The sequence below is a fragment of the Lactuca serriola genome, chromosome 7, assembly GCF_051521515.1.
Source record: "Lactuca serriola cultivar US96UC23 chromosome 7, Lser_US96UC23_V15, whole genome shotgun sequence".
Taxonomy (NCBI): domain Eukaryota; kingdom Viridiplantae; phylum Streptophyta; class Magnoliopsida; order Asterales; family Asteraceae; genus Lactuca; species Lactuca serriola.
In genome coordinates, this window is record NC_136414.1 from 65518902 (window position 1) to 65590990 (window position 72089).

Consider the following 72089-nt stretch of genomic DNA (forward strand, 5'->3'; position numbering starts at 1 on the left):
TTTTGGTTTTGATATAGTTTTTTAGTATAATGAGTTAAAAGGGTAATATACTTTTTTATTTGTATATATTTGATCATTGAGTTTTTTTTTGTCTACATTTACACCTTCAACTTGTTTAAATTGTATACATTCAGTCCTTATGACCAACTATTTCAGGTAAGTCGAGAAAAATGACTTAATAGAATAATATATTTCTCACTTTATACCAAGGTTGTAGAACTCGCTATTCAGTACTCATTCTCAATTGTCGAGTACCGAGTACCCGAGAGTACTCGATGAGTACTTGGATTAGGTAATTCATGTAGAAATATTTTTAGGGAAATTATATATATCTTGATTTTGAAATTCATAAGCTGGTTGAAATATATAACAAATCATTAAGTGTATATACATATTAATCTTGTAATTCTTGATTTCTTTCTCTTTTTAAGACAAATTTGACCCTTTGATAGAGTTTGACCGACTTAGGGCCCGTATGTTTATGTCTGACTGGGACCGAGTCAACAATTTGGGCTGACTCGGTCAGACAATATGCGTTTGATAAGGTAGCTTTCTCAATCAGAAACAACTGGCTCAAATGATTATCGGTCAGACCTTGAGGCCTTGCTGACTCAAAAAATTACCTTCATGCCCTCTTGTTTCTTTATTCCCATCGTGACCTAATAGAGAGACAACAAAGAAATTGGACGCCATCGCACAAATCATTCAATCTTCGTCGTCCCCCTAGTCCGACTACCGGACAGAGACTTCCCTCAGTTCCAACTCCGACGAGAAACGCAGCAAAACAGGTTCGATTCTCGATTTTTTCCTGTGAAAACAGAAAATTGTTTTTGGTTCGATCCTTGGGATTTGTTGCGATATAGTTTATACCAATGCTATACCTTTATTGTTTTTATGTATTCCATCTTCATAATGTTTTAGGTTTTGAGTTTATGAATATCTGGAGAAGTTTTTTTGGATCATGAAACAATGTAAACTTTAGATCATATTATTTGAGTTGTTGCCCTTTTTGTGAAATCAGAAATCAAAAATTGGTTTTGAAATCAAAAATTGTTCTTGGTCAAATGTTATGAAATTTTAAATTGGTTATGAAATCAGAAATTCATGTTGTTTTAATGTTATGAAATCTGAAACTATTTGTTTAAATGCTATGAAATTAGAATCATTCTTTGCTCACATTTATGAATCTGAAACTTGGTTGTGTATAAGCTATGAAATCAAAAATCATATTTCTTTTTGTTTATAAGCTATGAAATATGAAAGTTATGATGGCAATGTTGGTTTGGAACAAAATTTGAAATCTTTTTTTGTGTACAAGCTATGTTGGCAATGCTGTGAATCTTTTTTTGTTTATAAGCTATGAAATCTGGAATATATTTTTGTTTATAAGCTATGTTGGCAATGCTGTGATTTTTTTTTGTTTATAAGCTATGAAAGTTGGATTTTTTTTTGTGTATAAGTTATGTTGACCTTTATTGTTCTATTATTATTTAAGATGATGTTGATTCATTGCTAGAAAATTATTTTAATGTTAAAATTGTTCTTGATCTTAATAAAACTTATGATAAATTACTTTAAATATTAATGTTTTAGGATGTTGGTTTGGAACGAAAGAGAGGACAAAACTTTTCTTGATGCATGTATCCATGAACTAACCACTAATGGTCGTGAGGGTTCTGGGCTTAAGGCTAGTTCATGGAAGATAGTATGCGAAAAATTGATAAACGAACACAGTAAAGAGGTTGATCAGAAGCAAATGAGAAACCACTTTGACTACTACCAATCAAAGTATGTTGCTTGGGTGAAATTGAAAAAGAAAACCGACAATATATATGACCCTATAAAAAATAATTTAACATGACTGATGAACAATGGAAGTAAGAAGGGAAGGTAATATTTTTATAACAAATACTATTATGATTATTTTTTATAAAAATACTAATATTTATAAAAATTGTAAACAGTTAAACAAGTTCGTGTTGTCATTGAAAACTAAACCCCTGCTGTTTCCTAATCTTTGCACCCAACTATTTGAAGGGTTGACCTCAACCGACTTTCAAAGTTGGGGGCATTCTACACTCCCTCGTCCTGTAGAAGAGTTTAGTGCCCATGATTTTGATTTTGATGTTCCAATGGAAACCTCAACACAACACGTAGGTGCAAGTGAAGAATCTTCGGGGCGTTCAAAAAATACATAAGTTGGTGGAAACAAAAGAGTTGGTGGAAAAAAGAGAGATGCAAGGGAATTAGAAGTTGAAGAGGAGATTGTCAAGCTTGCAAGGTCGTTAGTGGAAAAAAATGAAAGAATTGAAAAAAGTGAAATGGATAAGGATGTTGATGCGTGTATGGAGAAATTAAACAAAATGGAATGGGGAGAAGAAGATGAAAGACACAAGACCGATTTTTTGCTATTTGATGAAAGTGTCGATGTTAGAAAAGTTTGGTTACGACTTTCTCATACTAGTTGTGAGTCGTAGGTGATGGGTGCGGGTAGGAAGTATGGTTACCTTTGATTATGTTTACTAGTTTTTTGTTGCATGACTTTTTGTTATTTGCATGACTTTTGGATCCTATGTTTGATGACTTTTTTGGATGTTACTTTGGATGATGTGTACTAGTTTTTTTGTTATGTGACTTTTGTTACTTTGGATGATATTTGGATATTGAATATGAATTTTGTTATTTACTAGTTTTTTGTTATATGACGTTTGTTATATGACTTTTGTTACTTTAACATGTTGCCTAATTGTTTGTAACAGGTCAATTATAGTTTCTGATGGTGAAGTTGTAGCTTTTCTTTTACTTGTGTTTTATTGGTTGAGGTCAAACCGGCGCAAACTAATCAAAATTCATAGAATTAGAGATAACGATTCAAGAGGGTATGCGTATACGCAAGATTTAATGTACGAAGACCCTTCACAATGTTTTGATATGATGCGTCTTACACAAGAGACATTTGCTTTATTGTGCAACCATTTTACCCAAAAAAATTAATTGCAAGCTAGTCGGACAATAAGCATTGAAGAGAAGATGGCTACATTCTTACATGTTATAGGACATAATGAATGTCTTCGTGTGGTTAAGGGGATTCATCAATGTTTTCACGAGGTCCTAACGGAAATGATGTGTTTTGAAAAAGAAATTATAGTGCCAACAACTCCTAATCCAACAAGACATAACTCGGAACGACATAGACGGTTAATAAATATTTTTTCCGAAGCAATAGGTGCATTAGATGGAACTCTTGTACATGCGGTTGTACCCGTTGATCAACAAACTCATTATAGAGGAAGAGGAAAAGGAGAATGTTTTCAAAATGTAATAGGAATTTGCGATTTTGATATGATATTCACCTTTGTTTAGGCTAGACGGGAGGGTATAGCACATGATTCAAGAGTTTTGAAAGAAGTTTCATTCAATTCGACTTCTGTATTTCCATTTCCCCCACCACGTTTGTAATCTTTATATAATGTAACGACCGTAAAATTCGAGCCAAATTAAAACATTTTAATTCATTCAAAAACCATTAAGTTCATACATTTGTTTTCAAAATAGTTAAACATCAGAGTATTTCCCAGAACCATATCACATAAATCATAAAACATGAGGAGCGGTACGATCACGCCTTCACCTTGCTACGATCTCCTGAAGTACCTGAAACATAACACTGAACTATAAGCCCGAAAGCTTAGTGAGTTATCCTAAAAAACCAACCACACATAAACATACTCATAACATATCACAAATAGAACAACCATGCACATCGGGTCTACTGTGTGACTAGTCCGCCCGCACCGGTCCTTCAGTCCACCTAGTTCACCCTCCGAGTCTAGTCATGTATATCGAGTCTACAGTGTGATTGGTCCGCCCGTACTGGGCCTTCAATCCACCTGGTCCACTCTCTGAGTCTACAGTATGACTGGTCCGCCCGCACCAGGCCTTCAGTCGGCCTGGTCCACTCTCCGAGCCTCGGCACGTTTGGTCCGCCCTCCTAGGGCCTCCAACCTATCCAGACTGCTCGCTGGGCCTTCGGAATATCTGGTCCGCCTTGGGTATGTTTGCCTACAGCACAAAGCAGGACACGCCTCAACCCAACCCCCGTCAAACAACCATGTACACATAAAACAATTAATCACATAACAAATCCTTAACCAGACAAACAGTCTAATAGATCACATAGCATATCAACATCCTAATCAGGATTCCGACCTAACCGGTCACTAGCATAACATTACCCTATATACCGGGTACCGACCTTAACCATGTCACTAACATAACATCATCCTAAATACCAGGATGCAGATCTAGTAAAGCGATAACATAACAAACAATACCCGAATTTCCATCCGATAAAGGGCCGACCTTGGTGCCGTAGACCCTGTCGATATAGTGAGGATAACTAACCTGCAATTGCCGACTGGAGAGATGAGATCACGCTGCTCCGACCACCGAAACGAACTTCACCACAAAACACTACCAAAGAACCAATTCCATAAATACCAAAATACCCTTGGAAGTCAAACCAGTCAACTCTTGGTCAAAGTCAAAGTCCTCAGTCAAAGTCAACCTTCCTGGTTGACTCTACTCGCCGAGTCACCCCGTCGACTCGCCGAGTTCCCATACCCAGAAAACTCTCATAGCACAACTTAACTCGCCGAGTCGCCCCAAGACTCGCTGAGTCCATCGATCTCTGAGTTCCATCCTGCCTAACTCACTGAGTCGACAACCGACTCACTTAATCCAAGGCTTAACCAAAAGAGGTTGGGGTTCTGCGGCCTGACTCACCGAGTCCAAGGCAATCTTCATTAGACTCGCTGAGTTGTTCTTCCAGCTCGCCGAGTCCATGCACATGTTCATACAACTCGTCGAGTACACCCATGTGACCCACCGAGTCTCTCCAGTTCTCAATCCATTCAGAGGCTTTTCGAGCCATGTAGAGGCTCCAAACCATAGATTCACTCTTCTACAGTCTAACCCTCACATAAAGTTGCAAACTTTACGTGAAACCAAAGAGATATAGGCCCAAAACACACTATGGCTAGGTTTAAGGACTAAGGGGCTTCACCAACAACTCTTAAACATAAACTTTATGACATTATGTACCATCACAAGCCTAAATCTGGAGTAGCAACCTCAGATCTAAACTCCAAACCCGAAATAGATCTTAAACAAGCTAAGGAACTCCCAAAACAACCACCAAGGATGAACCAAAAAGGAAATAACTTAAGATAATGGCTCCTTACCTCTGAGATGTGCCCAAACGGATGTAGATCCCAGATCTATACAAGCCCCTTGACGCTAGATTCTAATTTCTCAAGCTCCTTCAACCAAATTCCTCTTCTAAACTCCAATCTCCTCAACAATGAAGTCTCACACGAAGTTAGGGTTTTTCTGGAACTCTCTGGGGGATTAGGAGGCTGGGAGAAGGACATAAAGTCCTTTAAATAGGGTGCAAACCCTAAGATTAGGGTTTTCTCATTCCAGCACCAACTCGTCGAGTCCAGCTTCCGAATCGGTGAGCTAGTCACTTAATTCGCGACCCAAACCCGCTCCGACTCGACAAGTAAGCGTACCTACTCGTCGAGTCCCTTCTTCGAAATTACACTTTAAACCCCTAAAATCATACCTCTGAAATTCGGGATGTTACATATAACTTTTATTATCTATCTTCTTTATATGCTATGCATCACACTCATTTGCAAATAAATATTACCTTTGTGATGCCGCATATACAAACACTCGTGGGTTTATGGCTCCATACCACAATACTAGGTATTGGTTAGCCGATTTTCGAAGAGGTCGACCTTTAACTAGAGAAGAAAGGTTCAATTATGCTCATGCACAACTTATAAATGTTTTTGAGCGTGCTTATGGTGTATTGAAGGCGAGATTCCCAATCTTAAAACAAATGACTCCTTATCCTTTTACAGTGAAAAGAGACATAGTCATTGCTTGTGTCGCAGTCCATAATTTTATAAGGAAATACAATATAGAAGACGACTTGTTTACAAATTTTGAGGAGGACACTATTGTTACTCCTGACATCCAAGGTGGGGGAATTGATAGAGAAAACATACAAGGCATAAAATGGGTCCAGAAGCCATTCAATATATGTGTGTTTTGCGGGATCAGATTGCAAATCAACTACTTTCACCTACTTTACATTAAATTATTATGTTATTTAGATTTCATTATGTTTTAATTTGGATATTAAATGATTTATGTTTAATTTACATTTTGTATGACAATTTTTATTTGGATTTTTAAATGACTTGTGTGTAATTTACATTTTGTATGACAATCTGTATGTTTTTATAATTCTTCAGCAACTTCATCCATCGCTATATATAACAGAAGGGTAAAATGGTCATTTTCATCATTCAACACATTCAGTCAGATGTACAATCAAACAACAATATTTCTTACTCAGACAACATTTCTTATCCAGACAGACCTTTCCCAGTCAGCACTTTCTCAATCAGCAACTGTCAAATGGGGCCTTAGTCGAGTTTGACCGATTTGGTCTGAGTACTCGGTCAAGTTTGACCAATTTGGTCCGAATTTGACCAATTTAGTCTGAGTTTTACCGATTTTGACCAATTTCCAAGTTGGCTTAACTCGCCTCATTAAGAGGCCGAGTCCGAGTACCCGGTCAAGTACTTCCTCGATTTGGCCGAGTTTTACAGCACTGCTTTGTACACATTTAGTCATTATATTTTGTTGTTGCGAAATAAGTCCTTATTGTTTTTGTACACATTTAGTATTTATGACTGTTTTTTCAGGATTTGCTCACGGCATCCTACATGGGACAATCATTAATGAGGTGTTCGAGGCTATTGAATGCTTATAGTCACCGCGACCTCGACTGCTTGGGTGTTTATGTCTTGTTGTATGGCTTAGGTATTGTATTTTGAATATTGTAACTTTTTCATATGATCTCCGATTTTAACAATCTTTATATCCACCCATTCGTATTTGAGTCTACTACAACTTTCATTTACATTACTCCTTTTAAAAGGTAATATATTTTTATTTACGATTTTTATATCCACACGTTCTTTATGAATGTATGTATGAATGTTTTTTTTTATTTTATAAAAAATAAAGTAAAAATATATTACTTTTTAACGCTAATAAGTAGAGTAATCTAATGTAATATATTTTTACTTACGATATTATATCCACAGGTTATTCATTATTCATTAGATTGCAAATAAAAAAACGTTCATACATATATTCATAAAGAACATGTGGATATAAAGATTGTATATATATATATATATATATATATATATATATATATATATATATATATATATATATATATATATATATATATATATATATTACTCTTTAATGAGAGTAATCTAAACGAAAGTTGTAGTAGATTCAAATACGATCAACTGGATATAAAAATCGTTAAAATCTGAGATCATATGAAAAAGTTACGACATTCAGAACATAAGATCTACGTCTAACGTCAAGATATAAGCAACCAAGCAGCCGAAGTCATGGTGGTCATAAACATCTACAATCTCAAATGCCTCATTAATGATTGTCCTACATTGAATATTGTGAGCAAAACCTGAAAAACTGGTTATAAATACCAAATGTGTAGAAAAACCACAATGACTTATTTTGCAACAAAAAATATCAGAACTAAATGTGTATAATGTGATAATCATATTACTTATTAAGTCATTTTTTCCGGCTTACTTGGAGTAGCTGGTCGTATTATAAGGATTGAATGTATACGGTTTAAACAAGTTGAAAAAATAAATATTAACGAAAAAACTCAGTGGCCAAATATATATAAATAGAAAAATATATTACCCCTTTTAATCATCATCCCTAGTTTTTATGTCAATATTAAACCCGTCACATCCAACTTTCTTTTTTATTTTGGCCCAACTATATATATTTTTTTTCAAATTTGGTCTGATCTATTTTAATACATCTTCCTCACTTTTTTCAGTTTTAGAAAAATATGTTTTTATTTTGATTAAATTACACCAATGGTCCCTATGGTTTAGGATAATTTACGTATTTGGTCCCTAACTTATTTTTTTTAACTCGGAAGGTCCCTACTGTTTGTTTTTGTTACACGTTTGGTCCCTATCATACCTAAAAAAATTATTTTGCCCTTGATTTTTAAAATATTTAAATAAACAAACCCCAACTCCAACCCCCCTCACCTTACCTTACCCATCCCACAATTTTTTCCTATTTAAATAATAGTCTTTTTATGTACGACAGGGGTCAATCGCGTAACAAAAACAAACAGTAGGAACTAAGCGCGTAACAAAAACAAATAGTAGGGACTTTCCGAGTTAAAAAATAAGTTAGTGACCAAATGCACAAATTACCCCAAACCATAGGGACCATTCGTGTAATTTACTCTTTTATTTTAGAAAAATATTTTTTATAACTTTTTTAAAAACCGGCTTTTCTTTTAAAAGTACTTTACTACGAACCCACTTTTCTTTTTCAATTTCGCTATGTATGACTCTTAGAAATTAATATTTTTAGAAAAAATAGTTTTTACAACTTTGAAACTTACTTTTTATAAACAAAAATTTATAAATTACTTTATACAACTTTGTTTTTTTACAAAATCATTTTTATAAAATTAGTTTATTACAACTTCTTTTAGATCTTCACCTTTATGCATGTTTTTTTAGAATTACGTGAATAGTATATTTAATATATTTAACAATATTTTTTTTCATAATTTCAAGCTATTTAGTTTTAATTTTGATCATAACATACATATTGACAACATATTGATCATTTTGATATGATATGATAATATATTTGACATTTTGATAATATTTTGATATTAATTGCAAATTATAATTAATTATTTGATGATAAATTTGAGTTTCCATCTTAGACATATGTTTATATGTTTAGGAATTACATGTCAAAAATGTTATATTTGATATATAACTTGGATTATTTGATTAAATCATCGTGTAGATTGATTGTTTGCCAAACAAAATATTTGATGCATGGAATTTTGACTTTCATATATGTTGTTTACATATATGATTACGAAAATTCATTTATGTTGTTTAAAATCCATAACTTGTTGAACACATGTGTTAAAGTAAGTTATAAAAATCATAAAAATATATAATTGAAAAACATAATTGATTTCACTCATTATATGTTAAAATGAATAAGAGAAAACGTAAAATCTCCCAAAAAAAAATCTTAATTCAGGGCGGATAAATCATAACATCTTTCTAAAATTATATGAACTTTTTTACTAGTTGTTCGATCTCCTTCGTGCCACTAATAATTATATATTTGTTAGAATTTTTAAGGACATTAAGGGGGTGTTTGGCTTAGCTTTTCAAACCCCAAAAGTCCTTTTTGGAAAAGTTACAAAAAGTCAGGATTTCCTGACTTTTCCAAAAAGTTCATTATCCTTATATAAAAACTTCAAAAATGGCTTTTAAAACTAGTTTGCCAAACATCTTTTGCTTCCTTTTCTTTTCCAAAAAGGACTTTTGACTGTGAAAATCTAAGCCAAACACCCCTTAATGCATCATACAATGAAAGTAAGTGTTTTCTTGTTAAAATGTTTTAGTAAAAGTTGTTATAATGTATAATATTTGGAATATTTCTATGTCTCACTCATATTAATCTAAAAGGTACTATTTATAGATTTCAACAATACTAATACTATAATATGGAAAATATATCTATACAAATACGAAAACTAAATCAAATATAAATAGGGAATATAATAATATCAAATACTAGTATAACACCCTCTAATATACCCGTCAGTCTGAGCTCTAATACACCCCTTAGGTCATCTCCAATGCAATGAACTCTTAAAAGTTCAATGGATTGTCACATTGGCATTCCACTAACTATACAATTTTAATTAAAAAACAAGTTTTAAGTTTTTGAATCTACGTCGAATAAACTTATAATAATGCTTCTTGATCCTTCTAGAAACGATGTGGATGTTAGTTTGATCTTGAATTGTAGACATTTGTTGAATCTTTCGGTTTTTAGAAAGGTAAGATAAGGGTGAGCAAAAACCGAACCGACAAAATAAAAACCAACAAAACCGCAACCGAAAAACCGAAACCGATGCAAAAACCGAGAATGCGGATTTTATTTTCATAAAAACCGAAGTTATTGGTGTGGTGCAGTTTTTATCTAGAAACTGGTCCACCAAAACCGAACCACACCGAAGACGTATAAACAATAAATCACTAATTTATATTATATACGTATTATTTAAAAGACTAATATCTATTATATGTTGAATTTGACAATACTTAGGTTTAGCGATTAAACTTTAATAGATATACATGTGAGTATGTATAATGTATGTGAGAACCTATCTTTAATTCTCATATGTCATAACATTATTTAATTTTGTGGCTTTGTGTTTCTATAACCATATGTGGGTGTAGGTACAAATGGAATAGAAAAAATGAGTTTGGTGTGAAAATTAATCAACTTATAAAAATCAAAATCAAACAAGTGTCTGAAATATTCAACAAGAACAACACAAAATTAAATGAATGTCACAACTTTTCACGGTTCAAAATAAAACCATATAAATGAATATAAAAATCACACCAAATGCTTTACTCGGATACAAACTATCACCAAACCGATATAAACCGAAACTACATTTAAAAACCGTAAAACCGAGCCATTAAAAAACCGCACCCAACGGTTTTTATAATGCAAAAACCGCATCATGCAGTTTTCGGTTCGGTTTGACCCTAAAACCGCACAAAATGAGGAGAGGTTGGAGAGAATATAAAAAAACACATCAATAAAAGGAATGATTAACTGATAAAAAAAGAGGGATAGAGGGATCGACGAGACAAGACAAAGAAGGGAGCACACCCAATTTAAAGAGAACTGGAAAAGAGATCGATGATAACACTCACACATACAATACATCACCATTCTTGACTTCTTTCATTGTCAGAACAAAAAAAGAGCTGCCGAAAGAAAAAAGAAATAGAAAAAGAAATATATCTTTAGAAACAAAACATGAGATGGTGACGACCATTATCACAAAGTTATCAAGGATGTTGGAATAATGATATTTAGAAACATAAACAAAACTATACTGGAGAAGAAATCGAGGGGTTGCAATTAAGTGACGATGACAATTTCTTGATTACGAATTTCTCTCTTTTGACCAGGAAGTGAGAGAAAGTAAGAATGAAAGAGAAAGCAAGGATGATTAATACGTTTACACAATAATCAATATGAGAAATAACTACGTGAATTTGTTTGTATGGCTAGGTTATGACTTTAGAATGAAGATTCAAGAGTTTCTTATGAGTGGGATCGGTTAAAATTTTTGAGAGGGTTATGGGGATAGTACTGGACGATGGTTACGGTATTGGAAGAAGTGATTTTCATTGGGTTTGTGGGTAGAAAAAAAAAATGAGAATGGGCAGGTAGAAAAAAGAAGAAGAAAGAAAGAAAGAACGAGAAGTGAGGTCGGCTAAAGAAACAACAATGCACCTTCGACAACGGCAACAAAATGTCGTCATCGAAGGTGGTGGTTCGGCATTGTCGTGGTTCACCTGCTTGATACCATATGCATAATATTTTGAATAGTTATATGTCACATTCTTATTAATCTAAAAGGTATTTATAGATTACAATGAAGACTTTTGTGCTAATAATAATAACTAGGGGTGTTCAAAACCGGATATCCGAAATTTCAGATAGTACTTATTGACATCCGAAATTTCGGATATCCGAAATCCGGATATCCGAAATTTCGGATACAGATTCGGATATTAAACCGAATATCCGAAAATATTGTCCCTTCAAAAATATGTTGGATTACAAAATGAAGCATGTTTCAGTTACTTTGTAGCTATAAATCAAATATTTTTCACTTCATTTAGTTTTTTTAAGGGTCGTAAAAAAAAAAAGAATGTCTTTTCATAATACTAATCAACACATGAAGTGAAATATTAATTTATTGCTTATGATATGTATTTACGTTAGCAAAACGGTTAAACAAATCAAACAAAAAATATATAATCAATGTGTTTCACATATTAAAAAGTAGACTGAGTAACATTACTTGATTGCGTTAGATACTTTTAAAGGTTAAAAGGTCGGCACTATTTAATTTCATTTTTGAATATTCATATTTGTTTATTGTTAAAATCTAATGTATTCAACTTGGCAGAAACATGACATGGAATTATACATACATTTCACTCGAAAAAACATAAAATAAACTTAATACCCAAAAATTCCAAAAAAAAACGTAATTAGCAGTGAAACATGCTCGATTAAAGTTAATAAACAAAAACACAAATGCCCAACTCTTCCCAAATATTCCTCTTTGAGATAAAAAAAAAATTGTAAAATTAAATATTTCGGATATCGGATATCCAAAATATCCGAAAATTCAAAATATAACTATCCGTATCCGAATCCGAAATACCGGATATCCGAATTTTCGGATAATTTCGGATCGGATTTTCGGATTTTTGGATCGGATTTTTCGGATGCGGATATTTTTGAACACCCCTAATAATAACTATAATATGGAAACCATATCAACACACATACGGAAATTGTAATTATATGTGGAGCCTAACATTATCTCTCCAAAAAAGCTCTCGTGGAGAGAAAGAGAACTTTAATATACATAGCTACTTATAAGACTGTATCATACCGATGTGAGATATATTAACAAAAACTATCATTATCATTATATACTTATAAATGAAACATTTTTTCTTTCACCACATTCATTTGAAACTTCCATGCATTTTTCCTTTCACCACATTCATTTGAAACTTCCATGCATTTTTCCTTTCACCACATTCATTTGAAACTCCAATGACCTTTCAATTTCATTCTAATAATAATTAAAATTTGGTTAACTAGGTTAAATAAATAGTAAACCTAAAGTTTAATCATATATAAACTAAATTTCAATATTAAAATAATATTTTTACTTCTACTTATAAAGTTATGTTTTTTAACTTTTAACATATAATACTTAATGTATTAGTTTTAATATAGTGTTGGATGTAAACCATTATCATTTTAAAGATACTATTTGGAATAATTTGTATAAAATACTTTAATTATTAATTTAAATATAACATTACCGGATCAACTGAAATATAAATTTTAGTTTAACTTAAACAGCCCAAAGAATATTTTGTAAATAGTTAAAAGTGATAAATTGTAATGTCTTCCTAATAATGATTATAACTTGGTTAATAAGGTTAAATAAATATCCAACCTAAAATGTAATTATAAATAAACTAAATTTCAATTTTAAATTAACATCTTTACTTCCACATCTTTAACTTTTAACATATCATACTTAATTTATTAGATTTAGTATGTTGTTATATGTAAACCGTTATCAATTTAAAGCTACAACTTTTGAACAGTTTAGACAAAGTACTTAAATTGTTAACTTTAATACAACAATACAATGTCATCTTAAATATAAATTTCAGTTCCATTTAAAAAACCAAAGAATATTTTTTAAATAGTTAAAAGTGATAAATTGTAGTGATAAGTGCAAAAACTAAATTGTAATCCCAATTTAACTAAAATTTTTCTTAAAGATATTTTGATAATCGTTAAAAGTTTTCAAATAAGTATCTTAAAATAACTTACAATAACAATATTTAAAAATAACTCTATATAAATGATTATATTGTTACCTTTAAAATCAAAAGGTAATGTTTGATTTTTCTAAATAATTATAATGATAGAAATTAAAACATTAATCAAATAAATTTTAAAAAATTAATTAATAATAACAACTATAAATAACATTAAACCATATATTATATTTAATTTTAATCATGTGTAACTCGCGGGTAGAAATCATTCAAACGATTGAGATTACAAATTTATAATAGATGTATATATTATCATATAATTAAAAATAATCATATATTATATCAATTTAGTATAAGAATCATTATATCAAATTTAATAACAAAGTTATTGTTATATTTAAAAGAAAACATATATTTATAAAGACTTCAACTGTATAGGTGTTTCTGTGCATTACAATGTCAACTTAAATATAAATTTTAATTCCACTTAAAAACCAAAGAATATTTAATAAATAGTTAAAACTGATAAATTGTAGTGATAAATGCAAAAACTAAATTGTAATATCAATTTTAACTAAAATATTTTCTAAATATATTTTTATAATCGTTAAAAGTTTCAAATAAGTATCTTAAAATAACTTACAATAACGATAGTTAAAAATAACTCTATATAAATGATTTTATTGTTACCTTTAAAATCAAAAATCAAGTTTTGATGTTTTAAATAATTACAATGATAGAAATTAAAACGTTTAGCAAATAAATTTTAAAAAATTAATTAACAATAACAACAACTATAAATAACATTAAACCACATATTATATTTAATTTTAATCAGATGTAACTCGCGGATAGAAATCATTCAAACGATTGAGATTATGAAGTTATAGTAGATGTATATATTATCATATAATTCAAAATAATTAATATATTATATGAATTTAGTATACTAATTATTATATCAAATTTAACAACAACATTATTGTTGTATTTAAAAAAAAACATATAATTGTAAAGAAATCAACTATATAAATGTTTCTGCACAACATGCGGACATTCGAGCTCTAATACACCCATCAATTCGAGCTCTAATAAAAGTTACAATGTTCTTTGAAAGTTGTATGTTAATACTAAAATTAACAAAAAAAAAAAGTCTAAAACCTAGCGATTTGACAAACATTTGACTTCAATTCAGATAATGGTAAAACAACCGATATTACGGGTCAAATTTAACTTTTTAATTAACATAGATTGATATAAGTTATGTTTTTTTTTTTTTAATCTTTGATATGTCAAATAGATGAAATTCTAACTTAGCAAAAAATGAAAATTTTCAAATGGAGCACATGGCAAATAAGATTCACTAGTGTAAGATGTTTATCAAATACTAAGCACCAATTTAAAAACTTAATTAACTCCAAAAACAACAAACTAACAAATTGAATGGATAAATTTAATTCTCTTGATTTGTATAAATTGTTCTTAAATATTAATTAATTCTGGAAAACTCATGAACCACAACAACTATGAACCATATATATATGGTGAGACGCATGATATGTCTACAAATGGAGTTAACTAAAAACTTTTTATTTTTATTTATGTGTTCCTTCAATCGAATTACATATTAGATGGAGAAAATAGGGTACAAAAAAATATAATAAAAAGGAAAAGGTGAAGGGGTGGAGATTAATGTCCTATGATATGGGTTTAAAAACAAAAGGTTGTGGATATTAATTAGGGATAAACTCTAATTAGAGTTAAGAAACAATTGTTGGTATTAAATGAGAGAGACATTGAGAAAAAATAGGAGGCTTTAGGACATGAGAGAGACATTGAGAAAAAATAGGAGGCTTTAGGACATGAGAGAGAAATTGAAATAGGAGGCTTTAGGACATATGGTATGCTTACTACATAACCTTATAAAAAATATCGTCTCATCGTCACAACCACATCACATTGAACTTGGTATACCAACCACACAACATCATCACTTTCAATAAAATAAATAAATAAAGAAATTAAAATACTAGATTTATATTAAAATTAAAACATTATATTTATTTAAATAAAAAAAAATACATAGGAAAAAATGTTACATTAACTTAAATAAAAAAGTTACATAATACGTTTTGTGAATTTCACCTACAACATTCACACATGCTTGTAGAAATAATCTAGGAGAATCACACAATTCATACCAAACATTGATATGGGAAAAAGTGTACGGTAAAATTAACATTCTTGACATTGTTTCAGCACCACATCGATGACCTCGAACTTGTTACTGCTATTTGGATGTGTGGTTTTGAGGTCATTGTAATTGCCATTGAATTCGATTATTTTAACCTTATGTCACCCAATTTTAACGAAAGTACATCGAGATGCCAATAAACATTTTTTTCCCATTTTGTTGTGGAAGTGGTAACAAATAGATTACCAAAAGGTTTTTCTTATTTTGGAGGGGGTCTTTGGACACGAAATCCAAGCCTGAGCAAATACAATTTCTTCATTTTCCTTCAAAGATTGTTAGATTTGGAAGTTTGATGACTATCAAAATTGTTCTATGGTAGGGAGTAAGAAGTTATATGTGAATATATTGTGGTACGTGCAGTATACGAAGAAAAAGTAATTTGAAATAAATTATATTAAATGGTTATATTTATAGGTAAAATTTTGAATGTATAGTGGTTACCCTCTTGTCATAATACTCAACTAATGCCATTGTCTCGTTGCAAATCGTTGTAAGTATCAAGAAGGGCCACGATTGTGTATGGGGGCTGGTGTGCACAATCGTGGTGACCTTGCTACCTGGCCATGAACAATATTAATACCTAGTATACCCAAGGGCCTTACGAATTTTGTAGAGAGGTATCATATATGAAATAGTAATCAAACTTATGGATAACTATGGAAAATGTTCAAAAGATGGACCATCTAGGAATAAACTCATGGACAACAACAAATTATTTTTACATTGTGTATATCAAAGTTATAAATTTTTACAAAGCAAAATACTATAAACCATAGTCGAACACTTGAACATATTATTAAATCATCAAGATGTTAAAGAAATATATACCATCATCAATTAATCAATTTGTGTCATCTTCTTGATGCAGAATTTAAACGACGAACTAGAACTCGTTTGTGATGGTCATCAACAACAAAGACCCTTAATATTTTTTTCTAACTATCTATAATGATGGGGATCAAATATTATGCAAAAGATTGATGTATCTTTGTATGTTGGGCCTCATTAAACTCCAACAATAAAGTCATGACATTTAATCTAAAATTGGATAACAATTTACAACTCATGAAACATGTAACATCCACATTAATATCCAATAATCTGATCGAAACCCACTTTACATATCATGTAAAGTGTAACCTAATATGCGGTGCGACGTCTAGTATAACAATGATGATTAGTTGTTTATATTATTGTGTCCTAGGTGGTCGATGTATGTTGTAAGATCAAAAATACCTTACAAATGTCATGTGCTCACCGGCTGTTTTTCCTAAGTTCCAACGGACATGAATAGACGTATGACAAACAAGGTGCACAATCATTATTAGTTGATTATTAAACGTATGACTAAACACGAATGACATATGTATGTGGGACCATATTGAATTATTGAGTATATTATAATTTGTGAAAGAACATTAACGTGAACTTTTTCCTAACATACAAAAATGCAAAAAAGGAAAATCTGGAGGGGTGAAAGACTAAAACGTTAAAAAAATTGTGGCAGTTGATTTGGGTACGAAAGTCGAAAGGTAATGCGTCAAAAATACGTTTTCTGCCCAACACTTATCCGGACATGACACTTCACCACTTTAAATTATTATTTTTGCCTTTTTGGATCAACTTTATTCTTTTCGTCCAAATCAGGTATATTTTAAATTTTTAATACATGGCTAAATGAGTGATTCCGTATAAGTTAATGCTATTTTTACTGGTGATTTAAAATAATTTAATTTTTAGTCTGAAAATATTATTATTATTTGAAATTTTCATTAAAAAACTGTTTTTATATATTGACATTTTCTTATAAATTTTAAAATTACAAAAGTTTTAAAGAAGTTTTTTTTTCTAAACAATTAAGCATGTGTTTAAGATTTTATAAAAATATATTTATCAATAAAAGCCTAAAAATAATAAATGTTGTTTTATTTATTATTTATTCCAAAATATTAACGTCTTTTCATATATTACAAGTTTTGGTTAAAAAAAGAAAAAAAAAGACAACCATTTATATAATGACATATGGCGTGACCAATATTTGTGTGAGATGGAACAAATCGAAGGAGTTTGTTGATTTTTCTTTTTTTAATTTTTTTTTTTTGAGGATTTTTTTGGTTGAATGAGAATGGGAAATAGTTCAATGGGCATCAAAATTTTCAAATTTTAGAATAGTTACTTTCTTAGATATGGTTGTTAAAGTTATTTTATTATCACAAAATATATATTTAGAGAAAAAGCCTTATGAAATTATGCAATATTTGGTTGATTATAATCCGTTCAACAACTTTTACCCGTCTCATATTTAACTTAATTTTTAAAGATCACTCATTTGTTCCATTTAGATAAATCATAACTTAAATTGGTCAATTTTTAAATAAATTGATTGGCATAACCATTTTTATCTATATCTAATTACCTTTAATTATGATTATCACCTAACATTTTTTCTTTATATCATCTCAGTTAGAAAAATGTTAAAATATTTACCTAGTAATTAAATATCATCTCAATGTGAAATCAAACATTACAATGTCTAAGTCGAAAGAGATATAAAAATAAAAATATAAATAATAATAAGCGGATACTATGTCAACGTTTTAAGAATTTTTTGTGCTTGATATCTATTGAAGATAACGTTGGCACTTGGCAAACCCATCCACAAATGACACGTCATTATTCTAACCAATTAGGTTTTCATGAAATTTAATTTTATTGGATCTACTCAGCCAAACGGATATATGCATGCATATTTTTAAAACATATATCTAACTTATTGTTTTATACATAGCTTGAATAAATAAATAAATAAAGCCACTAGCCGTTTCCTAATTAGAGTTAAAAAACTGCATTTTGACACAATAAAAATATTTTTATTTGTGCAGTTAATAAATGTGATTTAGATTATCAAACACATTATCATATTTTAACTGTATTGCTTTAGGTTTTGTAATATAGTATTATTTTAAAAATAATTATGACTATTTTATATTTGTCTAATAAATATCTAAATTATTAAAAATTAATTAATAGTTATTTAACATTAACAAATATAATGAATGTTATTTAGAATTACAACATCTTAAAATCGACCTTGAATTTCGATTTCAATCTTAAAGAGATCAAATTTAAAGTAAAATGTATCATAATACCGCAAGATCTATTTCAAGTTTCCAAAATCTTATTTCGAGTCGGTATAATCCGTTATCTTATTAATAATTGACATCCTAAAGCTTACACTTAATGTAGATGTTGTATTCGAAAATTTGATGCAAAGCATTGAACGAAACCATGAAGAGCCTCCGAATTCTTTCTATTCAACTCAAAATCAACATGTTAATCTCTTTGTTATACAATTTGTTTTTTATTTTTAACGCTTTGATTCTCTATTTTATAATAAATATATGCTCTTTATGTTAAATTTCTAAACTTACTCATATTTTAAGGTTTTATATATATATATATATATATATATATATATATATATATATATATATATATATATATATATATATATATATATATATATATATATATATATATATATATATATATAAAACTTATTAATAGATAAATCGAGATCCACTGAATATTTTCATGTTTATAACTTTTTGTAAGGATTTCAAATTTGGATCTTACCATTAATCCATTTTACAAAATAAAAATAATAGATAAAAAAAAATGAAAATTTGATTTTGAAAACTTTATATATAATTCATATAAAACTGAAAACTATTACTTTATATTTGATAGTTGATATAATAATTGTAGTTATATTTATTTTGTTAATTTGATCGACTAATAAAGTTAATAACTAACACACAATGCATGTATATATATATATATATATATATATATATATATATATATATATATATATATATATTGTAGTTATATTTATTTTGTTTTGTTATTAATATTTATAGATAGTTAATTTGATCGACTAATAAAGTTAATAACTAACACACAATGCGTGTGTGTGTGTGTATATATATATATATATATATATATATATATATATATATATATATATATATATATATATGTTCATGTGAGACTATTATATTTTATGAGATATGAGGACCCAATCCTAGTAATTTATTTTGGAGATAAAAAAATATTTTTAAAATATAAATAAATGAAAATTTTTAAATATTATTTTCATTATTTATTTTATCAAAAAAATAATAAAATAACAAAAAATTGTCTTTTTTTTTTTAAATATATGTGAAATATTATAATAGAATATTATATTAAAAATACTCAAATCCAATTTTTAGAATGTTTGAATATTTTAGTAGAATATCAAACTATAAATATTCAAAAAAATTCTAATAAAATACTAGAATATTCTAGAAAATCTAATAATTCAAGTAGAATATTAGAATATTATAATATATCTATCAATTTTAGTAGAATATTAGAATATTGTAACATTCTAAAACTTCGATTTGATTATTTACAGTGTAGTATTCTATTAGAATATTTTACTCATACTTCGGAAAAAAAAACGATGATTTATTTTATTTTATTTATTTATTTTTTTAATTTTTTTGGACAAATTAAATAACGAAAATAATATTTAGAAAAAGAAATTTTGGATTTTTCTTTTATTTTGCTATTTATAATTTTTTTGATCTCTAAAATGAATGGCTAGGATCGCATCCCTATGTCTTACAAAATTAGCATGGTCTCCAATAAACCTCTACACACACATGTGTTATATATATATATATATATATATATATATATATATATATATATATATGTGTGGAGAGAGAGAGGTTTAATATAGATAAAAAAGAGAAATTAAATATCATCCTAGTTTTTGTGATAATTACATGTGATATCTAATAAATCTTTTTTTAATTTTCTCTTTTAATTTTGACACGTGTATTGATGAAGACAGATAGATATAAATAAAAATATAGAAGGATATATGATTTCTCAAAAAATGAAAACAAAAACAAATTTCTTGAACACATTTAATACATGTGTATGGAGATCATAATGTTAATTTAAGCAAAAACTCACTTTAAAAAAATTAGAACTTATTTTCTCTTGATAAAAGAAACTAAATTTATGCAACAATCATAAACATTCAAATTCACATGCAAATATGAGTACATTCAAATTTGAATATAAGTAAATAATTTTGATTTTTTTTTTACCATTTCATAGTTTCAATAATTTTATTTATAAAGTAAATTATTTAGATTTATAAATAAAATTTACTCAAATCAAATGTAAATATGAACATTTATTCTTCAATATGTCCACATCAATAATCATAGACAATTGAGATTCTATGAATGAATTAATATATTAAAAATGTTTTTTCTCTAGTTTTGATTTACACGCGTGAATGTAACTCAAACTGAATTTTTATTTTTTTTTAGATATGTATGAATATTTTATTATCGAAGACAAAAAATCTGAATTTAAATATATACAATTATTTTTCTGATAAAAAATAAGTCTAAAATTAAAAAACAAAAATATATTTTCATTTCATTATAATCTTGTGTGTGTATATATATATTAACAAAATCATCTCTGCATATCACCCTAGGCCGAAACTTCATTGCTACACGCAAATTTAAACCCTTCACTGCATAGTCAGTTTCGTTTCCCCATTTTCCGATTCTGTTTACGTCGGAGCTCTGCCGTCCTCCGCCACAAAGGTCATGGGGACGTCCTTAATTCTTTCAGATCTCGGCACTGAAATCATAATTCCAGTTTGCGCTCTCGTCGGAATCGTTTTCTCTCTTTTCCAGTGGTTTCTCGTCTCCAAAGTTAAGCTGTCGCTGGATGGACCAGGCGGCAAGAATGCGTTCACGGAATCGTTGATTGAGGAAGAAGAAGGAATCAACGACCACAACGTCGTTCAGAAATGTGCTGAAATTCAGAACGCTATCTCTGAAGGTAATTTATAGTTCTTAGATTTCTATAGTTTGTGAAATCAAATATGTAGTTATAAATCCTTCAAATTTTATCCGTATAATTCAGATATTCTGTATTATATAAGTAGTTTTCATTCATCTATAAGTTAAAGTTTACTTGTTCTTATTTATTTTATGTTTTTTTGATTCCGTAATTGGAATATTCTTCATGTTCTCTGTTTCTTTTATACCAGTAAGATAATAACTCTATCCGTGAAATTTGATGCTGTGGATTTGCTAGTTAACTTCAATATTGTTGATATTATATATTTATATTCCTGTATTTTTCATCACGAATTGTAACATATAATCGATTAATTCAATTTCCATGAAGCTGGATTAACTTGAAGCTTATTTTGTCTGCTTAGCCTTATAAACGGTATTCTTAATTAGTAATAGTAGTGGTTGTTTGATTAATTCAACTATATGTTCCATCATAAACATGTGTTTCTTGAATTAAACATATAATATGATCAACTATGTCAACATGATTAGTTCTTTAATCGTGCTATTTGACTGTTTATCCATTTCTATTGAATTTTACTTTTGTTATGCACATCTTCACAATTCCTCATCTGATTCCATTGTGGATCTAATTTGACAAGTATATTTCATGATATTGCAGGAGCAACCTCTTTCCTATTGACTGAATACAAATATGTTGGTATTTTCATGGTTGTTTTTGCTTTCATAATCTTTTTATTTCTTGGCTCTGTTGATGGATTTAGTACAAGTAGTCAACCATGTACATACAACATCACCAAGCAATGCAAGCCTGCACTTTTCACAGCCATCTTCAGCACTGTATCCTTTATCCTAGGGGCTGTAACCTCTGTTATCTCTGGTTTTCTTGGAATGAAAATTGCCACATACGCAAATGCCAGAACTACCCTTGAGGCAAGAAAAGGTGTTGGAAAGGCTTTCATTGTTGCATTCCGTTCTGGAGCTGTCATGGGATTCCTCCTAGCTGCAAATGGTCTTCTTGTGTTGTATATCACCATCAATTTGTTCAAGATTTACTATGGTGATGATTGGGAAGGGCTTTTTGAGGCCATAACTGGTTATGGACTTGGTGGTTCTTCAATGGCTCTTTTTGGTAGAGTTGCTGGTGGTATTTATACAAAAGCTGCTGATGTTGGAGCTGATCTTGTTGGCAAGGTTGAGAGGAACATTCCAGAAGATGATCCAAGAAATCCAGCTGTAAAAATCTCTATTTTCACTTAATACAACACTCAGTGGTTGTTTCTCTTTGATTTAATGAGCTTAATCTGTATAAAAAGGGAAGCTAAGAGTGATAGTTTGTTTGATGCAGGTGATTGCTGACAATGTTGGAGACAATGTTGGGGACATTGCTGGAATGGGATCTGATCTTTTTGGATCATATGCTGAGTCATCATGTGCTGCTCTTGTTGTTGCTTCCATTTCTTCATTTGGAAACAACCATGAGTTCACTTCAATGATGTACCCTCTTCTTATCAGCTCTGTGGGCATTCTTGTGTGTCTTCTCACCACTTTGTTTGCCACTGACTTTTTTGAAGTCAAAACTGTGAAAGAAATTGAACCTGCTTTGAAAAACCAGCTCATTATTTCAACTATTTTGATGACAATTGGTATTGCACTTGTTAGCTGGATTGCCCTTCCTTCCTCCTTCACCATCTTCAATTTTGGAGTCCAGAAAGAAGTTAAAAACTGGTAAGCTCCATGCTTTACTTCAGTTGGTAAATTTACTTGGTTTGTGTTTGGTTTTGAGGGATTCAAAGCAAGTGGAATCTTGAATTCCATTCCGTGGTGTGTCAACGGAATTGAATTCTGGGAGATTCCTTTAAATCCATGTTTGAGGGATTTATTGACAAAAAAGACCTTATATTTTGTGTTTTTTCCAGATTAAACCTCAAATTTATTTTTTGCCTGAAAAAGACCTTGTAAATTTTCATTTTTTCCGAAAAAGCCCTCAACTTTGTATTTTTTTTTTCTGAAAAAAAACCCTCCACCTTCTAAATGCTTCCAAATAGACCCTCAACTTTTTTTAGTTTTCTCAAAAAAGGCTCATGTTTTACAAATTTTTTGGAAAAAAATGACTAAAAGGACCCGATCCGAAAAAAATGAAAAAAATACAAGGTCCTTTTCAGGCAAAAAATAAATTTGAGGTTTAATCCGGAAAAAACACAAAATATAAGATATTTTTTGATATTAACCCTAAACCTATTAAAAAACTACATTCCATTTTCTTTAATAGATTTATAAACCAAACATAATATAGTAAAGTAATGTGATTGAATTCCATTCCATTCCCTGTCAACCAAACACATGACAAATTACAATTAGCTCTTCATTTTTCTATTAAAAGACCAAATTGACCTTGTAAACCTGTTAAAAAATTACATTGCATTTTCTTTATTAGATTTATAAACCAAACAGAAAATAGTAAAGTAATATGATTGAATTCCATTCCATTCCCTGTCAACCAAACACAAGACAAATTACAATTCCTTTGACATATTCCATTTCTTCCAAAAACAAGAAGTAAATGAAAAGGGTATTAATGGTATTTTATCATCATTCATAAACTCACCGAGTTCCACTTGCAGGCAACTCTTCTTATGTGTATGTGTTGGTTTATGGGCTGGCCTTATAATTGGATTTGTAACAGAGTACTACACTAGCAATGCTTACAGGTAAACCTTTATTTTTATTTTCTTTTTAATTTATAAACTCTTTTATTCCAACTAACTCCATTCCATCTTCTAGCCCTGTGCAAGATGTTGCTGATTCTTGCCGAACTGGAGCTGCAACAAATGTCATTTTTGGCCTTGCTTTAGGATACAAATCAGTCATCATCCCAATTTTTGCAATAGCAATTAGTATCTTTGTTAGTTTCACTTTCGCCGCCATGTATGGAGTCGCTGTTGCCGCCCTCGGAATGCTGAGCACCATTGCCACCGGATTAGCCATTGATGCGTACGGTCCCATTAGTGACAACGCCGGCGGCATAGCCGAAATGGCCGGCATGAGCCACCGGATTCGCGAACGAACCGACGCCCTCGATGCCGCCGGAAACACCACCGCCGCCATAGGAAAGGTACACTGCTTCCTAAAACCCAATGACAGGCTTTAGCACCATAAGGCTATGTTTGGCAGACTAGCTGAAAAGCTAGCTGGTAGCTGTAAATGTCATGTTTGGCAAGCCAAAAAGTAGCTTATAAGTTAGCGTTTTAAAAAGCTACTTAGACTAGCTTTCCAGAAGTTTTTAAAAAATTTTCAAAATATATCCCTTACTTATTTATAGAAAACATATATTTGTTTAATGCCCTTTTCTAGCTACCTTATCAGCTACTTTTACCAAACGTCATTTTTTACCGGTTAACAGTTGACTTTTCAACTAACAACTGACTTTTCAGCTAGTATGCCAAACATAGCCAAAGTAATAACATCTAAAAAGCTAGTTGGTAGCTGATAAAGTAATAACATCTGAAAAGCTAGCTGACAGTTGATAAAGGAATAAAATTTGGTAAAAACTAGCTGATAAGCAAGATGACATAAAAGGACGCGTAGAAAACTTATGGAAATAAACATATAAGGGTATATTTGGAAAACTTGTGGAAAAAGCCAAATGAGCTTATCAATAACCTATCTCAACTTAGGGGATAATTGTTGATTGAGTCAGATCTAGCCTCTTACCTGACTCAATAAGAGGCATATCAATTGTGGTATCGGATAGTCTGAATCTTAAATCTGACCCAACCTCTTGCGAGACCTAGTAAGAGGCATATCAAACAGCCTGTTGGCTTATAAGCTACTTTAGCAATCTCACCAAGCACTACACTGCAATTCTAAATTTGTTTTATATATGTATTTTTTTTTCCTAGGGTTTCGCGATCGGGTCTGCAGCGCTCGTGTCCCTAGCGCTTTTCGGCGCGTTTGTGAGCAGAGCCGAGATTACAACCGTAGACGTGTTGACTCCCAAAGTCTTTATCGGCTTAATTGTGGGGGCCATGCTTCCGTATTGGTTTTCCGCTATGACAATGAAGAGTGTCGGAAGTGCAGCTCTTAAGATGGTTGAAGAAGTGAGGAGACAATTCAATACAATTCCCGGGTTAATGGAAGGTACAGCCAAGCCTGATTACGCGACATGTGTCAAGATCTCAACGGATGCTTCCATCAAAGAGATGATTCCTCCGGGTGCTCTTGTCATGTTGACTCCTCTTATTGTTGGGTATTTCTTCGGTGTGGAAACACTTTCTGGTGTTCTTGCTGGATCTCTTGTTTCTGGCGTACAGGTAATTAAGTTTATTTGGTTAAATTCCATTTTATTAATTTATAAGGATATATTGTTTCTCACTTTGTAAAATGTAGGTTGCTATTTCTGCATCCAACACTGGTGGAGCTTGGGACAATGCGAAGAAATATATCGAGGTATATACTGTATAATAATTAATAAACATGTTTTTTATTGTTTCTTTTTCGATTTTTGGTTATTTGATTATTTGATTATTTGATTATTACAACTTTATTTAGGCTGGTGCTTCTGAGCATGCGAGATCACTTGGACCGAAAGGGTCGGACCCACACAAGGCGGCTGTGATTGGGGACACTGTGGGGGACCCGCTAAAGGATACCTCTGGTCCGTCTCTTAATATTCTTATTAAGCTCATGGCTGTTGAATCGCTTGTGTTTGCTCCATTTTTTGCTGCACATGGTGGTCTTCTCTTCAAGATTTTCTAAGCTTGAAAATTATAGTAACTTTATCGCTTTTGTTGCATCTAACTGTTGTTTTGGTCATTTTAGTGTATGTTGGTGATTTTAATTTTCTCCAAAATATGTGCGATTTAAAGGTTTGATCAACAATTAGAAAATTTTCCTAAAATATGTGTGATTCGGTTAAAAAGAGTGTTGTACTTATCACACTTACTGGTAAATCTAAATGGAACACAGAAAAATTTGCTCCTAGTATTATTTTATCTAAATGGTATGCGATTATCCTGATTCAGTATAAAATTTTTATCACTGTTATGGATCAGTGAAATAATATTATTCAATAGTAGATGGTCAATAATAGTACGTACACCTTTCATTGATTAACATAAATAAAATGATCCCGCTTGTAATGTTACGTCTTACGTGTATTGAATTGAATGCTAAATAATGTAATGCCTGAGTATCTTATTCCAATCAGAAAGAAAGATATAAACCTTATATGGTCGGATGAATAGCTTTATCGAGTAGTAGATACTAGATAGGCATCACAATTAGTAAAATGAAGCCTTTCGACTTGTAAACATTAATAGAAAACCTCACATAGCCTAAATTTAATCATTTTTCTCTATTTCTCTCTCTTAGGAGTAAAGTCGACATTTTATTTGGTCACCTGTCTTGTATGCCCAAGGGTTAATGACTTGTAAATGCAATGTATTTTGCATCCTATACAAATTTAATTACTGAAATCTTTTTTTTTTGTACACGATTTACATTGAGGTAGCTAGTGTGGCAAATTCGGAATGGTACTCTTTTGGCTGATCAAAGAGTTAGACATAACATGTTAACCTATAGTTTGGTTGGCTATTCTTATAATTGGTATGTGTATAGGAATAAAAAAGTTAGTGTTAGTTGGTTGTCTTGGCTTTTAAACCCTATTTTGACTATTGTGTTGTAATTGGAGTCTGTTAGCATTATGCTAACCTTTTTATATTAATCATTTAGTTATTAAAAAAATGTAGGGAAGGTAGAAAGATTATAAAATGTAAGTAACTTGTTGAAACATGAAAGATATTTAAGGTGATCCCGCTTCGGTGTTACATTCAAAACTCTATTAAGGGATTATGGTGATCTTACATTAGTGTTGCACCCAAAACTCACTTTAGCTTGTGGAAGCACGAAAGAGATTTAAGGTGATCCCATTTTGATGTTACTTTCAAAACTCTATTAATCTGTCTTTTATATATGGATTATGGATGTTGCAAGCTAATTATTGTTTGTTGTTATGGGCTATAGTACCCGAAAACAAAAAGCATTTTTTTTTCCTTTTGACAAGTGACATTATCTCTATAAAAATATTCTATAAACCAAACAAACTTTATTTTTTTAAAGAGATCATGGAATGTCATGTACAGGGGCGGATTTAGGGGGGTTCCGGGGTGGCACCGGCAACCCCTAAATTTTTCGGCCGCAGTGAAAAAAAATTTGAAAATTTTTATTTTTTCTACTATCGTGCAACCCCTAATCTTCCCGTATAACCCTTACTATGAAATCTTGCATCTACCCCTGGTCATGTATAAGGGTGGCAAACATGTAATGTGGTGTTCAAGTTTGAAACTTAAATGTGTTGAGATAGGTTGAACCTAACATGACGTGTTTAGTTATCGTGTCGCGTCAAATCATATATTTTCATGTTAAGTTAGTGTCAAATTGGCGTGTTTAAAGTTTAGAACCTGTAAATATGCAATGTTGTTTTAGATTGAAACACTAATGGTGCGTTTGGTTGTAGAAAATTTTCCAGTTTTTTAGGAAAATTTTCCAAGAAAAACGGAAATTTTGAAAACGCGTTTGGTTCGTTCATTTTTTCAAAATTTTCCAAGAAAATAAAAATTTCCAGTTTTCCAAATTGTATGTAAATTAGAAAAGTGATTTTTACAGTTTTCCAAATTTCTAAGATGGAAAATAAAAACTCCACCGGTTTCAACCAAACGCGTTTTCTAAAATTTTCATTGAAAATTGCAAATGAAAACTCAACTCTATTTTCTGAAAAACATTTTCTTAGAAAATGAAAACAATTTTCCACAACCAAACGCACCATAAATGTTGAAAGAGTTAGATATGTGGAAATGATAAAGTGAAAATCATGAAGGATTATTAGTTTGGTAGGCGAAGAGGCAAAATTCAAAATAAGTTTAGAAGATGTAAGTCACATCGAACGGGAAGTAACCGAATGAGATTGTGAAGTATTAGATATTAATGAAAAAATAAAAACTACAAATAAGTCTTGACTTGGGGAGCTAATTACTGGTTTTTGTAACGACTCAACGTAAATGTTTCTTTTATTTTGATTTTGGGTATACCCAATTTACCTAAAAGATTAAGAAAAGATGTATATAATTTAACAAGTCATTTTCTTATTTAAAGTATAGATCCTAACATTACCTATTTAATTTAATATCATGTCATGTCAACACGGAAGTAAACAAGTTGTAATATCTGATCTAAACGACAAAATTGCAAAAATGGTCCCTGTGATTGACAAAATTCTATGATTTTGGTCCAAAATTTTTTGGTGGTGCATCAGTGGTCAATTTCAGATACTTTGTGTGGTTTTGGTCCCTATGATTGACATTTTTGTGTGGTTTTGGTCCACACCCCACCTAAAATGACCAATATACCCTTATATTTCATTTTTAATTTCTTTTATTTTATTTATTATTGTTTTAATTAAAAGAAAAAAAAGAAATTACCACCCCATCCCCACCCTACTCTCTCTCTCTCTCTCTCTCAACATAATCACTCTATAATCTCCCTTTCTTTTACTGGCGCTCGGAAACCACCACCTACACCACTACTGTCACCCCTGCCAACACCTCCCCCTAGAAAACTCTGGTGATGATTGCTTGCGACCCAGACGCAAACTCCAGCGATGTGAACCACCTCCCACCGCTCATTCGTCTTCTCTGGTAGCGTTATTGTAACAATTGGTAAAAATAGGAACGATCGTACGATGCTATGTTTTGATTATTAAGCAATATGAGTATTTTATCAAGAATGGTTGAAGGAATTTAACCTCTTTTATTTTAATAAGTTATTGTGACATATAAAACAAGTAGCTATTGATAAATTTTGTTATGATGTATTGCTACGAACCATCACTGGTTTGTGAAATTATCATATAACATCATTTAAACGCAACAAACTTAATTTTTGTATCAACATTTCTCTAGTTGATAATTAAGTTAGGTTCTATGTAAAACGTTTGCTTAATAGACGTGGAGGATCTAAATTTGACAAATATATGAACTAAAGTGACAAAATGTGTTTAACGATATGGTTAACTGGTTAAATGTCACGAAATTATACATTGGTCAATAAATTTTATATTTAAATAAATTAAAATATAAAATGAATTATTATAAGGTATAATTAAAATGTATTTAAGTGTTTTTGAATAAAAAGAATAAAACATAAACATTAAAGTTCAAATACACAAAAACTACATTGTTATTTTATACTAAGTATACATGTATGTATTTGTATATATGTATTATTAACTAGTGAATGACTAGTTATGGGTCATGACTTAAAGTGATTTCATGTAAGTTTTATGATGTCTAAATCAATTAAGATAAGAGAATTGGTGGAGATAAGTGCCAACTTAATTAATAAGTGTTTAATCACTTAAGACATTTTACTAAGAATGCTTCTTAATCCCTCTTCTAGTTTTCGAGATTAATACATTCCCTTTCATTAACTAGAACTCCTAACTAACTAAATAACTAGTAGTTAGTTAGTTAACTAACCCAATCTCTAAGCAACCACCCAAGCAAGTGGCTAGACAAGATCACATCACTTAAACTCATATCCCATCACAAACTAGTCTAGGTTTTGTCCCCTTATCCTCTTCCACTCATTCCTCCTTCATATCCACGAAATTTCCTCTTCATTTTACCCTCATTTGACCAGCCAATACTCCAGGGAATTACTCTCAACCTTCATCTCATTTTCAAGCACAAGAACTTCCTTCCAAAGCCATCAAAACCATGAACTAAAGGGCTGCTGTCCCTTTTGTGTTTCAGCCACCATTTCACCCATCTACACCTTCCTTTTTGCTTGATATTTTTACCACCAAATACCCATCGAAGTCACTTGTTATGATACTCAAAATTATTGATTCAAAACAGTGAGTAAACTACCCTTTTTCTTGCTCTTTTGCTGTGAAATTTTCGTGACAGCAACATAGCCAAAAGAGTGGCTGTTTTGGAGCATCAAACCGACAACCAAAAGTTCATCTTCAACCTTCCATTCTTCAAGTATTCACATAAGGTGAGTTCATAACCCTACATTTTCATGTCTTCTTCAAGTTTTAGGGGGGGGGGGGGGGGAATACAAGTTAGAACACTAAACATAACTTAAATTTAAATGACAGCTTTCTATAGAAAAGTTGAGTCCTGTTCACGGACTGTTTTGACCATCTTAAACTTAATATCTTTCAAAACTGTACAATATGCAAATATTTCAAGTTTATACCTTTCTAAGGACTACTCTCACACGTTCATACGATTTTTCTACAATTTATGGAGATTTTTATAAAACTGTCTGTCATTTCAGAAGTGATTTCGGACCAGTCTGTGAATATGCTCATTTTCACACTAGTTTGAGACCACTAAAAATCATAATAAAAATTAGGAACAAAGTAGACTCATTTTATAAACTCTCAGAGGTGACGGATTCAGTTTTTGACTTACGATGATTTTTCTAAAAACAGGGACAGTAAAGGGTAAAACTGTCAAAAGTGGTTTATAGATTTATTAACACCTTCTAACATTTTTGAGCAATGTTTATACATTGAGGAAGTTAAAACACAATCATTTAAATATGTTTAATTACCATTTTTACAAAAGTGATAAGTACAAAAAGGTCTTTAGTATCAAACTTAAGGATTATTTCATGCAAAGTTTCTAATAAAAACGTAAGAATATGAACAACAATTACGAAACATACCAAATCATCTTTTAAAACATATACATATATATAACCATATACATATATAGGTTTTGTTTACAAACTTGTCTTCTACATCGAAAATATACATATATATGTTTTGTTTACAAACTTGTCTTCTACATCAAAAATTACACTTTTCATAACAAGTGAACATTTTACTAGGGATTACTATGTAAACGAGACACATTTTTAGAAAACTATAATAGGTATAGTTTTACGAGAGCATTACGAACTTTTACATACTAGAAACACTATTTCAAGAAGTTTACTTTCATATACAAGAACAAACGAACATTTTTTTTCATGTAAATCTGTTTTATACTAAGTTTTGTGAGACATCAACTTCACGTACGTTCGAGTACGCATTTCAAGTCCTATATTATATACCAGAATCCCTTGGAGGGGGAGCATGGTGTTTGTGTATAGATCTATACGGGCTTGACAACCCGCACCCTGACTGTTAGCTACAGTCCACCATTTGGGGTGACAAACGTCAGAACATTCCAACGCCTGAAGAACGTTGTGTATAGGCATTTCTAGTCAATAGCATGGTTATAAAACTCACATGGAGTATTGAAAACACATTGATTTACGGGGTTTTTCAGAAGTATTTTAAAATTTATACTTACATACATTTTTAGAAACAAACATTGGTCTTGAGAGAAGGCTACTTTTATACTAGTAGAAAATATAGGATTTTCTAGAAACAAACAAACAAGGACAAAACATTTCATTTCATACAAACATTTTCATTTAATACTTATGAAACTCACCAGCTTAAATGCTGATCTACTCTTTCAAAACTACTTGTATGTCCCAGGGATTCAGTAATTATAGGTAACAAACAGCTTTTGAAGAAGGGACGCTGCGGCGCCAGTTTAATTTCATATTTTGACATCATATTGTAATTGGTTTTTGAACATGTACCTTTTGACAAATGTAAACTTTCAATTATATATATGATGGTTGTATTGCTTTCTTTACTATGTATTCATTTGTTACGTTACCACATGAAGTCATCCACCCCCGAACGTTTCCGCCGTTCCGGTTTGGGGGTGTGATAGTTATCGTAACGCTATATGTTTGTTTCCAGATATGCAAACAATACCGACATACCATATCTGTTCTTTAAACATGTCACTCTACAGATTCATACACGGGGAAGAAGAGAGACATGTTGAACCCTTCAAATCGAAGTCATCTTCTTTAAATCCGTTAATTTTCCATCGTTTCAAGTCTTTTTGGATGGTAAGAAGATGGTGCAGCTCGACGAAGCTTTTGGTTTGATTTTTCCAGTGAGATCTGGGAGGGCGAGGCATCTGGTATGGTTTTCTTGAAAAAAATCCGATGAACAATGGTGAAGGGATATCAAATCGTGGTGGGGAATGGCGATGGTTGGTAGCAAATAATGGCAGGGAATGGTGATAGTGGCGGAAGAAGAGAGAAAGAGAGATTGTGTATGAGTGAGTGAGAGAGAGAGAGAGAGAGAAAGAGAGAGAGAGAGCGAGAGAGACTTTTAGTATATTTAATTATTTAAAAACATTAATATAAATATTAAAAAAATAAAAAGACAAATCTAAAAGGTATAATAGTCTTTTTAAGTGTATAGGGACTATAAACACTAAAAAGATCCAAAATTAGACCACTATAGGGGTGTTTGGCTTATCATTTTGAAACACAACAATCATTTTTGGAAAAGTTACAAAAAGTTAGGTTTTTCTGACTTTTCCAAAAAGTCAGTTTTTCTTATATCCAAAATCCAAAAATAACTTTTAAAATATTTTTACCAAATATTTTTAAAATTTTATATTTTCCAAAAAAGACTTTTACTTAACACCACCTATGTACCACTAATTTTTTTTTTGAATCAAAACCACCTAATTTTTTAGACTCCCTCTAATGCAATGTTTTAAAAACCGGTTTGAACCGGTCGGTCGAGCCGGTTGGACCGGGAACCGAAAGAGGGAGCGGTTCAACTATCACCGGTTTTACATTGATTTCTGAACCGTATTGAACCGGCCGGTTTTTAGAAAAAACCGGTTGAACCGGTTAAACCGAATAAAAACACATGAAAAAGAACCATTTACATAATAAACTTTGGTGATTTTTTTCAAATCTATTTATTTTTCTCTAAATAAAAAGATATGGTAAATGTTATAAATTCTTTTGATGTGTTTGTATTCATCAAAAACTATATTTCGTTTCAGTATTATACTTTATTTTCTTTTTGACGTATATAGATTGATGTAAAACACTAAAACTTATGGTTAAGTGTTATTTTAATGTATTTGGATTCATCTACAACTTATTTTTATATGGATTTTTAATGTTTGAACTTGTAAACATCAAATTCATAATTTCTATATGTATGATGTGTAGGAAAATAAAAAAATACATGAAAAATATAGAAAACGGTTCACCCGGTGGTCGAACCGGTTAAACCGGTTGAACCGGAAACCGATCATCATACCGGTTCAACTAAAATACCGGATTTTAAAACATTCAATGGTAATGTGTAGACTGTAGAGGTTTGTATCATATCGAAATATGCCAACCCTATGGACTCCATCTACCACGTTGGTAAACTTTAGCATTGCCTATGACGGCTGTCCTGTTGAGTTGTTGTACAGTATAACCTAAAAATGCAACCACGAGTCTCTAAAAATATCGTTTTTGTCGAGTCAATAAAATACAAAGCTTTTGTTTTGAAAAGAAGGTACTTCCATAACTATGTTTAAGAAAATAGTTCCTTTTTGAATTTTAGTGTTTAATAATAAGTTAACAAGTTAAACGAGTTATTCATTCCCATCGTCGCCTCCACATCCATTTTCTTCTTCACAGACACTGGTTTTCGTCTCTCATTCCCCATCGATTTCATCTGCTCATTTCTCCATTCTCCCACCAGATCAAAAATCAAATTGATTTTGATACATCCATTTTCTCACAACACCATAACCAAATCGAAATAAAAAGGTACCTTTTCTTCGTGGGTACCGTTTAATTTGGTGATTTGCCCACATCAGTACCTTCGTCGGAAAATGCTTTCCATTTCTCCGACGATATCTAAATTTTCCAATCTTTCCGATCTCCACCACCTCAATCGTGGCCGATACAGCCGCCACTCCCTATCCCATCTTGTGCCGCCGCCGCCGTCGACTCATATCCGGAACACCAAAACCCTACGTCTCCGACATAATTTCAGAATCTCCGCCATAGACGCCGCTCAACCCTTTGACTACGAATCCAAAATCTCCGACCACATTGCCAAATCCAAAACCCTAAAAATTGCCATTGTAGGGTTCGGCAACTTCGGCCAATTCCTTGCAAAAACCCTAGTCCGTCAAGGCCACACCGTCCTTGCACATTCTCGCACCGATTACTCCGCCATCGCCGCCGAGATTGGCGTCTCTTTCTACTCTAACGCCGATGACATCTGCGAAGAACACCCCGAGGTAATCCTCCTCTGCACATCAATCCTCTCAACTGACAAGGTACTCCGTTCATTACCATTACAGAGATTAAAACGCAGCACATTATTCGTAGACGTTTTATCAGTCAAAGAGTTTGCTAAAGATCTTTTCTTGCAAATACTGCCATTAGATTTCGATATTCTATGTACACATCCAATGTTTGGACCCGAAAGTGGTAAAAACAGCTGGAAAGATCTTCCATTTGTGTACGACAAAGTTAGAATCGGTCGTGATGAATCTAGGGTTTCCCGCTGTGAAAAGTTTCTTGATTCTTTCGCAAGAGAAGGGTGTATAATGAAGGAGATGACATGTGCAGAGCATGATCAACATGCAGCAGAGTCTCAATTCATAACACATACAGTCGGAAGGATCTTGGAAAAGCTTGATTTGGATAGTACTCCGATTAACACAAAAGGGTATGAAAGATTGTTGGATTTAGTTGAGAACACATCGAGTGATAGCTTTGAGTTGTATTATGGGTTGTTTATGTATAACAAGAATGCAATGGAGCAATTGGAAAGATTGGATTTAGCTTTTGAATCTTTGAAAAAAGAGTTGTTTGGGCATTTACATGAGGTTTTGAGGAAGCAATTGTTTGGGACAAAGGAAAGATCTTTAGGGCTTTTACAAGAACCTCGAGCTTTGTCAAAGCTTCCTCCTAATGGGAATGGATCTTCACTTCCACCTCAATCAGATTCTGCTAATTAATTGAGGATAGCACAAAAGAGTATCTAGTTCATGGTATGTTTATCGTAGTTCCAGGGTTTGATTGTATGTTAAATGTCTAAAATACCCTTAGGCAGAGAAAAATAAAGAAATCATGTGTACTTAAAATTATACAACTTATTCAGAAATATGACCAAAATGAAATGGTGTGTTTCTAAAATAATGATCATTTTTTTGACCCTTTACACAAAATGACTCTTCAAAGTTTACTTTTTATTTTTGTGGAGTAAATTACAATTTTGGTCCCTGAATACATATGGTTTTGCAATTTTGCTCTTTATTTCTTGTTCTTGAAAGGTTTTTGGTCTTTATTCCAAGTAAATTAACTCTGTTGGGAGCAATTCCATAATTTGCAATGGGCACCTTGTTAAATTGCATATCATTCTTTGAAAAGGTTAAATTTTTTTGGCTGTTTTGTTGAATACACCAGCTTAGTCATTTTTGTGATTTTAACTACTATTCATGTCATGATATGTTAATGCACAACTAGGTTGAAACTTCTTTAAAATTAAATGTTATCTTTTTGACTACTTGTTCATGTAGTTACACAAATGGTTTCTTACATTTTTGTTTTTAGTATGAAGTCTTTATTTGCTAATGTTGGTGTTGTGTGCTTTCTTTTGAAGGTGAAGAGCATTTTCTATGTTGTGTGATGTGTTGTATTGCTTATGAGTCAAATGGGGAAGGAGACAATCTCAATGCGTACTCATATTTCCTCACATGTATGAAGCTCTAGTTTTTGTTATTTTGTTTTTGAGTTTTTGGTGTTAGAAGAGATTGCCATAGGCTGTGTGTAACTTACGTCATTTGCTCCATTTTTGTTCGATTTATTCTTGTTTTCTATGATCTGTGCTAATGAGGTTCGTAGCAAGTTATTATTATTAGGGTAAATTATACGAATGGTCTTGTGGTTTGGGATAGTCTGCAAGGTTGGTTCCCGTAAAGAATTTTTAACTCGGACCGTCCTGATGTTTGTGTTTGTTTTGATCTTGGTCCCTGACCAACATAACATTACCAATATACCCTTGAAGATTATTTTAACTATTTATTTATTAAAAACTTATTTATTAGATGAATTTTTTTAATAAATGTGGGTCCCATTCATTATAATATTCAGTCATCATCTCCCTTTGAGAACTCCATCGCCTACACCATCCTCTTTGGTCACTATCCCTTCTCTCTACAAATCTCACATCCTCTGCGACCAATAAATTCTGACACAACATCTATTTCCGACACCACTTACACACATCCTTCTTTCCACCACCGTATTCCTCACATCCACGACTAGTTCCGTCGGTAGCCTATAAGTCAAACCTAGATACAAACAACAAAAATCAGAGCATTCAATGGAAACCTGGAGACTTAAAAATCAAAGATAGAGGGAGAAATGATGATGGATATTGTGGCGTTTGTTGCTTCCATCGACATCTGTAATAACCGATTGCATTAGATAACCTTTTAGTAATTTATTTCTTCAATCGACATCTTTAATGAACATCTACCAATTTTATTAGGGTTGACAATCGACATTCAACATCTGACAAGCCCTTCCACTGAACATCACATACCACGATCACCCATTATAATGGGAAAAGTCGTCACGGACTCCTCCCTATTTTGCAAATCTCTTTCACGTCAACTAATCCTGATTGATTTATAGATCTATTACACACCAGAGACAAAGAGGAACAAAGGTGGCTATTGTTTCCTACAGAAGTAGTGATTTTCGACGACAGGTATGAGGCGATGCCTTATGGAGACGACAACATTATTAGGGAAGTTAGAAAAAAAGAACGAGGATGAAGGGGAATACGGGATGAAGGGATGATAACGACATATAGCTATGTTCTTTTTTATTTTGATTTTTTTTTTTAATTTCTTTTCATTATAATTATTATAAATTATGGGCAATCTGTCATTTTATGTATATTGAGACCCGTAACAAATACAAACTATAGTGATGGTCCGAGTTAAAAAAATATTAAGGACCAAGTACACAGGTTACTCCAAACCACAGATCATTCATGTAATTTACCCTTATTATTATTATTTTAAATTTGTTGTGATCATAAGCATGAAGCACCAACTTATTGGTTTTTAGAGATAGAGAAGTTGAAATGCTGCGTCCCCCCTTAAATATTCCTTATGATGAGACCAATATTGATATTAATTACTCACTCCGTCCCAAAATTATTTGATTTTTTAAGTCTTTTTTGTTCAATTCTGACTTTAAATAATATAATTTTTGTTGTATAATTTTTTATGCAAGATATATGTATCAATTGTTTTTTAAATATATTTTTATTGTTATAAGTTTCATCAAAAATTATATAACACAAATAAAGGTATTTATGGTGAAAGTTGACATGAAAAGACTTCAAAAGTCAAACGTGGTTAATAACTTTGGGACGGAGGGATTATATATAAACATACATCATTAAATATTCAATATGATATGAGACTAATATTGATATTAGTTTTTTTTTTTTGATATTTTTTTTAAAGAAATATTGGATTGGGATGGGTCGTTAATGTGTGAAAAATTAGACTGGATTGGATTATGTAGGTGGAAGAAAGATAAATTAATTATTAACAGAAAAATTGGATTGAGTTGGGTTGTTAACGGGGATAACCTAAAAGAAGTCTTGAAAGACATATATGACTCCCACCTCTTTGTTTAAAGGCGTTTCAAAAAATCCCTAATGAGGGGATATTTTTGGTGTATTGAGCAATGTTGTTAAAATTGTGATCCTGTCTGTAGGATTATACGATCCTACGATTCCATATAAGCAAATTGATCTCGATCATATGCGAGTTCTTTTTTTGGGTAAGATCGGAGCAGGAATCTATTCCTAAGATTGTAGGATCGCTACTATTTATAAATGTTTTTTATTTCATGTTTTAAACTATTTATTATTAACAGAATGATTGACTGACGGACAAAAATGCATTTGCTTTTGGTTAGATATTACGATCACGATCTTGTAAACCGAAAAACAATTTTATCTTCATAACTTAGATATATAGCCCATAACATGCACGTGACATTATTGGGGTTCATTTAAGATCCTCTTGTTTAAATGTATTTTTTTTATTATATTAAAACTTACATTAAGTTATTATTCCATTTAACTATTAGTTTATTTATCATATTAGTTTACCATTATACAAATACATTTATAAACTAACAACATTTTTTTTAAAAAAAAAATCTTGTTAACATTTATTTCACTAACTTTTACATTATAAAACAAAATAACATAAATCCAACAATATAAATTCAATATACTTAAAATGTAGACATTAAAATTAATAGGAGACATTCATAAACACGACCTATTTTAACCTTTACCAGTATATATAAGTTATTAAGCATAAATAACCTGCTACAAGTAATTGGTATAGTACATAATTAGCGATTAGTAATTGGATGTTGATGTATTAGTGGGGAATATATTTGAAATAATGTTAGTATTGAACTGACATCACAATACTGACTTAATTGAAAGCCGATTGATATTACAATAGCATGGATGGTCTAAGATTATTCTACCACCATTAATTGACAGACATCACACTTAAGCTATGAGGAGTGGTCACACTCATCTCACCGAAAAAGTGTTGTCACATGTGCGTTACGTCAGCTTCACACCCAATCCACCATCAACCCATTACACATAGGAAATGGTCACCACTCCACAATATATATTTTTTATATTAAATTAAATAAAAAACCTAATTAATAAAAACATAGAAAATAATAATAATAATAATAATAATAATAATAATAATAATAATAATAATAATAATAATAATAATAATAATATAAAAGTCTAGGGTGGAATTTGTAAATTTTATAAACCACTTTTGAGAAAAAATTAGGAAAAAAATTGGTTCTGCTTTTGATCCAAACTCTAGGGACCAAAGTTGACAATTGTTGAAAAATGTGTCTTCTTCCTCCAGGGTCCTGCCTTCCTCCATTAAAACACCTGCAACATAAATTGTAAAGATTTTTATTTTTCCTATTGCTTCCGACGAATAAAATTGAGTCAACCAATCAAAGCCTCCCGTCTTCATCCGTCTTCCACCTCACGTCACACGCAAACCACCCACCCCTGGGGCGGTGTTCACGCATGGGGAGGTGTGCCACCTCAGCCCAAGACGCGTGAAAAAGCCCCAATACCGGGTAGCCTTATCATTCTTATCACTCTCAGACCAAAGGGCTTGTAGCCCAATGGTAAGTGGTAGGGGTAAAACTGGAAAATTGGTGAAGAGTTAGATCCCTACAATTACGCAACGCATAATCGCAGATGTATGCGACACATACAATCTGACGTAAAACAGTAATGTGCATTGTTATTGTCGAAGCTGGTAACCTACTATGTTAAATTTGAATGAGAACGTGATGTGCTGAAAGCATGATGCTATGATTTTAGAAGATGAGAACGCGTTGCGTAAGAGTTTCATTATGTGATGCTATTAAAGGGAACACAATGTGTCCGCAACACGTACGCAACGCATTTAAGCCGAAAATATAGACAGAGTACTTAGAGACTTAAGTAAGTGTTCTTATTTCATTTCCCACACATACGTTCGTGAGAGTAGGGGAGGAAGGCTTTTGGTACTCTTAAGCTCAAATTGGAGCTAGTTACAAGGACAAATTAAGAGAGTAAAACAAATCAATTGAATCAAAGGTATTATCTTCCATTCTGTAATGTTGATTTAGCTATTATGGTGAAGTTGGAGAAGGGTAGTGAATGACGGAGAATAGTGCTCTTAACCATAACAAACCTGTAATATTAATATAAATAACTGTGTTCCTTTTAGGTTATATACAAGATAAAAATAAAGCAAAATTGAAAAGCTATTTATTTTAGGGACTTGTTTTGTTAATTAATTAATAGTTTAATTAATTACTTTGAAAAACATAAAGAATACTAGAATGATTTGATTCTTGGATAGTTACCAAAAGCATAGATAATTACTAATATATTAGCTAATTATCTTTATGGTTTCAAATCACCTCCCTATATAAAAAGGGGTCAAAACCCGATTTTGAATGCATGAGAAAATAGCCATCTACCTCCAAAATTTGAAAACCAAAAGAAAAACCCTAGAGAAGCCGGAGCTCATCGCCACGTTGTGGTACTTCATATGTCATGCCGTGGTGTCGGTCAGATTCGTTGATCGAGCATTGTTCTTGCTGGTTCTCGAGGTGCTTTCAGATCTATCAGTGTTTTGCGTCTTGGGTGCAATAACAAGAGAGGAAATTCTACGTTGGGTTCTAAAGTTCAATCAAATGGCTAGACCAAAGAAGTCCAAGAAACCATAAAGTTATGATTCACTTTTTTTTATTAAGTCCTTTAAGTTGCATAGATTGTTGATTTATATCTGTTGATCTCGACTCTACATATTAGAATTATTTTTGCTTCTGTTGTCCCTTATTGGTCTTTGATTAGGCTCGAAACCCAGAGCGCCTGGTTAGCTCAAGTCTATTGCACTTAGACTTCCTATTTGATTATATGTTAGGGTTTGTATGTGCAGGGTTTTTGATGTTTAAATCGTTATAAATAGTTTAGCAATTTTCGTTGTTAAAATCGAATCTGTTTATGGATGTTAAAATGACATTCGGGTCATTTTGTGTCATCGTCGCGAGATGGTTGGTCCTCCACTACGTCGTGGTCATGCTGTTGCTAAATCTGGATCACGACTGTGTCGTCGCCACGACGTGGTCCCCTCTTGGACACGGCGTGGTGTGACGTTGAGAACATTAAACTAATATTTAATAATCGTCATGTTTTCTGTGTCACACGACGTGGTTGTCCGTTCCTCACGTCGTGAACTTGAGTTCCAGAATTGTAAACTTGTTTTTTGTTTTCGTTTCACTCTTTTTCAATTTAAAACACATACAAACTAGTATTATACTAAAAGATGAAATTCAATTTGATTTAATTCTAAAATTAATTAAAAGACAAAAGATTTGAACTTTAACATTAATTTAATTGTTGACTTGCATTTTTGCCTAGTCAATAGATTTAAAAGATGTAATATTGAAATTGTTTAAATCTCAAATGTGTATATATATTACACTAATATACAAACATTACATTCTCGTATGTTTCTTAATGCATATTGTTAGTCTTACCATGAATAGGCTCACCTAATTTAATGCTATAAGGAAGCTTCTAAGCGGTCTCTTTGATTCCTAATGAGGTTGATTTTTAAGTGGCATATAGTATTTGCCACCCTCACCGCCTTCTTACATTTTAAGTAGATCTACTGAAAGTGGTTGATAGGACAATGGTGCAAAGTTAAAAGTATTAACTTAATCAATAATAAAACAAAATCCCTTTCTATAAGAACGTCAATCTTATGCTTCCCATGGAAATTACGCCTTGTCGTGTATTCTTTTTGGCATATGCGTGTGTGGTTTACCGACACATCAAATGTGAATATAATCAAAGAAAGGTATATGGTAATCGAGATTCTCAAGCATTACTTGAGCAAAATATCATTGTAACTTCGCATGGTCGATTCACCACTTGGATTCATGACCCTCGGTGTGACATCCCCCATTTGTCAGAACCAATTAAAATTTTTTCTTTACGCTTTTAAAATATCATTTTTCTTTGTTGCGGAATATCCTAGTTAAATAAAACATTTTGAGATAACAAATATTGGTTTAAAATTACAAAACATTAAGAATTTCATAATTAAATATCCAACATATGTTACAATATAAAGACATAAGGTCCTGAATAATATTACAAACTTGTCTCTTATTCACCCGACATCCCATTTTAGATTCTAGCAACCTTAGTACCGCTACATGTGATGTATACAATTTGAGTGGGCCAAGTTTGGAAAACCTAGTGAAATACATAGGGTTTTCAAGCCCAAAATATTTTAATGATAATAAATCATATTAATATTCCTACAAAACAAACATTCCAGATAATATAGATATATAAAACCTGATTTAATATCTATAAGACAATCTACCTATCCCAACCGATTCTCATAAATCCTAATTCAACGATCATATGGAAGAATCATCTTACCTGATGATTCGTTTGAGCAATGGTTTGACTACATAGCTATGGGAGTCCATGGCTAATGTAAGTCATTTTATAGGCAACATATATTCAAAGTATTTGATAAATATGTATCCCATTTTATCTACACTTGTGGATTATAAGTCTGCACTAGCAACGTAATTTCCACGACCGTCTAGAATAATCAATTGTTGTTATCTCACTCTAGAAGATGATCCAGACATACTTGCCGACTGTCTGATCTAGACCTGCCAATACTGACTATCCAAAAAGAGGAGGACTACTATGCTCCGCTTTAATCTCACAAATTCCCTAACTACGAGACTATTCAATTATTCAACTTACTTTGAACCAACACTTCTTTTACGAGTCTTTAAATAAATTTTCCCGATCAAACGATACTATTATAATATAATATATATAACCAGCACAAAATACATGTATTTAAACCGCGAATATATAATATATAATAAATCATTCTAACAATAAAATAATTTTATTATAACTATGCTCTTGAAAGTAACTACGCACTCACCTGGTTAAAGGTGAAAGACTTTTAGTTAAGTCCACACTTCAAATATGCTTCAACCTTTTCTTTTAAAAAGACCTAGATATAAATATTAATAAGTTCAGTCACCGTTTATATGATTCATGATTAAAATTACAGTTTCTTAGATTTTATCAATAAACCCAAACAAAACATCGACTTATAGCTGATAAAAAACAACCAGGTAAGATCGTATCAGTGGTAGGATCCATTTGGCATATAAAATATATTGTTTAGAAAATCCACTTGAAACACCTTACTGATCTAGCCTTGTCATCATTCTTATAAGTAAATCGATAAGTATAACAACTAATATTACTAATAAAATCTTATTTATATGTTTATAATAATGATTAAAAAACATAAATATATGTTATACTTAAAGCTCGGTAAGCATAACTCAACTTACAGGTTGTTTGGCGAAAACCGGTAATTACATAGGCAGAACTCCAAAATCGAAAGTTCTATTTCATCCGGCCTTCTAGTGCTCCAGATCTTTGCTACTAATGCCTAATAAGTACTAGAACCGGGCCTCGAGGGTTCGAGAGTGTTTGGAAGAGTTTCTAAGTGAATTGGCACCCAAAATGGCTAGCAAACGCGAGTGTGTGTGTGTGTGTATATATATATATATATATATATATATATATATATATATATATATATATATATATTATGGTTGCTTTTCAGTATGGTGATGAGAACTCATGGCGAAGTATCTGGTTCGGGCTTAGGTGCTGGTAATGAGCCAATTGATGAGCAGATACGGGAGTTCATCTCGTTGGAGATCACCCGCGGTATTTTGGAGCAGACTCCCTTGATCTTTTCTTCGGTCAAAGAGGGAATCATGGAGGTTTTGGATGAGCTTATGGTCACGTTCCGCACTAAGATTATGGCTATTGTGGGAGCCCGCACCCTTTCTTTTCGTGACTTTCGTGCTTGTGGAGCTTCCAAGTTCTTTGAGGAGAAGGGCCCCATTGCTAGTTAGAGGTGGTTAGTGGATATGGTGAACGCTTTCTGGACGAGTTTCTGCCCCGAGGGATCGAATGTCAAATTTGCTTCGTGTCTTTTGAAAGGAAGAGCTCGAGATTGGTGGGAGGAAGTATATTTCACTTTAGGAGGCGAAGGCATTGAAGAGATGACTTGGGATGAATTTGTTACCCAATTTAGGGTGGAGTTTGGACAAACTATAGAAGTGCAACAGTTGGCGAGGGAGTTTCAGGACCTTCGCCAGACGACTGAGACTATAGCAAAGATTACCACCAAGTTTAAGGAGAAGGCTCTTTTGGTTCCACAGTATGCCGTAGACGAGGAAATGAAGAAGACAAGGTACCATGATGTGACATCCCCAAAATCACGGCCAGAAAAGACCAGTTTCATTTATGCTTTAAAATAATTTCAGAGTAAATTCATTGATTTAAAAATGTTGCAGAATTTGTTCCCAAAAACAAAATATGATAAAATAATATTTACCAAAGCATTTCATAAAGAAATGCATTTTCATTAGATATCAAAACTCGGGATGTCATGTTCCGATACAGACCAAAAAGCATAAACGACATATTACAAGCCATACAACAGTTATATACAACTATTGGCTTATAAACAAAATAACTTGATGATTCATCCATCTTATGCCCTTGTGCCACTACCTGTAATACAAATGAAACTGAGTGGGTCAGGCTTGGGAGCCTAGTGAGAATATAGGGTTTTCAACCCACAATAATTAATTATATTGAATTCTCCTTCTGAAATCTCTTTCTTCTGCCAAAAGTCTCTTCAATTCGTAATGGTCAAGGATATATATAGTTTCCCGATTTTAATAATTCACGTCGTGAACAATAAATTATTCACGTCGTGAGTACAAGATAACCGTGTTCAACAAGGATTCCTTCACCCGCGTACATATCTTCTAGAACTTAAGCTCACGTCGTGAATCTTCCAGTTCTCACGATGTGAGAACGCTTTTCCCTGATTTTCTTGTCCTTTAATCTTTTAACTCCCAAAGTTTCTTCCTTTAACATTTTTAGTCCCTTTTCTTCAAAATGTCTTCTTTTTGGCTGCAAATAACATTTAAACTCATAAGTACCATTATTCTAAACAAATTACCAACTTATATATATAAAAATGTACTTAAATATTGCCTAAAAATAGGTATAAATATGGAAATATCAAAATACCCCACACTTGGGCTTTGCTTGCCCTCAAGCAAATTTAAACTTAACCCTTTATTACTAACATCACATAGAACAATCCGATTCCAGCTCGGCCATTATGCCAAGACCTCAACGCATGCATTTGTGTCTAAATTTTTCCTAAAGTACCCCCATACTTTAAATACTCACAATCTTCATAAACACTCGCCCACTTCTTTCGAACAATGCTCATTTTATGCATCCCTCCGAATCTATCCGCAGAAAACCTCCTAACCTCAAGGTGTTTTTTGGTTGAGCAATCCAAGCATACATAATCTAGAATTACAATTTATGATACCACTATGGAGCTCTTTTGAATTTCTTCACTTCTTCGATATTTGATCTTTGATTTTTGGGTATCTTCAACTTTTGAACTTCTTCAGAATTTATTCATCTTTGATCTACATACTCTGACTTTGATGCTTCAAAAATTCTTCAAACTTTTTCTTGTAATTCTCTCTTTTTTTCTTTTTCTTTTTTTTTAAAACATGCACCTCACTTTTTCTCACTCAAAACCCTACATGCTTAAGTAGGGGCGTTCAACTTCAACCTTTATTGGTTAAAGATAATAATTTTCCTGGATACATTTCTGGTACACGATGCTAAACATATCGCATCCTTCAAACTAAGCGGGATTATGTTTTTGTTCCATGATTTCACTAAAATAAGGGAGGCCACAAATGCACTATAACGTGTATTGGCTCAACTAAACATTTGAGCTCTTATCGGATCATCCCATATAACACTAACAACTACAGTTCAAATTATTAATACTAGATTTAATTAAAATTTTAAAAATTTTCAAATTTTACCATTATTTAGCAATTTACTTTTTCTACCCCCTACCCCACACTTATTTCATACAATTCCCTCATTGTATGCCTAGGATAAATGAAAATTAAGAAAAGGGAGAAAAAGGAACAGACTCCCCTGGGATAGCGGCGTAAGCATCTCCAAAAGTGTGGAAAACGTGCATCTTGAATATGGACTCTGAGAAATAGAAACTTGGATCTTGAACACGCGAGATGAGGAATGTACCGGCAAAACATGAAATCGAGCCTTAAATCTTCTACAAATGTGGTGGAAATCTCCAAAATAGAACGAACAATGTGGGAAAGCATACGCCACATTGTATGGTAGTGAAAATGAGCCAAAATAATCTTCCGAATATTCCCCAAAAAGAATAGTGGTAAACCACACAATGAAGATGGAAAAATATAACCCTTTTTGTGAAAAATGGAAATTCACGACGTGAATGCACTAAAACTCACGATGTGAACTCGTTTGAAGCGGTTTCTGGAAGATCTTCATATACTGATTCACGAGGTGAACCTTAACATATTCACGACGTGAAAACTGGAACACCAGAAATATTATTCCTCCAACCATTCTTTCAATTCTTGAATTCAACCCATATCTTAATGGATTAAGATTCTTCTACCTCTACTATTTTGGACTCTTCTCCCTAACTTTCTTCTCACTTTACTCACCCCACACTTAGCTTAAAATATGGGTCTCGACTCTCAACTTTAAACACTCCCGGCTAAACACATACGCACTCATATCCCGATATCATTTTTATGCGCTCCTAGCAATTATGAGAAATAACAACCAAAGAAGAATAAAAGTAACATAATATCTTAAAAGTTTTTACAATCCCAAACAAAAATAAATAAATAAATAAATAAATAAATAACAAAAATAAAACTAAACCAAACCAAATAAACGAAATAAAAGTAACAATCAATCATCCTCGTCTTCTCGGTTTGCTCCGCTCGTGCCCGTGCCGTCACCTCCACGTTCGCCATACTCCGTCCACCTCAGGAAAATCGGGTAATGATACCCCAAATGAGGTGGCTGCTCCACCCCAAGGTGTCGGACAACGTTCTCCATAGTACCTTCAATCCAATTGACACTCAACGATATCTGGTCAAAATAACCATCCATATCACCCCCAAAAGGTGTACCGATCATGGAGGCGGGTGGATACATTGGCTGTCCTCTTTCTCCTCTTCCTCTTACGTTCCTGCGCCTCGGCCGTGGTTGTGGTTTAGGTTGGTTGGCCGGCTCCTCATCATCATCATCATCTCGAAGAATTCCCCAATGTGTCCCATAATTTTTTACCACACTCATTGTTTCCAGATACCCCATACTGAACTCATTCCCCTCAATACATGTTAGAGAACGAGTGATGTCAGGAACAAGGAGGCCATAAGATTGGGCCAATCGTGTAACAAAATGCCCTCCACAAATGGGGCTCCCGGGACGAGCACTTGTTGCATAGTCTGCCAAATACCGGGCCAAAAAATATGGAATATTGCAGCAAACACCCGGTTTGTAAGATGCACCATAAAAAGAACAAGTTACTTTTAGTAACTTTATCACCGTGACGTTTGTGATGAATGGAGAAGGTGATTAGGCGATGGATGAGGCGATGTATCGGGCATTTGATGCTACTTTCGGGAGATACACCGGAATTAAACACACCATCGGCAATGTTGCTCCAAAACTCCTGCCCCGAAACCCCATCCGCATACACCCGTGTGGTGTCCCTCAAAAATAAAACAAACTCATGAGTGATGGTCTCATGAGCTTCATACAGCCCCATACGGCGAAAAAACTCCACTAAACTGCACTCCCGATACTCCCCTCCTAAACGAAAGACCAAAGCTCGGGGAAAAGTGGCATCTTTGACATTGTCATGGAATGCCACCATGGAAAAAAACTCCACGCAAAGCTCCTTATAAACACGCTCCTGGATGTTAAACAAGTTGAACCACCCCTTGCATGTAAATTGAAATCCGTCCCCCAAAAAGATTTTTGTTAGGTATTGGGACATCCTATCAACCAAGCCAACCTCCCTCAACCTTGCCCACTGAATAGTGGGAGCAACAGCAAACTCCCGGTTGTAAAGCCATCCCAACCGAGTATTCCATCACATGTAAACATCCCAGGGTGCATTGGTTGGAAAATTGTAAAATGGGTGTAAACTCGCAATCCCAAGAGGTATTTCCCTTCTAGGTGCCATCTCTGCAAAAACAAGGAACAAACACAGCCAAAACAACAACCCAACAGTTTAGAAATAAAAGGAACAAAGAACTTGCATAGTCCAGAATTCACAGCGTGAATTCTTAAAAATTCACGGCGTGAGTTCGTAGTCAGATTCGATATTTGGTCTTGTTTCTGTATAAATCGGTCATGATCGTGCTGGGGGTTTACTCCTATGACATTTTCAACCAATAATCAACTATATTCCAAGGGTAATTCACGAATCTTAGGGCGTATTTTATACAATTTAACAAATGAACAAACCCTAGCCCTAAATTCAACTTATTAGAGCAAAAATTAAACATAAAATAGAAGAATCATTACCTTGTATGGAATTATTACGTAAGCAAGCACGGATATTGAGTATTGTCGGCCTAAATCGGAGCAAGGGGGGACCAAATTGCTTGTTCACTTCATGAGGAATAAAGAAATGAGAGTCAACTGGTTTCTAGGTCTTTATTCTGTGGTCCCGTGCAATTCAAAACTCACATCGTGAGTTTATTACAATTCACGTGATGAATTTCGTCCGGGCTTAATATTGGGCCATGCACTCACGGATTGGTCTTGGGCCACTTAGTCTAATATAAAATGGGCTTAAACTGTATTATTGACTTATTATCCGGTTTATTCACGATTCACGGCGTGAATTCTAAAGAAGTCACGTCGTGAAGTTTGTCTGGAAGGGAAAATTCATACTAAATCAAATTTGTCTTTTAACTAATTTCTCAATTATTACTACTTCCATTTTAGGGCCCCCACATTCAGTGTTTAATTATGCTATAAGCGAGTTGGATGATATGTTCTATGTTTTCAAGACTAAAACGCAAAAACTAAAAAGAAAATAAAAAAATTGCAAACCAAACTTGGGTTGCCTCCCGAGAAGCGCTTCTTTTTCTTGGAGTCTTGAGCTGGACTCCGTGCATCCTACGTTGAATCATCTGAAGAGTCTACCACTAGGATCTTCTGTTCCTTGAAACACCTCTTGTAAGCTTGAACTCGTCTTTTGTACACCTTTTTCGAATTTTCCTTTTTAGCTTTGACCTCATATTCGTCAAGCTTGCGTTTGGTCCCTTTAGTTTCCTCCTTGCACTCCATAGCATCCTTCTCCTCTTTCACTACTGGCTTTGTCACCTTTGAAGTAACCTCCTCTTCATCACTTGTCATCTCATCATCTTCCCTGCTTACCCAAGAAGGTGGACTCTTGTAAGCAATGACTTCAACCAAATATGGAACAGATGCTCTTGGTTTTGTTCTTTTGACTTGATGAACCGTCTTGATCTTTTCTTCCGTAAGCTTTTCTAATTCTTCTAATTCATTGTCTTCATTAATGGTGAACACCTCTTCTTGAACATGATTCCTTTGAAAGCCATCTTCTATCCCAAAAATTTCTTTTTCATCACCAACCCTCAAGGTGAGTTTAGACTCGTGAATATCAACAAGAGCTCCAGCAGTGTTTAATAGCGGTCGACCAAGGATAATCGGTACATTGGGATCTTCTTTCATATCCAACACTACAAAATCTATTGGAAACAAAAATTTTCCAATTTTTACCAAAATATCCTCCATAATGCCCCAGGGTTGTGTCACTGAACGGTTCGCCATGTGAATAGTCATTCTTGTAGCCTTCATCTTCTGAATTTCCAACTTCTAATAAAATTAATAAGGCATCAAGTTAATGCTAGCCCTAGAATCGGCTAAAGCATCAACCTTCATATTGTTACCAACCTCACACGGAAGAGTGAGGCATCCAGGATCCCCCATCTTCTTAGGTATCTCTCCCAACACTGCTTTTGAGCTTTGCTCACTTAGAATCACCTTAGAATTCTTCTTTAGTTTCTTGCAAGTGTCTATCAAGTCTTGCAGTAATTTTTGATACTCGGGAATTTTGGATAAGAACTCAACAAAGGGAGTATTAATCGGGATACCCTTCACGTGCTTAACAAACTCTAGATGCACTCTTTCCAGTGGACTAAGGGCAGCTCGGGAAGGAAACGACAATGGTGGTTGATAAACCGGAACAACTACAGAATTTTTCTGTTCATGACGGGCCCACGTCGTGAGCTTATATGGCTCACGTCGTAAGTTCGTCAATTCAGCAGTATCATGATTCTCGAGCTTGGGCTTCTTTGGCTTTGGATCGGGCTGCTGTGGTTCTTCTTCTAATGTCTCCAGGAACTCAGAGATGGCCTCTTCTTCAGTATCTATGGCCATTACATGAGATTGGGTCTTCGTTTCAGGATTCTTCGGGGACAACTTCTCATGAACCAGAGTGGCTAGTTGACCAAGTTGCACTTCAAGATTATTAATGGAGGCTTGTTGATTTTTTTATTAAAGCTTGCTGTTCTACCATCAATGCATGATGATTCTTTACAAAAGTTCTTTGTTCATTAATAGCAGAATCAGTAGCCTCGTGTCTCTTTTCCGAGGCTTCCATAAACTTCATCAACATGGTCTCTAGATCGGGTTTCTTCTCAGCTGGTGGCTGCTCCTTTTGGTAGAAGCCTCGGCTTGTTTGCCTATACTTCTCTTCTTTTTGCTTCTTAAATTCTTCATATGGCAGCCACTCTTTATTTGGTTTCCTCTAGTCTTCATTGTACTTGTCCCCACTCGAGTAGCACACTTGAGCCTTTTTATTTCCAAACTCATCTAAATTGTAGTCCTTGGTCAAGTGTGGACCATTACACCTCTCGCAACCAACTCTTATGGCATGAATTGAGTGGTCCATTTGTGTCAACCTCCGGTCCATATTATTTAGCATAGCCATCATGACTGCTATTTCTTCAGTTTGTGCACCTCCACCGCCTTTGATTCCATCTTGCCTAGGGTTGTGGTACTCGCGAGAGTGCTTTGCGAATTCTTCAATCAACTCCTTGACCTCCCTTGGATTTTTCTTTGTCAAAGGTCCTTGAGAGTCAAGGAGTTATCTTGTCATAACGTTGACCCCATCATAGAAAATTGACATCTCTTGTTGCACATTAAGATCATGCTAAGGGCAATTTCTGAGCAAGCCCTTGTACCAATCCCATGCTTCGTACAATAACTCCCCCGGCTGTTGTTCAAAGTTGGCTATTGCCTTCTTGAGTTTAGCTATCTTGGATGGTGGGCAAAACTGATCAAGAAACTGCTCACGCATTTGAGCCCAAGTGGTGATTGTACCCGGTGGAAGTGATTTTAACCACTCTTTAGCAGCTCCCTTGAAAGTAATGGGAAGCATTCTGAGCAGGATGGTGTTTCTGTTGACATTTGGGACAGTAAAGTAATCCGCAATGTCATTTACTTCATCTAGATGCTTAAAAGCATCCTCAGATCTTTCCCATAAAACGGCATATCCTTCAGTGCAGTCAAGATGTGCCTCTTCAGCTCGAATGTGGCAGTGGCAGGTATTGCGGGTTTGTGACAACCGTCAAATTCTGGTCATGTCAAAGTCAAATAAAGTCAACAAGTCAAACTGGTCAACCCAACTAACCCTTGTGTACTAGGGCTTACGTTAGGTAATTACTATACAACTCGCTATTCTAATGAGAGATCATAAATTGAAAAGTTCGTACGTCTAGATTTCCTTAACCTAAAACTGTGGTAAGTCACGAACCAAACCGATAAAACAATGTTGCATACTCATTAGGAGTGTGTAAGATCCTTAAACATGGCTTAATCGGGCTTACGGACCTTGCGTTGCGGAGCCAAACACTCACAAATGTCACACACGAAACCTCTCTCAATCGTTTTCACTCTATCTCTCTTTATCTAGAAATCTCTCCCAAATCTCTCTTTGTATGAGAAATCTCTCCAAGAATGTGAAATCTCTCCCAAATCTCTCCAAGAATGTGAAATCTCTCCCAAATCTCTCCAAGAATGTGAAATCTCTCCCAAATCTCTCTTTGTATGAGAAATCTCTCCAAGAATGTGAAATCTCTCTCCCAAATCTCTCCAATAATGTGAAATCTCTCCCAAATCTCTCCAATAATGTGAAATCTCTCCCAAATCTCTCCAAGAATGTGAAATCTCTCCCAAATCTCTCTTTGTATGAGAAATATCTCTCCCAAATCTCTCTTTGTATGAGAAATCTCTCCAAGAATGTGAAATCTCTCCCAAATCTCTCCAAGTATGTGAAATCTCTCCCAAATCTCTCTCAAAACCTCTTTTGAATTTATTTTGATCATTTGGGGCATCCTGACACTTGACTTGGTGAAAAACCACTCGATACGGGAAGAATCCTTGGAAATTAGCTTTTTAGGGCCGAAGCCTCTCTATAGGGGCCAAATCCCTCTTGGAACCGAGGCCACATAGATCGAGTCCGAGGTCCTTGACTAGCCGCAGCCAGCGAGCCAAGGCAAGCTAGCCGCAGCCAGCGAGCCGCAACCACGCACCGCATTAGAACTCCCTTCGGACCGCAACGCCTTCCTTCTGCATCCGCGACTGAGCTTCACTTCGGATCCTCCTCAGCAGCCGAGCCACTCCGGTTCCAAGGCTGCTGATGACCGAACCTTAGCACCTTCGACCCTGAACTTCGGATTTCAGCACTTTCTACCCGGTTTTCAACATTTTTAACGTTTTAAGCCCGTTTTTAATTATTTTAACGCGGGATTTTCTCCAAAAATCATATTTTAACATATAAAACCCTAAATATTCATAATTTAAACGTATTTTTAGGGAAATTCATATTTAAGAATAAAATCTATTAAATGAGATCTTGTGGTGGAGTGTTGACTTATCTTTGATTTATGACACAAGCAACCACCACCCCCACTCCATGACTAACCCACACACCTCCCCAGCATACCTTGTCACTTCCTTGTACCTTACCACTCAATTTACAGCCTCACCCACGTCCAAAGAGCTGAAAGACTCTCTCCCTCTCTCTTCATTTCATTCACTTCACTCATTTCCACCACAAATCAAACATCACTTTTCTCTCAAATTCTCTCACACAAATTCGAGATTTCCAAGGCATTTTTCAGTTTTTCTCCTTCATTTTGGTAAGTATCATCACCCTCCTTATGATTATCACACTTCCCTTTTACTCAAATCATTGATTCCTTACACAAACATCATCACATTCTTGTTAGATCTTCGAATCTTCAAGTGATCCTTCAAGTGTTCTTGAGTTGAACACTTCTCTTCTTCAACACTCATCTACTGAAACCACTCAAGGTGAGTTCATACCCCTATCTTTTCATGTTTTTCTTAAGTTTTAAGGGGGGGGGGGGGGGATACAAGTTAAAACACCAAGAACACAACTAAACTCATTTAACAACATTCATCAGAAAAGTTCAACTCCATTCACGGACTGTTTTGGGCAACTTAAACATTTTAGTTTTCAAAACTATTTTAGGTGCAAGTAGTTCCAGTTCTTAGCTTTAAAATGACTACTTGCACATCTCCACATGATTTTTGTACGATTTATGGTGATTTTTATAAAACTGCCTATCATTTCAAGAACCAATCCGGACCAGTCTGTGATTATGAACTTTTTCACTCATGTTGTAGACCACTAAAAATCATGAGAAAATTTGTGAACAAACTAGACACGTTTTCCGAACTCCCGGAATTTACGAATTCTGATTTGGACCTGTTATGAAATTTCTATAAATTTTCTAAGAACAGTAAAAGAAAATGTTAACAACAGAAAAAAAAATGCTATCAATTTAATTTCACCTTGTAACATGTTGAGCAAGGTGTATATCTTTATATGAATATATGTTATTGCAAATAAATGACATTTTGTCTTAGTATATATACATACATCATAAAACAAATGGATTTTTACCTTCATAAGTATGGTAATTAATTATTTGTTATATTGCATGTTACATCACTTTAGTAAAAGGTATTTATACATATCGGTAAACAAAAGAGTTTTTACCTTCACAAATACAATAGTTAACCATAGTAAACAAAGTTTTAACTATTACATTTAAACGTTTTTGATAAACTATAATAGGTATGGTTTATGTTTCCATTAACACAACAAACACATTTGGAAAGTCTTATTCCCACAGAAAAAGGTTCTACACTCACGCACACCACACGTAAACTTGTTAACTCAGGTTGTGAGACATTCTCTCCCCGTACGTCCGAGTACAGGATCCAAATTCCTGTAAGTTATAAACAAAATCTCTTGTAGGGAGAGCGTGATAATTGTGTATAGATCTATATTGGGGTTGACATCCCACACCTCGCTGCTAGCTACAGCCGGACCGGCAGGTCTGCGGGTGACAAGAGTCATAGGATCAGTGCGTCTGAAAGACGTTGTGCAGGTTACCTCTAGTCATAGTATGGTTATAGCGACTCACATAGGGAGCTAACAACACATAAAGTTTATGGGACTTTTTATAAATCAAAAAGGGTTTTATGTCGATTTAAAATCACTTTTTATATCAATAAGTACGGATATTACTGTACACTTTCGGTCTTGGTATTTAAGACTTCACATCATTCATTACGGGACTTTCCTTCAAATCAAAAAGGGTTTTATGCCGATTTAAAACCACTTTTATATCTTTAAGTATGACAAATACTTGTTATTTCTCGGTCCTGAGATTTAGGACCACATAACTTTTATAAAGAAAATATTGGATTTTCTGGATACATACTCTATCGCTTTTACAAGGAAAACGGTTTACTTCTCTAACGAAATCTCTTATGAACTCACCAACCTTTATGTTGACACTTTTTCAAACAACTTGTATTCTCAGGAAATCAGTGAAACAGGAAAACCAACAACATTTTGAGGATGGGACGTTGAATCGTCAAACAGTTCATTTGTCATAATAATGTAATTGATTTGAAATATGTAAACATATACATTGTTGTAACCTTTTCAATTATATTTATGATGGTTGTATTTACTTTGAGCACTATTATACTCGTTGTGATACTACATGAAGTCCTCCACCCCCGGACGTTTCCGCCATCCTTGGTTTGGGGGTGTGACAGGGTTGGACTAAACCGGGACCCACATCTTCTCGGATCCGCTTCTTGTAAGCTCCCATGGACATCTCCTCAATGTCTGCCATCTCGTTCCTTGGCTCGTTCTCGGGTTCGCTTGTATGTTCTTCAAATTCAGGCTCGGTATCGTATTCGGATTCGGTTTGGACGGGTATTTGATCCAAGTGTTCAAGCTTGCTCTTGTTCTTTGACGATGAACTTGACTCTCCTGTCTTCTTTCCCGACTTCCTTGAAAATGCTGACTTTAGTTCTTGCAATGGCGTCTTCTTATCAGTCTTTTTGTGAAGTGCAACTTCTGGATCTTCAATCGGTGGCACCAATGGTGTGTTAGAGCCTCTGGTCATGAACTCCTGCAAACTAAACAAAATAAAAACGTAAAACTGAACTAAAATAGAAAAATAAACTAAGAACTAAGGAAAACTAAGAATCACAACATTCACGTCGTGAGTGTATATAGCTCACGTCGTGAGTTCTGTGACAGAAAAAAATCAAAATTTTTGCTAAAATAATATGCTAATAAACTAAGCTAATAAACAAAAAATAACTAATTAACTTTTTGCAAGTTTTATCCCACAAAAAGGATCGATTAATCTAATGCAACTAAATAAACTAATAAACTAAGCCGTTCCCCGGCAACGGCGCCAAAAACTTGATGTGCACGAAAGTACCCACTAATTTTAATATTTATAACCTAACAAACTTAGACTAACTATGCACTTATAGGCAGTGTACCTAGTCAGATTACAGTATAGCTTGGGTAAGTCGGGTGTCGATTACAGGGAACGCTGTTATTAATTTATATATTCACTACTAAATTAATCTAATTATTAATAAGCTAAAAAGGGTTTGTATCTAATTTTTCAATTTTAGATGAACTTAATTCTTTAACAAAGACTCAATCAATAAACAAAATACTTCTGTTAGTTCGAATCCACTTTCACTCAATGGTTATACATTAGTCAAAACTATTACCGTTGGTTACCAATTTAAGAAGTATTAGCAGTTTAGTTCTAAACCTACTAATTATCAATTCATGTAAATCTATGTATGGTCACACAATAGTTACCATATAATCAATTATTAAATAAGATTGGATCTATGAAGATTGATTAATCAAAACACAATTACAGTCATAATGTGCGTTCTCTAACACAGCTTAATTCAATGATTCAATCACTTATCTAAGATTGATTTGATCTTAGCTCTAATAAACTAGTGTTCACTTTGTTATCAGGTATTCATATTCATGCAGATTTGTGTTCACTAACTACACAGAACAAGAATTTAAAGCAATTAAATCATTAACTAAACATGCTAGGTAAAATCAATCAACACAAGCATATAACCAACAAATAAAGTCAAATCTAATGCATTCAAACCATGAGTTCCAGCTTCATCTAGCTAACAAAAGCAGCTAGATTTAGCTGGACATATTAACAGCTAAACAATCAAAAGCTATAATCAAACACATGTTTAATGTACCAAGTTTATAAAGCAAATTATGAACTTCTTCTTCTTTGATGTTGAAAACCACTTCCAGATCTCTTTTTCTTCTGAATTTCTCCTTCTGAAATCTCTTTCTTCTGCCAAAAGTCCCTTCAATTCGTAATGGTCAAGGATATATATAGTTTCCCGATTTTAATAATTCACGTCGTGAACAATAAATTATTCACATCGTGAGTACAAGATAACCGTGTTCGACAAGGATTCCTTCACCCGCGTACATGTATTCTAGAACTTAAGCTCACGTCGTGAATCTTCCAGTTCTCACGACGTGAGAACGCTTTTCCCTGATTTTCTTGTCCTTTAATCTTTTAACTCCCAAAGTTTCTTCCTTTAACGTTTTTAGTCCCTTTTCTTCAAAATGTCTTCTTTTTGGCTGCAAATAACATTTAAACTCATAAGTACCATTATTCTAAACAAATTACCAACTTATATATAAAAATGTACTTAAATATTGCCTAAAAATAGGTATAAATATGGCAATATTAGCAGTTAAGCATAAAACACATAATACTCAAATAATACATTCTTATTATTCCAAAATAGGTTACAAAGGTTAACCTAGACTATTACATCAATATTAATGACTAGTCCAGAAACACGGGCGTCACACATGATATGCTGCAAGATGATATCAGGGTGTTTGTTAGCTTTCCATCTTGTCAGACTATGGAGGACATGGTAGCTAGAGCCCGAGATCAGGAGATTGATTTGGAGCTCCTTGGGAAGAGGAAGACAGAGTAGGTTCAGATCATAGTGGGCCAGGTGAAGAGGCCCAAGACTCAAGATTCGCGTTTGGGAGGCCATCAGGGTCGGGGCTGTTGTGCCAAGTGTGGGAGGACCCATGAGGGAGGCTGTCGGGAGACAGGAAGGGGGTGTTTCAGTTGTGGTCAGATGGGTCATTTTAGTAGGGATTTCCCCCGTTGATTGGTTTCGATGTGTTTTCACTGCAACCAGGTGGGCCACAAGAAGGCTGATTGTCCGATGTTGAGGGGTGGAGTAGTGAGTGCACCTGCTCTAGTTATTTTGAGGATCACTAACGGTCGTGAGGGAAGGGTGGAAGCCCTAACAATGAGGAGTCAAGCATTGCAGCTTAAGTTTGGGAAGGCCAGAGTTCCATCAGATGCTATCGCGGGTATGTTAACTTTTGTTTCCTTCGCGCCTTATTATCCGTATATATGTGGTTTTGAATCATGTGGATTTATGTATAATGCATTTTCTTTGGTTTTGTCTCTTTGTATTTGCCTTGTTGATATTATGAAGGATTGTTATATGCCATTTTTTCATGCCGAAAGTTAGGAGCGAGTCAGATCTTGTTGAGCTGGATTTAGGTTGTCCGGTAGTTGTTGTGGGCCATTGGTGGAAACAATTTATGGGTACCGCTTGGAAGACCAACAATCAGATTAGAGTGAGTAGTTTGAAAACGAAGTCAGAGTTCGGGAGTGTCGCGTCTCTCAGTATGGATGGTAGTTGTTTATGGAAAGACTTTTGGGTCCGATCGCTACCGTTACTAGGGAAAGAGTGGTAGGAAGTGGATGATGATGGCGGTCATGTGGGATTGTTCAGACATTGAAGTGTCAAAGAAATTTTGAAAATTTTATCAGCTGAAGATGGTTAGGATGCATAGACCCTTCGGTAAGTAGGATATTGGGTTGATGATCCGTCAGTTTCGGCAAGGGGATTCATTATTAGTTGTTTTTAGTAAGGTTGGAAGAATCCAAGTGGGAGAGCACCGTTTGGACATTCGGGGATAGAATCAGGTGCAAATTAGGAAAAGTTCCACATCCTAGTCGAGAGGGAAGCCATCTCAAGTGGCAGTCTGGATAGTGGTTGCACAAGGTTGGGGGTTCAGGAACTTCCAATGATAAGTTGGCACAATCGTGGTAATGCATAGCAAATATGTGGTTGGATCTAGGATGAGGGTTGTGTTAGAGCCTCCCTTCCTGTTCTTGTATGATTAAGGCTTTGGAGTTCGAAGCATAACTTAAACACTTGATTAGGGTATAGTCAGCTGCGGTTTCTACTCATAATGATTATCGTTGGTATGGTAGATGGACAATAAAACCATAGGTTCGGTCCATGGAAATATGGAAGTGTTGTAAGACTACGGGGCTACCGTAGCATTCATAAGGTTGGTAGGCTGATATGGGAATATTGTAAGACTATGGGGTAGCCGTAGCATACAAAAGGATGATAGGCTGTCAGGGAAGTGTTGTAAGTCTGCGATGGGATTGTAACGTTCACCATAATGAGGTAGGCCATTGTAGGAGTGGTCGTTAGGCCAAGGAAGGATCAGTATATGCCTGGGTTGAGGCAGACAATTTTGTCGAAGGATTTCTCCTTTTTTAGTATGCGGATTGTGGATTTGAGGCAATGTTGGGCCTATACAACACTCTATTGGGTGAGACCCATAGGTGAGGCCCATGCGATTGTGCAGACTAGGTAAGACCTGTGGGCGAGGCCCGTTTGGTTGTGATGGGGTCGGTGAGACCCGGTAGAAATTGGCTGGAGCAAGGTATTGGATCACGTCAGGATGTGATGACTCTATGGTCAACGATTGGTAACCGTCTGACGTGTAGGCTAGGGTATCCCTTTTTAGTTAGACTCTTAGTAAGAGCCTGGTGGTGGGACCAAGTGTGAGACTATTAGTCTCAACGGTCGTTTTGGGATTTGATATCTTGGTTTAATGGAAGGTTATCGTGGAATCAAAAGATTTAGGATAGAATGCAAGGGTAAATCTTTGGATTTCGGTAGGAGAGGCCCAATTGTGGATCTTCAGTACGCCAAGTGTACAAATTGAGTATGTTGGGCATACTCAGCTGAGTCAACTCAGATGACTTTTAACCTTTTGACTTTCGAGTTGACCAGGATTTTGACTAATTTGACCTAAGGGTATTCCGGGTATGTCAAGATGTTGTCTGAGCTTTTGTCATTATTTATTGTAAAGGGGATTGATAGAGTTGGTATTTGGAGCAGCTTGTAGTTGCAACTATTTTGTCTGGTTGTAAGGTGAGTCTCCTCACTGTATTCGTGGGTTGAAGGCACCAATGCCGACCCACTAGGATCTGTTATGCTAATTATCTTTATGACTCTTGCATGGTATGTTGGGCTAGTCCCACAGTATGACGGGCTAGGCCTATTTGTATGCTCGGATGGGCCTATGGATCTAGAAGGGCTAGCCAATGCATGTTATGTAGGATTCTAGTTGTCTCTATGACTCTTGCACTTCTATGCTGGGCTAGGCCCATTGGTTTGGATCGTCTAGGCCCATTATGGTGGGTTGGGACCAATGTACGGGCTAGACCCAATGATATGTGTGGTATGTGGTATTTTGGGGAACTCACTAAGCTTTGTGCTTATGGTTTTATAGTTATGGTTTCAGGGACTTCCGATTCGAAAGGGAAGGGCCCGACTTGATCGTAGTGCATCCACCCATGTTTCTGCAACTTTATGATTTTAAGAATTGTACTTTGATAACTATTTTCACTATGAAGTTCTTTTAAATGGTTGAAAAGAATAAATGGTATTTATATGTAGAATTAAAAATGAAAATTTTACCTTATGGTTTTTGGGTCGTTGCAATGCAATTCCTATAGATCCCTATCCTATTACTACCATGCAGTTCTATTATGATTATCATAAGCAAATAACAGTGTGGGTAACTTGGGATATACTTTCTACTCCGGCTGATCAATATGATCACGCCTTCCCCTTCCTCAGTGATCCGAAGTACCTGAAACATAAACTTAAACCGTATGCCAAAGCTTATTGAGTTCCCCCAAAGTACCATGCAAAACCAAACAATAACAACATGCATACATGAGCCTTCAGCCTAACTATACGACCGCACCGGGCCTATAAACTATCTGAACCACTCTCAGAGCCTTCAGCAAGACTCGACCGCTACGATGGGCCTACAACCTATATCGCTCTCCGAGCCTTTAGCCTGACTGAACCGCCTCACAGGCCTTCAGTCTATCCAGACCGCTAGGTATCTTGGCCTCTAGCACAAAGCATGACCGCGTCAACCCAACCGACCATAACACATCAACGTATATGATAATAATCAATACCCAACAAATACATGTAGTCCTACAGGTAATACCAGTCTAACACATATCCAACAATACAGGTAATCATACAGATCTACCAATCTAACGCGCATCAGTAATCATTAGGTAATCATATAGATCTACTACATACTAAGAATAACATCAATCAATATACCAGGAAAGCAAATCTAGTGGGCCGGCTTTGGTGCCTTTGACCCACAAGTACAGTGAGGAAAACTCACATCTCAGTTTGAAAAGATTGCTGAACAGAACATAGCTCCGAATATTAGCTTAACCGGTCACCTATTTATTGGAACATGACCAAACTTAACTTATAATCAAAATAACCAAAATACCCTTAGGTCAAACTTGGTCAAAGTCGAAAAGTCAAAGAGTCAACCGAGTCAACTCAGCTGAGTACGCTGGGCGTACTCAGCTTGTATGCGGGGTGTAGTCACGCTTTGACCACTATCGGGATATTGAATGCGTATGCACAACGTACCATTTGGTACGCCCAACGTACATGACTGGTCCCTTTTCCTTCTTATTAAGAGCTTAATCATTAAGCTCTTTTTATCAAATTCCATATCTAGTCTTCAACTAACATCCTTAAGCATAAGGTTTCCATGTTTATGGTATTGCATGACTAGAAAGTGTCCAAAGGCTAAAACCCTACCTTCTTATCCCATTAAGACATTTCAACACGAGGGAAATGAAGACCTAAGATCACATTTTTATCACTCAAAACACTCTAACATGTCCAAAAGGACAACTCATTTGGTATAGGGTAGCTCATATTGTAACATCCCAAAGAACGGATAAAATTTTGTTTTTAAAATTTCATTCAAACATACAAAAATCATATCCAAACAATCGAAAGTTCATCATAACAATATTTTATCAGAGTACAAATTCCCAAAATCTCATAATGCGGAAAATCATAGGTGGATGTAGTGCGATCAAGCCGGGCCCTTCCCCTTCAAGCTGGAAGTACCTGAAATATAAACTGAAAACCATAAGCACAAAATTTAATGAGCTCCCCCAAAATACCTTGTACCATACAAACATACAGTCAAGCATATATGGGTGCTTTCATTCCCCTTTGATCTATTTCAACCTGATACTGTTAAGCATAACTGGGTGCTTACAATCCGCATTAGTCTATTTCAATCGGTTACTGTCAAGCATATCTGGGTGATTACAATCCCTTTCGGTCTATTTCAACTGGATACTGGGTCCATTACACTCAACGGATGACTCACAAAGTCCTCTTCCTAAACCATAAGTATAAAACCCTAATTAGAAATTAGGTTAATATTCTAACCCGTGGGTCCAAACCCTAATTCTTAACTCAAGAGGGTTGCATAACCCTTTCCTCACTAAGCTTGCCGCCACCAAGGCCCAAATACAACTAGTCCAAAAAGGCATTCCAAACCCATTTACAAGGACTTTAAGGCGCAATAAGGCCCAAGAGCACCACTAATGGTCTAAAGTCCCAAAAATGTCCTTCTACCTCAGGTAGGCCTGAGGTTCAAGCCTAAGTAAGTCAAAAGTCCAACAAAAACTCGAGCCCATAATTCTCAAAGGCCCATAGACTACGTACACATGACGTACTTGGATCGTACGCTCAATGTATGCTGATGCTGCTATGGAATCAGGGCATTGGCCCAGTACGCGCAGCGTACACGGAAGTACACAGGTCATACTTTTCAGTCAGCCCAAAAGTGATCCAATGTCTTAATCCATTAAGTTATAATGTCCAAAAATCAGATCCAATATCATAGAAGCGTCCTAAACCATAAAGTTTAAATATTTAAGCCTTTGCATGGCTAAAAAGGGTTTGAACCTTAAAACTCTAACCTAATCCACACTCAACACCATCAAACTCTTGCATGGCTAGAAAAGGACCATCAAGCAACCATTCTTATGAACCTACAAGACCTAACATGCAAGAAGGGAAAGCTAAAATGCTCTGCAGTGCTCCAAACTCATAAAGGTCCAAACTTTGGGACAAAAAGCTCATAAAAACCCTAACTATGGAGATCAAAAAGGAAACAAATCAAGGTATAGAGTTTATACCTTCAAAAGATGCACACGGAGGAGTAGTTTTTGGATCTATAAGCGTGAATGCAACACCTCCTTCTTCAAGTGTCTTCTTCTTCAACCAATATGCACCAAAAGTCACTAATAAGCTCCAAACTCTCACAAACAAAGCTTAAACTCGAGATTAGGATTTTTGAAGGAAGGTGGTTGATAAGGAATGTCCAAGGGAGGCATAAGGTGGTTTAATTAGGGAAACAAACCCTTAAAATTAGGGTTTGATGCTGAGTTAGTATGCCCTGTATACCTTATGTACACCCAACATACTAATAGGACTCCCCTGATCAGGTCACATGAGTACGTTGTGCGTACTCACACGTACGCCCTGCATACAAGATGAAATCCGATTTTCTAAAAAAGGGACCAAATGTGCAAACTCAAATAGATTAAGGGCTAAAATGAAAATACCCGATATTTGGATGTTACACATACCCAAATGGACCAAGACTATGGGGCTAATAAGCATGAACTTCCAAAACGAACAAGATCTTGAGATATAATCATCATATTCGAAACTTTATACCTCAAAATGAACCTTGGAGGTGAGGTGTTTCTAGATCTAAGTGGCCTTGATCTTCCAAGGTGCTTCTCCAATCTTCTCTTTGCTTCAAAGACACCAAAACACACACTTTCAAGATCAAAATGTGTAACACACAAGAGATTAGGGTTTGGTATGGACGAAGTGAGGGCTAGAGGCTGATGAGAGGAAGGGGACTTGGGACATAAGGATGCTTAAATAGGGTCCAAAACCTAAAAATTAGGGTTTGGGATCCTGCCACGTATGCCATGCGTACACAATATACGCCCATCGTACATGCCCCTCGTCTGAAAAATTACAAAAATGCCACTATGGGTTAATTTGCAACAATTCTCACATATAATGGTTGAAAATGTAATTTACCTCCAATATGAATGTTACAATTTTATTATTTTTATTTTTATTGTTATTGTTGTTCTTATTATTATTATTATTATTATTATTATTATTATTATTATTATTATTATTTATATTTATAATAATATAATAATGTAATTTACCTCCTTAGGAACAGTGCTTATGGTAAATTTCATCCACCGCTTCACCAACTGTTTCTCCTTCACCCCTAATTCCCTTTTTGCTTTACTTCTCACCTTCATTCTACCATCAACATGCTACTCTCTTTTACATAACAGTCGGATGGAGAAGAAAACCATGAGCATTCAAAACTGATTAGGAAAAACGCATATGTTCAGTTTGTAGCGATGGTGTCAGATAGGGGTGAATGACCACCACCATGATGTTAAAAGTTTGTCTGGACTCTTCTCTTAGATTACTAACTTTTTTTTTTTTTTTTTTTTGATAAATGACAGAAGAAGATACGAGGAGCGATGGTGTCAGATAGGGGTGAATGCAATACAGAGCATGATTGTTGACGACGCCTTTTTCCCCAAATCCTTATGGGGCATTTGATTGGTGATATTACCTTCGATCTTCTGCTCTCAATTCTCAAGTAACTCTCTCTCTCTCTCTCTCTCTCATGTCGTCTGACCCCCACCATCGGAACCAACAAATGGTAGCGTTATACCGCACCATCATAAGGTAAAATTCGTCTGCCTGTGTGTGTGTGATCCGGAAGTAGGAACTAATCGAGTTAATTTTAGAATTGCACTCTTTGATACCTCATTTAAATCATTTCAAAATGTGTAATATAAATCGTCATAAATTTGTTGTGAAGAATATCAATTTATGTGTTCTCAGATACAAAGATGGTTGATTAGCTACAGGAACAAGATAATTCCAACAATTGATTCTTTCTCCCATGTAAATATGTGGTATTGCAAGTTAGTTGTTAGGAATGCCTTTAATCTTTGTCGCTCAATTGGAAACATACGAATTCTTAATAATTTTGTTCAACTTTGAGTTTTTAGGGAAACTTGACTTTTTACTAATTTTGATTTTTCTAAATGGAAGAATACTCATTATGTGGGTCGACTACATGTTCGTGGAGATTGGGCAAGGTATCTCTATCCATTGAACTGAAAGATAACCTATAACCAAAACCAAAATGAAGTTGAATTTAAGAATTTGTTGGATTTTGGAGTTCTTTTTCATATGGGTATTTGTAGAAATTCAAATTTGTGAAATACATTAAACGCATTGTAGTTGTAAAGGCTAATGAAATTTCAAAATCATGAAGGAAAATCGGATGAAACACCTTCCTAACATAGAATTCCCAGCTACAACTTTAAAAGATGTGTCTACCTGTTGTGTGTTAATTCGACTGAAATTGTTAAGAAATATATATTGATTGCTGCATTTTTAAATCTTTTCATTTCACAAACCAATAAATCTTTGTTTTGTTTTTGATTGTAGATGAACTTAGATACTGCCTTTTATGCATTTTTGGATATGGTGGCTGATAAGGTATGCCTTTTTTTTTTTTTTTTTTTTTTTTTTTTTTTTTTTTTTAATCTTCCAGTTTCAAGAAATAGATTAACAATAGATCTTCTATCTTTTATATATAGTAAAAATCGTTCAATTCTTCATGCTTGCAGCTTATGGTTGCTATTGTTATGTATAAGACCTCCAGAGGCTGCTATTTTTGGGCACTACCATGTATAAAACTCACTTTGATTTACTCATGTTTTCGTCAGTTTTACTCTCCACGTAACATCCTTCACCTACCTTCTTTTGGAATTTCAAGATTGATGGATGTTTTGGATCTTCTCTTCTAATTTTAAGGTAAAACCTATTTTGATTTATGTATCAAATGAGGTTGCTTAAATCATTTAATTTTCTTCAAAATGAAAAGTTGTTTGAAATTCCAAATCAAGAATTCACATAGGTTACAAATTTTTAAATTTTGTAGAGTTAACGATAACTTTTATTTGCTAATATGTTTACTTTTCAAATGGTAGGATTAATGCAAGTGTCTGAGGCAAAATATAAAGTGTCACTTGATATAAAGGCTGAAAGTGGCATGTTTTTACCGAATTACCCCTGATTTATATGTAAAAGAATTTGATCATAAGCATATTGATCTGTATATATTTGATAATTGTGTGCTGATATTTTTAAATAATATTGTAATAGAAATATATTATTAGCTTAAAAAAATATTGATAATTAAATCAGCAGGTGTAAGAATAAAAAGCTAGAATCACAAAAATCTGTATATAAAACTTTAGGAAGAGTACCACTTGTGCTCAAATTTTTGATGAAAGAAGAGTACCACTTATGCTCAAATTTTTGTGGTTCTATCTTTTCGCAATAGTCATTTGGATGAGCTAATCTAAATGATGATGATAATTGTTCAGCTATTAGTTTTAATATTAGTCCTTTTAGTGTGATTTATAATTCACTAATAGTTTTTGCTATTTTTGGATTATAATGACTTAAGGGTTACTTATTCTTAAACTATAATGGCTATATACTTTAGTTTATTTTTTTAATTGGAGCTTCTCTTCTGATAACTTAACTGTTTTGTAAACAGTCATATTATTATTTTTAATATTAGTCATTGTAATTATATTAAATCATAAATTATTATTGATTGTTGTAGTATGGATCGACAGATTGATTATGGGGAATTTGCTACAACGATGAGGAAGGGTAATGGTGGAATTGGGAGAAGAACCTTCATTGAGAGGTAACCTTAATTTAAACGTTTTTGAAGCTCTTGGTGTCATGCCACCCCAAAGTCAACAGCAGTGAAAAAATTGACATTTAGTTATTAATTCCTACATTTTCTTGCTAATCAGTTTTATTTTTATTATTATTATTATTTTCGTTTTAACATTACCAATATTTAGCAAAAAGGTTTGACATTTTTTTTGGCAGCTTAAAGCAGTGATTGGTGACCATATTGTTTAAATGAATGTCCATAATGCATTCCCCCTTTATTAAGTCTTTTAAGTAAAATTTCAATGTTTAACTACTCTTTGTAATTTGTTTACCTTATAATGATATTGAGTCCTAAATAAAAGTGAAGGTTTCCAACCCCTGCAAAGCAGGGGAACCTTCACTAGTTATTATTATTATTTTGTTTCTGATGGAATTATGTGTCTCTACACACGTCAACACAAATGTAATTTGTCAAATTGAAATGTAATAATGGAATTGTTTGTGATGAAATTTATATGGATGTACTCGGCAGCACCAAGCGGAAATGGAATTGAATTTGTTGGATTTCTGTCATTTTACGGGAAATGTATTAAACTATGATCTAATTTGGTATTTGTTCTTTCTTTCACTTTTTTGTTTTATCCTAAATTGCCAAATTGGTATTTGTCATCTGTACATGGGATTGTGCCCGTGAATTTAAATAATAATAATAATTGGCCATTGTCAATTGCGCTTTGTTTGTTTTAATCTTCATGCCTTTATCAAATTGAATACAATTTATTTCGTTTTCCGTTTTAATTTGTAATCTGTTGCTTATTAAGATTGACATCAACTCCTCAACGCCATAGTCCAACATTAAGGTGATTCTTTACTGCTCACTAGTTATTTTTGTTATCATAATTATCATATAGTATTACAATGTTTCCTAATATATTAGGAAGTGAAAGATGAAAAAATAAATATATGAAGATCAAATACAATCCTAAAAAGGAGCCATGGATAAATTTATTAAAACATTTAGTAATTCTAATGTACCATGATGATAGCAATGAATAAGCAAGATCATAATTTGAATGATCATGATACTAATTTGACATAGCATGATTATAATTTGAATAAACATTATAATAATTTAGCGTTTTTTATGAAAAATTATGTCTTTGAGGGCACTTTTTATTTTTTTCACTTAGCCCCGGGCCCAAAATATTCCCAAAATATATTTGGATGGCCTTGCTTAGGATCCTTCTCCAAGATTCTTAGTATCCTTGATTCTGAATCCACCTCATCGCAGATGTCAAAACATTTGTTTGCAGTATCAATCACAGACAGTTTTCCATGTAGATCACAAATCCTTTTGAATAAAATTTTATTAGATATTGATATCCCTGTTAGCAACTCCACAAATACCACTGTAAAGCCCTGAGAGATTGCTCTGTAGTTCCAATGGCTCTGAGAAAGCGATCCACGGTCAGATATATATATATATATATATATATATATATATATATATATATATATATATAGTCAAGATCAAATAAGAAGGAAATTTTTGGTAGGAAGGTAAGAAATTTTTTTATATGCATATTTTCTTAGCAAAAATTGGAATTAATCATTAGATGATTCACAAGAAAAAATTCCGAAAAAAACACTTTCATGATTCATTTTTAGGCTAATCAATAAAAAATTCACTTTTATGACAATTTTAGTGAATGTCATCAAAATCATCATAAAAATGAATCATCAAAATGTTTTTTCGAGATTTTCTTTTGGTGAATCATGTTATTATTAATTAATTTGGTGATTCATTTGGTTTTTTCGCCAAAAAAATAAGTCGAAAAAAAATTTCTTACCTTTCTACCAAAAAAAATTTCTTACCGGATCTATATATATATATATATATATATATATATATATATATATATATATATATAGGGAGTGGTTCAAATGAAAAACAAAAAAGGTTAAGAACCGTAAGAACCTCTAACTTTAAAGGTTTATAAAGGGTTTAGAGTAACCCTAAACCCTAAACCTTTTATAAACATCTAAAATTAGAGGTTCTTACGGTTCTTAACCTTTTTTGGTTCCTTATTTGAACCTTTACCTTTACCTATATATATATATATATATATATATATATATATATATATATATATATATATATATATATATATATATATATATATATATATATATATATATATATATATATATATATGCAATTGTGCCATGCAATTGTATCTCCACAAGGACTGACAGAAGTTACTTACCGCTCCACCCAGGATAATAGTCGCCAATGTCAGGATAACCGACAGGCAGAGTTTCTTTAGGATAGCAACCATGTATTAACTTAGTAACATCATAACCTGAAAGCTTTGCTGTAAAATCCTGCAAAATTTATATTTTTTGTGTACAGGTAAAATCAGCAAGGAGGGTTAGTGCTGAAATATGTTATTCATGAACGGCAGGTAATCCTTTAGCGGTAAAACTTGCTCAGGATAACCTAGAATTCCTAAGCTGCGTGGATGATAGAACATATATAATCAGCTACAAGACACAAACAAGTTAATATATATTACCATTTAGATTTTTAATTTTTTTTTTGTATGGGATTCATTGTAAAGTAGAATCAATATAGTGAAAGAGCTCAAATTGTACCTCATCCAACAGTATCTTACGTCTGTCAAGCCGTGAACTATAAACTGTTCCACTCATAGAACCAACTAGAGCTTGTGTGTTAGAAAACAATCCCTCGAGCGATTCCTATTGCTATTTTCACCTTTGTAACCAACGGAAGTCGTGCTACACCTCCTATATATATTATATATAAAATCCATGGAAATTGAATTAAATTTGCATCATTTACAAAATTGATTTATCCATGGAGTTTTTATGTTGCCTACCACTATGGAGGAGATCCTCAAAGTTTCCGTTAGGTAAGAGTTCATACACAAGGAAGAGCTTTTTTCCTTGCAAGCAATATCCTATGAGCTTTTCAAGGTTAGGATGAGTGAAGTCTTTTAACATTTCCAATTCCAACTGCATTCAAAAGTGATCGATCATGTTTCACAATGGTGTTGATTCCATGAAAGAAATACATGCAACGCTACCATGTGAGTTGTATTGGAGTGGAAGTAAATTGGGGTTTTCATGTCAGTAGTTTTTAAATAAAACGGGTACAAAACAAGATGCTTTACCCGGTCTGCACATTCATAGTGTTCAAGTCTCTTAATTGCAACCCGCAATCCAGTATTATCTTTAGAGGGGGAATATGTTGTTTCATCCATCCAACCTTTGTAAACACACATACAATCTAGGTCACTAAACGATGTGCCATTTCCAAAGTTGTTCAATTCATCACACGTGAACGATTTTACATCTATAGCCAATAATTCCTCATGCTGAAGAGTCACTTCACCCTGATTGTTGCCATTCTTGTTGGTTGAAGAATACTGATTCATGTTGTTTTCATGATCAGGTCTCTTTGATGAACTTGTGCTATTTTGGCCTTTGAAGAAAAAGGAGAAGAAACGTCAAAAGATAACAGAGTTGGTAACAATTACCTACAAGATCGGAAGTGGATAAAAACTTGCTTAATTGTACATCTACCCAAGGGAGATATCAATTGTGTTCTTATTTGACAAAGCAACATTGTTCGACTTAGATATAGAGCTAGAAGAGAGGAAAGAAATCCATGACATTATCAACTTTAACAAAATGGACCAAAGGGGGAAAAAATTTAAAGGTTGCACAGTTTAAACTTATGTATGGGTATTCTATGATGTAATTACTTCAGATATACTATATGATAGTGGTGAATACTAATTATAAGAGGTTGCACGTATAACATTAATGAAAAGTTTATGCATACCAGCTTTTTGTTTAGTGGCAGAAACAAGATACTTATGAATCTTCCAAGTGAATCCACTTGTGCCTGATGACTCAGCAGAATTGTCATATCTTTGTTGTAGTTCCAGCAAAGCTTCAAGTGAGACCACCACCACGGCCATGGTAGGACGCTCTTTTAGATCACTACCCAAACAACGATCTGCTATTTGTGCAAAACCTCTTAAACATTTGGGGAAAATTGTTCCCCTGATTTTAGGATCAACCATTTGATCTAATTTGCGTTCTTTCACACACTTTTGAGCCCATCTTACCAAGCTACATTCCTCCTCACCATGGCGTTCATCAACTGCAAGCCTCCCTGATAGCAATTCAAACAATACAACCCCAAATGCATACACATCTGTTTTCCTTGTCAGCTTTCTTGTGTAGAAATACTCTGGATCCAGATATCCGAATGTGCCTTTAACACTTGCATCAATATAAGAAAACGATTGATTGTTAGGGCCCATTTTGGACAACCCAAAATCTGATATCATTGCTTCCCAATTCTCATCCAAAAGAATATTCGAGCTCTTTATATCTCGATGTATCACTCTGTGTTGTGTGTGAAGGTACTTCAGTCCAAGTCCAGCGCCAATAGCTATCTTCAGTCTCTGCATCCAATTTAAAGGAATCTCAGCTTTGTGTAGATGATCGTAAAGGGTTCCATTGGGTATATACTGATAAACAAGTATCATCTCCTTATTTTCATCACAAAAACCAATCAAAGTCACCAAATGAGTGTGGCGTAACTTGGAAAGCATATGAATTTCGGCTGTAAACTCATCTACCCCCTGGTTAGACATAGAATTCAACCGTTTGATGGCTACTACTTGACTAGTTTCCTCAATATACATACCACCTTTGTATACCTTTCCAAACCCTCCTTGTCCAATGATCAATTTGTCATCGAAGTCATTGGTCGCACATAGGATATCTGCAAGAGAAAAGTGGTGACATGGTTGTGCCGAAGTTACTAAGATCATTTTATCACCCTCGGCAGTTTCAGTTGACATTATCGAGGCTAGTTAGCAATGGCTGTAGTAAAGTTTTGTGAAGAATACAATAGGAGTTAGGATCGGATGTAAAGAAATAGCTTAAAGTAGAAATTACTTTGCAACAAGCAGCAGGGTGATGACACTTTCAAGGAAAAGGTTCAACATGTGAAAGGCTGACAACAAAAATGAGAAGTAGAAAGAGCAAAAGTAGAATGGAATTAGTGGGAGAAAAAGCTTGATTGATTGCGGTTTTGTGATAAGAATCAATAATTTTGCTTTTTCTAGTGGAAGTGGAAGATCAAATTTGCCTTTTCACATATAGTGTTTTTGTTTACAGCGACAAATAAAATTATTGACTAATGTGTCATGAACGAACATTAATCTACTTTCACTTTAATTAAATTATTACGTATCTCGAAAACCACTTTGTAAAGTCTACTTGAATAATCCTAGCTA

General features: G+C 33.8%; 3 protein-coding genes and 1 non-coding gene across 5 annotated transcripts; 3 read left to right on the plus strand and 1 right to left on the minus strand.

Annotated features, from left to right (window-relative positions):
- The first annotated feature begins 21404 nt into the window (after positions 1-21404).
- On the plus strand, positions 21405-26747 carry LOC145062438 (pyrophosphate-energized vacuolar membrane proton pump). Its single transcript, XM_079010044.1, has 8 exons — positions 21405-21783; positions 22426-23000; positions 23113-23492; positions 24389-24475; positions 24549-24879; positions 25667-26077; positions 26154-26213; positions 26316-26747. The coding sequence occupies exons 1-8, from the start codon at positions 21546-21548 to the stop codon at positions 26520-26522; spliced, it is 2289 nt and encodes a 762-aa protein (XP_078866170.1). The 5' UTR covers positions 21405-21545; the 3' UTR covers positions 26523-26747.
- Positions 26748-34218: 7471 nt separating this feature from the next.
- On the plus strand, positions 34219-36541 carry LOC145062181 (prephenate dehydrogenase family protein). Its single transcript, XM_079009811.1, has 2 exons — positions 34219-35713; positions 36325-36541. The coding sequence occupies exon 1, from the start codon at positions 34541-34543 to the stop codon at positions 35678-35680; it is 1140 nt and encodes a 379-aa protein (XP_078865937.1). The 5' UTR covers positions 34219-34540; the 3' UTR covers positions 35681-35713; positions 36325-36541.
- A 14980-nt stretch (positions 36542-51521) lies between these two features.
- Positions 51522-51628, plus strand: LOC145065118 (small nucleolar RNA R71). The gene has a single exon (XR_013688269.1). It is a non-coding gene; the product is annotated as a small nucleolar RNA R71 (small nucleolar RNA).
- Positions 51629-67818: 16190 nt separating this feature from the next.
- LOC145064847 (putative serine/threonine-protein kinase PBL7) lies at positions 67819-71835 on the minus strand. Of its 2 annotated transcripts, XM_079012218.1 has the most exons (6): positions 70619-71835; positions 69945-70255; positions 69651-69786; positions 69406-69558; positions 69018-69135; positions 67819-68199 (listed from the first exon to the last, which is right to left on the minus strand). In XM_079012218.1, the coding sequence occupies exons 1-4, from the start codon at positions 71649-71651 to the stop codon at positions 69485-69487; spliced, it is 1554 nt and encodes a 517-aa protein (XP_078868344.1). In that variant the 5' UTR covers positions 71652-71835; the 3' UTR covers positions 67819-68199; positions 69018-69135; positions 69406-69484. The 2 variants fall into 2 exon arrangements, with proteins under 2 accessions (XP_078868344.1, XP_078868343.1); XM_079012217.1 differs by having other exon boundaries at positions 69018-69558.
- Between the last annotated feature and the right edge of the window lie 254 nt (positions 71836-72089).

Bases quoted from the DNA above. Each gene is read 5' to 3' on its own strand.
- LOC145064847 (XM_079012218.1), bottom strand. From the start codon at position 71,651: ATGTCAACTGAAACTGCCGAGGGTGATAAAATGATCTTAGTAACTTCG. The intron at 70,256-70,618 runs GTATGCATAAAC...TTTTCTTCAAAG, and splicing joins TGCCACTAAACAAAAAGCTG to GCCAAAATAGCACAAGTTCA. The intron at 69,787-69,944 runs GTAAAGCATCTT...TTTTGAATGCAG, and splicing joins ACTATGAATGTGCAGACCGG to TTGGAATTGGAAATGTTAAA.
- LOC145062438 (XM_079010044.1), top strand. From the start codon at position 21,546: ATGGGGACGTCCTTAATTCTTTCAGATCTCGGCACTGAAATCATAATT. The intron at 21,784-22,425 runs GTAATTTATAGT...ATGATATTGCAG, and splicing joins TCAGAACGCTATCTCTGAAG to GAGCAACCTCTTTCCTATTG. The intron at 24,880-25,666 runs GTACACTGCTTC...TTTTTTTCCTAG, and splicing joins CCACCGCCGCCATAGGAAAG to GGTTTCGCGATCGGGTCTGC.
- LOC145062181 (XM_079009811.1), top strand. From the start codon at position 34,541: ATGCTTTCCATTTCTCCGACGATATCTAAATTTTCCAATCTTTCCGAT.